At 34.4% G+C, this 72,089-nt stretch overlaps 4 protein-coding genes across 6 annotated transcripts; 2 read left to right on the forward strand and 2 right to left on the reverse strand.

Moving 5' to 3' along the window:
* Nucleotides 1-13,741: 13,741 nt before the first annotated feature.
* LOC114280048 (senescence/dehydration-associated protein At4g35985, chloroplastic) lies at nt 13,742-17,666 on the reverse strand. 3 transcript variants are annotated; one of them, XM_028222367.2, is made up of 5 exons: nt 16,812-17,666; nt 15,866-15,990; nt 15,581-15,747; nt 15,144-15,228; nt 13,742-14,136 (listed from the first exon to the last, which is right to left on the reverse strand). In XM_028222367.2, the coding sequence occupies exons 1-5, from the start codon at nt 17,361-17,363 to the stop codon at nt 13,968-13,970; spliced, it is 1,098 nt and encodes a 365-aa protein (XP_028078168.2). In that variant the 5' UTR covers nt 17,364-17,666; the 3' UTR covers nt 13,742-13,967. The 3 variants fall into 3 exon arrangements, with proteins under 3 accessions (XP_028078168.2, XP_028078176.2, XP_028078185.2); XM_028222375.2 differs by having other exon boundaries at nt 15,585-15,747; nt 16,812-17,580; XM_028222384.2 differs by lacking the exon at nt 15,144-15,228 and having other exon boundaries at nt 16,812-17,580.
* A 4,933-nt stretch (nt 17,667-22,599) lies between these two features.
* On the reverse strand, nt 22,600-44,209 carry LOC114280062 (uncharacterized). The gene is made up of 14 exons (XM_028222398.2): nt 43,767-44,209; nt 42,216-42,271; nt 41,950-42,124; nt 41,237-41,338; nt 40,547-40,618; nt 40,061-40,177; nt 39,872-39,949; nt 38,927-38,989; nt 38,727-38,823; nt 31,659-31,737; nt 31,345-31,556; nt 30,714-30,859; nt 29,981-30,103; nt 22,600-23,069 (listed from the first exon to the last, which is right to left on the reverse strand). Exons 1-14 carry the CDS (start codon nt 43,857-43,859, stop codon nt 22,917-22,919), a joined length of 1,566 nt encoding a protein of 521 aa, XP_028078199.2. The 5' UTR covers nt 43,860-44,209; the 3' UTR covers nt 22,600-22,916.
* Nucleotides 44,210-51,794: 7,585 nt separating this feature from the next.
* Nucleotides 51,795-52,454, forward strand: LOC114279770 (uncharacterized). The gene has a single exon (XM_028222051.2). The coding sequence runs from the start codon at nt 51,795-51,797 to the stop codon at nt 52,452-52,454; it is 660 nt and encodes a 219-aa protein (XP_028077852.2).
* Nucleotides 52,455-66,921: 14,467 nt separating this feature from the next.
* On the forward strand, nt 66,922-69,129 carry LOC145791873 (protein FAR-RED IMPAIRED RESPONSE 1-like). Its single transcript, XM_082872331.1, has 3 exons — nt 66,922-66,943; nt 67,676-67,784; nt 68,184-69,129. Exons 1-3 carry the CDS (start codon nt 66,922-66,924, stop codon nt 69,127-69,129), a joined length of 1,077 nt encoding a protein of 358 aa, XP_082728457.1.
* The last annotated feature ends 2,960 nt before the right edge of the window (nt 69,130-72,089 follow it).

Genomic DNA, 72,089 nt, shown 5'->3' on the forward strand with positions numbered 1-72,089 from the left:
AAAGGGATTTTTAAACCCCAAGGCTTGTAGGATCTCTAATATCCCAATCTAAATTTTCTAAATTTTTTATTTAAAAAAAAAACTCAGCATTTATTGATTTGGTCAAAATATCCTGATCAGCATTTATTAACTTATTTCAATCCACATATCTTTCCACTTGCCTACATTTGTTGATTTGGTTAAAATCCCCTGATCAACATTTAAAATCTCTTCATACAAATAATTATAGATATAACTTATGTATAGTTATTGCAGAACCCTTTTTAACTTCTCTCATACACTATGGTTAGTGATAAAATTGTTAAATTATTTTTATAAAAAAATCTTTAAAAACATAATTTATATATTAAAAAAATCTAAAACAAAAATAAATATCTATAATTATCCCATCTATCTAGCTATACTATATATTAAACAAAAGGGAATTTTTAACCTCCAAGGCCTGTAAGAACTCCAATATCTCAATCTGAATTTTTTAAATTTTCTATTTAAAAAAAAACTCAGTATTTATTGATTTGGTCAAAATCTCCTGATCAGTATTTATTACCTTTTTTCAATCCACATGCTTACAATTATTGATTTGGTTAAAATCTCTTGATCAGTATTTAAAATCCTCTCATACAAATAATTATAGATACAATCCGTGTATAGTTACTGCAGTACCCTTTTCAACTTTTCTCATACACTATGGTTAGTAATAAGATTGTTAAATTATTTTCATAAAAAATTTTAAAAAACATAATTTATATATTAAAAAAAATCTAAAAAAAAAATCAATATCTATCCTCTGATTAGCATTTATTAACTTTGTTCAATCCACATGTCTTTCCACATGCATGCAATTATTGATTTGGTTAAAATCTCTTGATCAGTATTTAAAATCTCCTCATACAAATAATTATAGATACAATCCGTGTATAGTTACTGTAGTACCATTTTCAACTTCTCTCATACACTATGGTTAATGATAAAATTGTTAAATTATTTTTATAAAAAATCTTAAAAAACATAATTTATATATTAAAAAAAATCTAAAACAAATATAAATATATATAATTATCCCGTACATAGTACGGGTGATAGGCTAGTATATTATATAAGGAAAATGGGGTTTTTAAGAATATTGATTGTGGGAGTTCCAAACTCCCAAACTAATTTTGTTAATTTGTTAATTTTTAAAGAAATTAAAAAAAAATCTATTGGTTGTTCCTTAAGTCAAAAAACCAAAAACAAAAAAAAGTTTTTTGAATTGTAAAATTCAAAACAATATGATAAGTCACCCTCACTCTTTTCAAAAATAATGTTGATCAAAACAATTCAAATAAAGAAACAATAAAGGTACTAATTATCTATGATTTTGAATTTCAAAATTCAAAATAATATGGTAAGTCACCCTCACCCTATTCTCAACATTTTCCAAAATAATATAAATCCTAAAACTCTAAAAACCCAATTAAATTAAAAATTCAATATAATTCTCCCTTTACAATACTCAATATTTGATTTTTTTTTTCGAGCCCACCCAACTCCTCTCCAAATATAATGATGCAAAGGTTAGTCTCTCTCTTTGCCAATAGTCCAAACTTATTTCAAGTTTGTTTGTTTGTGATTTTTTTTTTTTGTTTTTTTTTTGTAAATTTCTATTTTTGTGTGATTATTTTTTTTTTCTCTATATGACTTTTTTTTTTCAATGCATTTTTTTTCTTCCAACTAAATTGATAATAAATATATATCTGTTTAACTATCTGTGTTTTGAGAGTTGATTTGGATTTTTTTTTTTTTGTGGATGTTTGTGTATTTTTTGTATTGTTGTTATTATTCTTTTAATATATGTGAATTGATAATATAGTTATGAGTTTTTTTTTTTTATAGAATAGGTCGTCTTATATTGTTTTTTATGATTTGGCCATTTTTTTTTTAATTTCGTAAACAAAATTTTTGATTTTTTTATTTGTTACAAATTAAAAACATTTAATTGACTTGTCCATCAATAAATAAAATTTTAAATAATGAACAATGTTCCATAATTTATGGATTTAAAAAAAAATAAAAAATAACACGCATATATGGAATAAGAAAACCTAAAATTGCGAATTTTTTTATTTTTCATTTTTAACTCTTTAAAATTCTAACGGTATTTTTTTTTTATTTTTCCAACATTGTCTTTTTATATTTGCAAAGATAAAAACTATTGGAGTCGTATAGTAGTTAGTAGAGGTGGCGAGCATAGCAATAATAAGGATGATGATGAGCTCGACCAAAGTATTGTTTGGTGGCTTTTGAAAAGGTAAATATTATTTAAAAGAATAGTAAATAGTTTGGGTGATGAATTGATTTAGAAAACTTTGGTTTTGGTTTTCAAAAAAAAATTACTTTTTTATTTTTCATATTTTAATGTTTTCAATAAATTTTTTAACTATTTTAAGCGATTATTTTTAATTTTTAGACATACCTAACATAAATACACTTAAAAAGTATGATATTTGTGAAAAAAATCTATAAAAAAATACACTAAATACCCAAAAATACAAAAAAATATAAAAATTCAGTACATTTTTAGTATTTTTGTGTATTTATTAATTTTTAAAAATGTTTTTCACAAATATTTTACTATTTAGATATATCTAAGTAAGGTGCATCTAAAAAAATATAAAAAATTGCTTAAAATTTAAAAAATATTCACTAAAAACAAAAAATAAAAAACACAATTTTTAGAAAACTGAATTTAGAATATTCAAACCAAGCACACTGAATGTGTGGTTGAGATTTATTTAAAGTATGAATTTTGCTATATAAAAATTGAATATGGATCATATATATATTTTTTTATATATAATTTTAGATATTTTTGTATAACTATAAGAAATTATTGTGATCACATGTATTTATTTTTAAACTAATTTTGTTAATTTGTTAATTTTTAAAGAAATTAAAAAAAAATCTATTGGTTAGTTTTTTAAGCCAAAAAAAAAATTTAAAAATAAAATATAATGCTCTAATTATCTATGATTTTTAATTTCAAAATTCAAAACAATATAGTAAATCATCCTCACTCCATTCTCACCCTTGCCGAAATAATATAAAACCTAAAACTTTAAAACCCAACTAAATTAAAAATTCACACAATTCTCTCTTTAAAATATCCAGTATTTGATCTTTCTTCCAACCCTGCCAACTCTGCTCCAAATGTAATGGTGCAAAAGTTAGTCTCTTTCTTTCTTTGCCGATAGTTCAAACTTTATTTCAAGTTTGTTTGTGTCTTTTATTTATTTTTTATTTTTTATGTAGATTTTTATTTTCATATAAGTATTTTTTTTCCCTCTATATGACCTTTTTTTTTTTTTCAATGTGTTTTTTTTTTCCAGCTAAATTGATAATAAAGTTATATATGTTTAGCTATCTTTATTTTGTTAGTTGATTTCAAGTTTTATTTTTATTTTTATTTTTTTGGTTGATGTTTGTGTATTTTTTTATATATTTGTAGGACTTTTATTTTATTTTTTATTGTTTATATTGTTATTATTAGTTTTTTTGATAGATGTAAATTCATAATACAATTAGTTTTTCACAAAACAAGACGTCTTACATTGTTCTTTATGATGTGACCATTTTTAATTTCTTAAACAAAAATTTAAATTTTTTATTTGTAAAAAATTAAAAACATTTAATTGACTTACCCATCAATAAATAAAATTTTAAATAATGAATATTGTTCCATAATTTATAAATTTAAAAAATATATATCACCCATATATGGAATAAGAAAAACTAAAACCACATATTTTTTTCATTTTTTATTTTTAACTCTTTAAAACTCTAATGGTACTTTTTTTATTTTCTCAACATTGTCTTTTTAAATTTGCAAAGATAAAACATTAGATCAGAGTTGCATAGTGGTTAATGGAGGTAGGGAGCATGACAATAATAAGGATGATAATGAGTTCGGCCAGAGTAGATAGTTTAGGTGATGAATTGATTTAGAAAACTAAAGCGTGGTTGAGATTAAGTATGAATTTTACTATATAAAAATTGAATATGGATCATATATTATTTTTTAATGTATAATTTTGGATACTTTTGTATAACTTTAAAAAATTATTGTGATCACGTGTTACTTATCATTTGATTTTTGTTTTTTTGTTTTTTTTTTATCAGTAAAGAAAATGAAATTTTATTAATAAAGAAGAAATACAAGATAAGGCTTGGCACAATTGCATCATAGTTTAAAAATACATCTCAATTAGGTTGACACCTATTAAAGAATCTTATCATGTGCAAGCACAAGTCAAAAGAAAGCTGACGAGGACTCAACCAAAAGAGTTACATGAAAGGATACAAGCAAAATACAAAATATCAGCCTAAGATCCTAGCTCTATAACCCTTGATACCATGTAAATAAAACATAAAGTCAAAATTATGATAGACTAATGCGATCTTGATCTTAATATTCTCCACCAAATCCACCTAATTAGGTTCCTTGGAGTTAAACACCTTTTCGTTTCTAGCAAATTCAAATGGTCCAAAGGATTGCCAAGGGAATGGCTTCCCAAATAAATATTCCCAGATGCTTTCTTTTCTGACCATACCACCAAACCAACAAATCTTGGATGGAATCAGGAGAGACCCACGACGTGCCCCACCAATTGACAATTTCAGACCAAATCCTCCGGGAGTAATGACAGTGAAGGAGCAAATGGACTGCTGATTCTCCTTCATTATCATAGAATGCACGATGGTTGGGGATATGAATTATGTGACATCTGAGTAAGAGATCTGCAGTTGCAATTCGATCCCACCACACTAACCAACCAAATGCCTTTATCTTCGGTAGGGCAATTGCCTTATTACTGTATCATTATAATGAGTTGTATTATTAATGTCTATTATCAATGTAATGATGAGACGTCACATGATAAATAAAAATATGTTTTTGTTATTATTATTATTGATAATATAGTTCTTTATTTATTTTTAACAATGTTCAAAAACCAATTTATGTTCATTGTTAGTTTTTGTAGATGAGAAGTCAAAAATAAATTTTAACCAAATTCAAGTTATATATAATTTGAGATTGAAAAGGAAAGTTCAAAAGAATTATAATTATATATAATTTTAAAATATTTTAAAAAAAATACAAAGAAAAATTGAAACTATAAATTATAATTGTCAAACAACCTAATTCTATTATGAAATAAATTTAAATTTTTAATTTTTAATAAGCTATCAATTTTTTATTTAAGTTCTAACTTGATCTGATCTTAAATAGTTTTTTAGATATAAATATATCTTAATATTGACACAATCAATATTAGACATATTTTAAGAAGGGTAAATTATATTGATATTGAGAGGGGGATTTGCGCCGAACAGTAAGGCCGAGCTATAATAGCGCGGGTATCGTGTTGGGACTCGCGAGGGCCGGCCCCTGTGTTAAACTGAGCTGTACAACGCGACCTCGACCCATCATGTGGGCCAAGCAGATCGCTGACCGGAATGCAAAGGACGAGCTACGGACAATGATACGTTGGGCCGAGCTGCAAACGGTTCAGACTGAATATGGGCTGAGATATTTTGTAAGGTAGTTGGGCGAGATCAAGATACCAACACTGCGTGTCTCATGGCCAGTCAGTTCAGATAAACTGATTTGGTATAGTTCGGCCGCCCTAGTAATCGCGGTGTTTTTTCCCAAGTCGTAGGCCAGTCTTGATGGCCCGGTTGTGTGGGCCACCTAGACCAATGAGATGATGAAGGGAAAATCCACTCCTGGTATGCGTCAATACCGTTTGGCGGTTCGACAAACACTATTTGGAGGTTTTGGTCTCTACATGTGTAAGGAAGGTAGAGGGGAGCACAACCGCCTGTCCAGGGAAGGACATCAGAGGTAGTGCGCCCACAATCTCTGAGGCTGTATAACTAACCTAGAAAATGAGGAATGGGGGAACGTTAGAGGTAAGTAACCTGAAGAAATTCACAACTCTCTCTCTCTCTCTCTCTCTCTCTCTAGGGCTTTATTCCCATTCTTCTTCCTCTCCAAGTGTGTTGACTTGACCGTCGGAGACCGTCGGGCAGCTCACCGTCTTTCTGTTTTCAGGTCAAGTGACGTTACGTGAAGTTTGAGTTCAAGGAGTACGGAGAACGGAGGATATTTCACTCCCGTACAGATACTCTCCTCGTCTTGTCTCTTGTATCAACTTGATCTATGAAATTTCAATTAAGTTGATTTTGATTATTTATTTTAGATTTTGTATCAATTTGGTTCAATTGATAATGTCAGTTAAGATTTTTGAAGGAAAATAATTATTGAGTTGGTTGAGATTAACTTACTGAGTTCAACAAGTTTATAATTTTGTCTATAAAAGTATAACAGATGCGACTCATGTGTGTATTTTTAATATAAAAAAAACAACTAGCAATTATAACTATTAGAACAAATTGAGACAAAATTGTAAATTCAGGATCAAAATCGAGTAAATTAAAACTGCAATAACAAAAATAACACAAGAGTTAAAATATAGTGACTACCGATATAATTTATCATTTTAAGAACAACTACATAATTTCTTAATTAATTTTAAAATTGTTAATAAATATACCAAACAAATATGTACATATTTTCTATTTTTGTCATAAATTTTTTTTAAATATATTTACTAATTAAAAATTAATAAATAGGTGGGTCCACTAACTCATGGATTGGACATGAACTAAACCATTCTTTAAGGACTAAGCTTAAATCAAGAATTATTGACAAAAAAAAATCAATTTAAACTAATTTCTCTTGACTACTTTTTAGTATTTAATCCAATATTGGAACCCCCAAGTTAGCTCATATCAGTCTTAAACTGATAAACTATGATATAATTTAAATATAAAATTTAAATTTATTAGGACTAAAATATGACCTACAATTTAAGGTGGCTCTATCTTATATAATTTTTTTCATACATAAATATATATAACTATTCATTTAATTGTTTTAAACATAAATGTATAGTTTTTTTTAAACTAAGTTCAATTTTTTTAATAAGTATGCATAAAATATGTCCATATTTCTTATTTTTATCATAAAAAATACTTCAAAATATCTATTTACTAATTTAATAAATAGATAAATCAAATGATTTATATCAGTTGAGAATAGACCAAGACAATTTTTAATGATTAAATGAAGGACAAGTCACGTAAATCCAATGTTATGCCCAAATTTAATATTACAAGTGAATCTTAATTCATTTTTACGTAAATCTTATAACATAAGACAATTATAATTTTTGACACTAGACAAACTTTAGACTTTACAAAACATGAAAAAATTAATATATTGACAAATGTAATTTACCACTATCATATAATAAATTAAATTTACGAAAGTCAAAAGAAGAAACGTATTTATATTTTATCATAAATATAATTTTTGTGATTTATTTTTTAATTTTTACCAATTAAATTATGACATGTATTTGCTATTAAGAATTTAGAGTACACAATTAATGACATAATAATATTAAAAAAATATCTTATATGTAGCTATGATAAAAATGAATAAAATTTAATTGATTCTAAATCGTTTTTGCTAAATATTCTAGATAAAATTTCTAAATTATTACTTAATTTTAAAAATTAATTTTTGATTATTTATTTATATCTGTGCATAGCATAGATATTTATGCTAGTATCCATCTATGAAGAGGTTTCCTCCTATTATGAAGGTATTCTCCTTCCGACATGGAGTTTTTTTTCCCTCCCTGTGGAGACTTTGGGCTATTTTGAGAAGTTGGTTTTTAGTCATTTTTTTTGGTTTGTAGCAAAAGTCAAAAGTTGGTTTTTTTGTCTTTTTTTTTCATTTGGGAAGTTAGTTTTTAGCCAACGGTGAAATTATTATTTTACCCTCAAGGGTCAAAATGTGTTACATAGGTGAAATTGTAAATATTTTAAATAAATGGGGGTAGTTTGGTCATTTTATTATGATTTGACATCATAAACAAATATTAATAAAAAAAGTCAAAAGTCACTTTTTACCGACTTCCCAAATCATTTGTTTAAAAAAGCCAAAAGCTTAGTTAAAAGCCAAAAATTCACTTTTTACCATCTTTCCAAAATAAGCCTTTATCCTCATTGCGTTGAGGTTCATTTTATTCTTTCGGATCTATTTTGTATTCCGATATACTTTATTAAATAATTTTTTGTCAAATGTGTAATATATTAAGTCTTGTATTTGTTTATTAAAAAAAAAAAAAATCAATCTCCAAGATTGTTTGGTGTAGTTTATGGGTGTCTCTATTTATACACCATATTTTGTTTTAAGACATATCATTAATTAGGGATTTTTATTGATAAGTCCAATTTAGAAGTGTTTTAACCCAAGAAGTCCATGAAAGAATTTTTTAACCCATTTAGTCCCATGTATGTATAGTTTTATTCCATAAAGTCTATTTTCTTGATTTACACTATTTTCTTGGACACTTACGCCCTTATATTTAATTTTGATACCCTTATAAATATTTTTTCAACGATTAGCAATTTAATGATGTGAAAATTCATATTTTAAAATTCACATTTGTAAGAATGTAAATTGGCCCGTGGGTGGCCCGAAACTTGCCCGCGAGCTAGGGCGGGCCCGACCCGTTAACAATGTGAATATTCACATTGACATGTTAAAATTCACATTAATAGGAGTGTAAAATTGGCTCCTGTCCCGTGGCGGCGCGAAACCGGCCCGCGGCACATGGGCGACCCGGGGCGGGCCCGGTCCAGCCCGTTGACAATGTGAATATTCACATTGACATGTTAACATTCACATTGATAAGAGTATAAAATTGGGCCATGGCCCATGGGCGGCCAAAAGCCTGCCCGCAGCCCGGGGCGGGGCGGGGCCCGGCCCGGCCCGTTGACAATGTGAATATTCACATTGACATGTTAACATTTACATTGATAGGAGTGTAAAATTAGCCCGCGCCTCGTAGCTGCCCGAAACCCGCCCACGGCCCGTGGGCAGGCCCGGCCCGGCCTGTTGACAATGTGAATGTTCACATTGACATGTTAACATTCACATTGATAAGAGTATAAAACTAGACAGCAGCCCAGGGCGGGCCCGACTCAGCCCGGCCCGGCCCATTGACAATGTGAATATTCACATTGACATGTTAACATTCACATTAATAGGAGTGTAAAATTGGCCCCCGTCCCATGGCGGAGCGAAACCCGCCCGCGACCCATGGGCGGCCCGGGCGGGCCTAGTCCGGCCCGTTGACAATGTGAATATTCACATTGACATGTTAACATTCACATTGATAAGAGTATAAAATTGGCCCGCGGCCCATGGACGACCAAAAGCCCGCCCACTGCCCGGGATGGACCCGGCCCATTGACAATGTGAATATTCACATTGACATGTTAACATTCACATTGATAAGAGTGTAAAATTGGCCCGCAGCCCATGGCGGCCCGAAGCCCGACCGCAGCTCGAGGCGGGCTTGGCCCGACCCGTGACTATGTGAATATTCACATTAACATGTTAATATGCACATTGATAAGAGTGTAAAATTAGCCCGCGCCCCGTGGCTGCCCGAAACCCGTCCACGGCCCGTGGGCGGCCCGGGGCAGGCCCGGCCCGGCCTGTTGACAATGTGAATATTCACATTGTCATGTTAACATTCACATTGATAAGAGTGTACAATTGGCCCGTGACCCGTGGGCAGCCCGAAGACCGACCTCGGGCCAGGCGGGCCCGGCCCGTTGGCAATGTGAATATTCACATTGACATGTTAACATTCACATTGATAAGAGTATAAAATTGGGCCGCAGCCCATGGGCGGCCAAAAGCCCGCCCGCAACCCGGGGCGGGCCCGGCCCGGCCCGTTGACAATGTGAATATTCACATTGACATGTTAACATTCACATTGATAGGAGTGTAAAATTAGCCCGCGCCTCGTAACTGCCCGAAACCCGCCCACGGCCCGGCCTGTTGACAATATGAATGTTCACATTGACCTGTTAACATTCACATTGATAAGAGTATAAAACTAGATAGCAGCCCAGGGCGGGCCCGACTCAGCCCGGCCCGGCCCGTTGACAATGTGAATATTCACATTGACATGTTAACATTCACATTAATAGGAGTATAAAATTGGCCCCCGTCCCGAGGCGGCGCGAAACCCGCCCGCGACCCATGGGCGGCTCGGGCGGGCCCAGTCCGGCCCGTTGACAATGTGAATATTCACATTGAAATGTTAACATTCACATTGATAAGAGTATAAAATTGGCCCGCGGCCCATGGACGGCCAAAAACTCGCCCACTGCCCGGGACGAGCCCGGCCCGTTGACAATGTGAATATTCACATTGACATGTTAACATTCACATTGATAAGAGTGTAAAATTGGCCCGCAGCCCGTGGACGGCCCGAAGCCCGACCGCAGCCGGAGGCGGGTTTGGCCAGACCCGTGACTATGTGAATATTCACATTGACATGTTAACATGCACATTGATAGGAGTGTAAAATTAGCCCGCGCCCCGTGGCTGCCCGAAACCTGTTCACGGCTCGTGGGCGGCCCGGGGTGGGCCCGGCCCGGCCTGTTGACAATGTGAATATTCACATTGACATGTTAACATTCACATTGATAAGAGTGTACAATTGGCCCGTGACCCGTGGGCAGCCCGAAGCCCAACCTCGGGTCAGGGCGGGCCCGGCCTGCTGGCAATGTGAATATTCACATTGACATGTTAACATTCACATTGATAGCAGTGTAAAATTAGCCCGCAGCCCGTGGACGGCCCGAAGCCCGATCGCAGCCCGAGGCAAGCTTGGCCCGACCCGTGACAATGTGAATATTCATATTGACATGCTAATATTAACATTGATAGGAGTGTAAAACTTGTCCGCTGCCCGAAGCTCGCCCGCGGCCCGGGGTAGGCCCGGACCCAAACCTAAGCCACCCTAGGCTGCCTATGGGACGCGAGTCAATTTTACACTCTTATCAATGTGAATGTTAACATGTCAATGTGAATATTCACATTGTCAACAGGCCGGGCCGGGCCCTCCTCGGGCCGCCCACGGGCCGTGGGCGTGTTTCGGGCAACCACGGGGCACAGGCTAATGTTACACTCTTATCAATGTGAATGTTAACATGTCAATGTGAATATTCACGTTGTCAACGGGCCGGGCCCGCGTCGGCCTGGGGCCCGGCTTCGGGCTGCCCACGGGTCACGGGCTAATTTTACACTCTTATCAATGTTACTGTTAATATGCTAATGTGAATATTTACATTGTCAACGAGCCGGGCCGGGCCCGCCCTGGGCAGCGTGCGGGCTTCGGGCCGCCCACGGGCCACGGGCCAATTTTACATTCCTATCAATGTGAATGTTAATATGTCAATGTGAATATTCACATTATCAACGGGCCGGACCGGGCTGGCCCCGGGCCGCCCATGGGACGCGAGTCAATTTTATACTCTTATCAATGTGAATTTTAATATGTCAATATGAATATTTACATTGTCAACAGGCCGGGTCGGGCCCGCCACGGGCTGCCCACAGGCTGCCCACGGGCCGTGGGCTAGTTTCGGGCAGTCACGGGGCGCGGGCTAATTTTATACTCTTATCAATGTGAATGTTAACATGTCAATGTGAATATTTGCATTATCAACGAGTCGGGCCGGGCCCGCCCAGGGCAGCCCACGAGCCGCAGGCGGGTTTCGGGCCGACCACAGGCCGCGGGCTAATTTTACACTCCTATCAATGTAAATGTTAACATGTCAATGTGAATATTCACATTGTTAACTGGCCGGGCCGGGCCTGCCCCGACCCGGGCCCCGGCCCGGGCTTCGGGCTACCGACGGGTCATAGGCCAATTTTACACTATTGTCAATGTTAATGTTAATGTTAATATGTCAATGTGAATATTCATATTGTGAACGGGCCGGCCCGGGCCTGCCCCGGGCGACGGGCTGGTTTTGGGTCGCCTACGGGTCGCAGGCCAATTTTACACTCCTATCAATGTGGATGTTAACTTGTCAATGTGAATATTCATATTATCAACGGGCCGGGTCGGACCTATTTTTTTGACTTGTGGCCGGCCCGGCCCGACTCGAATTTTTCCGAGCACCCACGAGGATCAACATGAGCCCGGCCCCTACACATTGACGATATAAACATTTATATTGACGGTGTGAACATTCACATTAAGGGTATTTTGGTAATTATGTCACCCATAAAACTTATTGAAACATAAGAAAATAATGTGAACTAAATGGAACATAAGTAGATGAAAATGGTATTTTAGTCTTCTTATCTCAAATTGGACCTAATAGAATACTCAAAAAGAATATGGGTTGGATGGAATAAAGCTCTTAGAAAATGAATTTATCAAAAAAGCTTCCCATTAATTAATTATTTTTTATTACAATAATAACCGTAGCTAAAATGACTAAAATAAGGAAAATGAGTAGGAGCATTAATTAGTGCTACCACTAATGATGTGGCAGTAGGCCCTACCATGAATGAGTTAATGTTTTGGCCTTGGTGTTGTATTTTTTTTTTTTTATTGAATGTCATGTCATTAGTGATTTTTTTAGAGTTCTAAAATTAGTGGTCTCTATCATTGTTGCTAAAATAATCACAACAGAATATCCGTACACACCTTAATTAACACGACGTTCAAATCCTAACCCTAACCACCACTGCTGCAGCTAGTGATCTCTCTCTCTCTCTCTCTCTCGATCTGCATTCTCGTAATCTGTCAGGTGGTGGGTCGCCGGCGCTAGAGCAACCTCCTCCCATCCCACCGCCACCCCCTCCCCCTCCCCCTCCCTGGCTCATCTCCTTTCCTCGTCACCATCTTCCTCCGATCGCTAGCCCACCACCGCCCTCTCTCCGTCTTCCTTCTCTGTTCCGTCCCTTCCTCTCTGGCTCCGTCCCTTCTCTGCCCAAACCCCAACGCCAGAAACCAGTCGCCATTGCGACCCAACCTTTAGAATCGCTACTTCCCTCCAACCTTTTCGAAATTAGATCTAGGGTTTGAGAGGGTTAGAGATCTAGGATTTTGGAGAAGAAGAAGAAGAATGGTGGGGAAAGGGCATCGGAGGGAAGGAGGGGGGGTTGGAGAAGGAAGGCGACTGAGGGAGGTGCTGTAATGGAAGTGTGAGGGGTGGTGGGAGGTGCTGTAAGCGTGGTTTCTAGGGGTGGGGAGGGTGGCGTGAGGTTGGTGGGGCAGCACCGGTGCCGGCGTCGGATAAGCTTTGAGGTGTGTATTAAGTGGTGTGGGACTAATGGAAAAAATGAAACCTTGTGGTGTGTGCGGAGAAAAGTTATATTTTTTTAAATTATTAAAAGTGTGAATTGAGTAAAAATGTGTCTTGAGGGAAAATGTGGTGTGTAAATAGAGACATTCATCGTTTATCTCAGCTCATTATATATTTTTGTATTATGAGAGCTTTTGTCAAATTGTTTAATAAAACTTAAATAGATTGAAACAAATTAATTATTAAAAGTTGTAAATTTTCATTTTATAATTTTTAGATCGAAAATATTTTAAATAAATTAAAAATAATTTTAAACTTTTACATTTTAATTATCAATTATAAACTTATAATAAATTGCACAAAGCAAAGCGGTTTAATTGGGCCATGGGTTGAGCCAAGAGGAGTCAATCGCTCAAGTGGGCCTCCAATCCAATTGTAAAACGAATCAAGTAATTAAACTTGACTTGAATTTTTTTTTTTTAATCATTAAAATAGTAATTACAAATTTAAAAAATATTATATCACATAGATCACTATCTCAATAATAGTTAAAAAGTCTACAATCACCAAATCCAAACCCAAGTCCAACAATCACTAATTGCTACATACAAGACAACCTCAAAATAGAACCACCGGCCAATGTGTTTTGGATACAAGGGGGGTGACAAATAGATGAAGCACAATGCAATGTTTCATATCATTCTGTTGTTTTTGTTGTTGCATAGGGCATTTTAATAAGACTTCTTGTAATTGTTTCTTGCAGTCCTTAGAGCTCCTGAAGAAACAGATGAAGCTGGATTGATGGTTTTTCGAATCTTGAATATATTCCAAACAGCGCAGGCACAGTGTCCTGCAGTTGCCAACACATCTTCTGTTGCCTCCCCCGCGCTTTCTCCAAACCTGTTTCTCAACAATGCCGCAGAGTTTAATAAAAAAAAAAAGAGGAAAGAGATTTATTGAATATTAAAATGGTGTTAAAATAACATAATAGGAAAGAATTATGAAAGAAGTACTGAAAATAGGGTGTCGAACATTGCAAAGTTTTTCGTGTTTTAATTGGAGCATTGGGTACGTACAACTTCTAAACAAGAGACTAGTGTACTAGGTACTACTTTTCTTTTTAGTTGGTGGTTTGAGAAGGTTCATATTGAATACATCGCATTCGCAATGTGGAAAAAAATTGTACGATCAAATAGTTGGCTTAGTTGATGAGGCATTCCCTTACCGAAGCTGATGCCTGTGTTTGAATCTTATCTTTGTGACTACAACCTCCTTTTCCCTATTCCCTATTCCCTATTCCCTGTTCCCCTCCTATCAATTATACCAAAACTTTTAAAAACTAAAAAAACCAATGTTATGTACTTAACTAAGGGGGAAAATTATGAAAACAAGGCTAGTGTGAATAATCTTTGCCTTTCTACTTAAATTCCTCGTCCAAGGTTGAGGATAATCAACAACTTTAATTTGTCTAGCAATAATAAATGCAAATGGAAAAACGTTAAGGCACAGGATTGTGTGTTTCCAAAATCCATATCGCATGTTTTCAACACACACTAAGCCGCATGATCATGCCTTAAAGATTTTCACCACATTGTGTGATGAGTGCGCATTGGGAACAGTGGATCCCTGACCAAAGGTTGAACAAAATAGTGGCTCGGGGAGGAGGGGGGGGGGTGTCGCTTGTCACTATTTTGATGATCAGGTTTGGCATAATTCGACACTCAGGAATTCAACAGCCTAGCTAAAAGTTAAAACCAACGGATAGCTTTGTAATTTGTAGCGAATTGATCAAATTATCAATCCAACCGCCTAGAAAATTGATTGTGATTTACTGCTGATAAATTTTCATTACCTAACAAATGAATTTGTATAGAAATTAACTTGTTATCATGCCTTGGGTACTCTACCTTCGAGAAACCATTCTGTTTGCAGCAGCAGAGGTGGCAGAGAAGGCTTGTTTCTCAGCAACTTCGACTGCGTCCAAAACTTTGTCTGCAGTTTTCAAATGGATATGATCACATCAGATTATTTTCTTCGAATTACTGCAGTTATTAAGCATTCGGGTATAAAAATCACATGCTCCAAACAAAGCCCATGCAGTGAATTTTGAAGGCAAATATGCTAACAAGTGCCCCTGGAGATTATTTAATTTTAGAATGTGTAAAAAGTGATTTGAAAATAGTGAGAAATTTTTTTCCTTAAATTTAAAGTGTTTTGAAATTAGTGAAAAGTGTCTTGTATGCTTATTTTTATTTTTTATTGTTTGCCTTTTTCTTGTCTGAGTGGCATTTGCTAGCAAAACCCAATTTTGAGAGGCAAGTACGAAGTGAAGGGTTGTACTTACTAACAGCATCCAATGAAGCCAAGAGGACCTCTCCAGGAACCATGGCTAGGAATGCCTTTCCTGATTGGGACCGAACCACAGGTGCCATCACTGATCCGGTGGCAATGCCAACACCATCAAGCATTTTCTTGCTCATCTTTTCTGTCATCTTCGATATCTTCCTCACACTATATAATCAAAAAGTTAAAAATAAATAACATTTTTTGAGTTCATCAATTGGACTATTTTTTCTTGCTTGGCAAATATTTTATCAAAAAAAAAAAGAAAGAAGAGGTTTTGAGATACCGTTTTAGGCTTTTATTGAGTCCGCTCTTCTTCATGGTGCCAGCATTTCTGTTGCTCCTGCTTTCTCTTGGTAAGGTTTTCTGCTCTGCGGCTTGAGTTAGAATCATTTCCCCTCCTTTTTGTACCTGTTGTATATATTTTTTCTCCACACTTTCAAATTTTAAAAGCCATTGAATTATGTAAATCATAACAAAAACACACCATTTTGTGATGTGAGTGAACGTTATATCAAGTCCTCATCACATAGATCACAAGTTTTGTGAATGAACATCAAAAAATGTTTTGATGCTTTTGACAACCACTCATGCAAGGGTCTAGGTAATTGATGTATCATTTTTGTTGTATTTTGGCTGTGTCATGACAATTATACATACAAGATGTTCTTTTTATTTTCCCCCTTTTCTATGGTGGCAGGTGATGTCTTTTGTTCCGTCATCTCAATGATATTAGGCCCAAAATTTTTGTTAAATTTAAGTCAATTAAAAGTGTCACATTATTTCACTGCATATAATTAATATTTTAAGAAGACAAAATTAGCAGAAGTTTCATTTTAACCAATCTTGCAACAAAATTGTCTTTTTCCTTATCATGATAGGGTTTCTAAAGGACAATCTCACTGCATGAAACTCTCATCATTGAAAGTCTGAAATGGATCAAATGCACATAACTGCATGACGCTCAAGTCACAATAGAGCAACTTTACCATTGCGTCAAAACCCACCTCATGATATGGTCTCTGCAATCCTAAAATATGTTGGAGTACAGCTACAGATAAATGTATTTCTCACCAAATTTTCTTACCACACTGCACACAAAGATAATAAGTACAGTCCACATTAATAAATACAACATTTTCCATTATGTTGCCTATAGGAATCAAAAATTACTACTATAAGCATGTTAGCATATTATGTTTTCATAGTACTAATAACTAGTGAAAACAAACCTGTTTGGTGTAAGCATTGCTGCATTTGAAGATCCCTTTAACAATCTGACCAGTCCCTCCTGCAATTGCCTTTGCCAAAAAATTATTATAATTTTGAATCGCAGGTGCATACTCCTTCCAATTTACATCCTTATTCCGATTCGACGAAGAAGCAGAAGAAGATGAACAAGAAAAACATGAATGTTCATTCAAGAATGAATCCAACAACCCCAAATTTCCACCACCTAAGAAAGTCACACCATAGCTGAAAGGCTCACCATCTTTCACCGGCAGCGAAAACAAGTAGTGTAAAGCATCAAGCTTCACTACTGGTTCATCTTTCGTCAAAGGCCATTGAAGATCACCAACTTTGACAGTGGTGGCAAGGACAGCGCTGTCGTCAGAGACACGGAAGAGAGTGAAATCGCCGGTGTCGAGTTCTACTGCTTCCCCTTCTTCCATCAGGTGGACTTTGCAGCCAGGAACACTTAGCAGGACTTCATGAATCACATTTTTGGTTTCTTGATTTTCTTGGGTTAGAGTTTTGGGAGTCTTGGGCCTAAAACAGCTCATTTTGCTGTATGTTTTGTTGTTGTTGTTGTTTGTTTGTTTTCTTGGTTTCTTTGTTTTTGAAGAAGATTTGTTTGATAGAAAGGAAAGGGAAGGAAAGGTGGGAAGAAAGTGAATGCAAATATGAAAAGGAGCTGGGTTAACAGAGAATATTGTGCTGTGATTGATTCCATTTTTTACTAGCTTTATCCTACAGTTAATCACACCCTTGTGGTCTCCAAAATGTGATTTGTGTTATTTTTGTCCCGATATTTAAATTATGTTAATTTAATTTACAATATATAAAAAAATATTTTAATTTGGTATCTGATCTAACTCTACGTGTCATTAAAGTCAAGAGTAATTATGAAAATTCAATTTAAAAGATTATATTTTTAGTCACCAAAATATCTAATATGTGTGATCTTATTCTCTAATATTTAAATTGTGTCAATTTAATAATAATGTACAAAAAGTGCTTTTGCAATAATGAGATACTTGTCACCAAATTTTGTTGTCGGCAATTTTTTTTGAAAACAATTTTTCCTCGAAGCATCCAATTCAATATGTTTTGATATATAATATATATACATATTAGATGGTGAAAATATTTCCTTCTAAAGATTTTGATCTTTTAAATATTTTTTTGCTGATATGTATTTATTATTTCCATGCTTTACCTCTAATTTAGATAAAGAGGGAGACAAAAATTAGGTCAAGGGACCAAATTCAACAATTTTTATATATTAAAAATTAAATTTACATAATTTAAATATTATGAACTAAAATTACATAGTTGGCAAAGTTTGAAAATTAAAATATTAATTTTTAATGGGTTCTACAAATGGGATTCAGTTAAAAGACCAAATTAAAATATATTATTTTACATTAAAGATTAAATTAACAATTAAGATGACACAAATTGAATAACTAAAGCAAAAAAAAATGAAAAGGAGATTGGTTTACAAAGAAAGTTGTGGTGTGATTGATTCCACGTTTTGCTGACTTTATTCTATTCTTGTCGAATAAGCATAGCCGCAAATTTAACTTTCGGCGGAGGATAACAGCCTGTGATGGTAGGATTATCACAGAAGCCATCACAACCGTGCGATCATGAGTTTAGGTCCCACAAGATCTGAACGAGTGTCATACAGCTGTGACTGTCTCCATGCTGATCAATGCATGAGGATGTGATTATAGCTTTCTCTTTAAATTGGAGAACAGATATACATGCTCAACTGGGTTGTTTAAGTGTGGTGTGAAATTTTAATGAAATTTAAAAAATTTGTTTAATGTAGGGCATATAAATCCATATGGATGACATGTGTACCTTGCAGTTCTAATTGTCTTATAATAATTTTAAAAGTCTTATTTTGGATTGATTTACGTTTTTGTCCATAGTGTATGATATTAATGTTATTTTTGGATAGATTAATAATTAAAATAAATTGTATGGATAATTTAGTAATCTTAAGAATTAGGTTTTCAACCTTTTTAAAAAAAAAGGAAAGAAGAGAAAAGGGTTTTATATTATTTTGTTATCAATTGCGCAGAGAATTCCCTGGAAGTGACGGTGGGGAATTGAGGGGAGCATTCTTGATGCTCATTGATCAAGGTACTTTCTTTTACACCATTGTTTATTATATACAATAGATCAATACGCAGAGAAAATGTGATGGAAAAGAAATCCCGTGGAGATGCCTAATGGATGTAAGGTTCAACATGTATAGTGCTTTGTGTAGGTTGATGATAAAAGTGCAATCTATTGTGTGGGTGTAGTTTTAACAATAGAATTTGGTATATTAGATAAGGTGTGTTTGACTATTAATTTGGAGAATTGATTTGGTATTTCTTGAGCTTTTCATACATATAGTGGGTTTTGTGGATGTGTGAAAGACACAAAAATATTAATTTATTTGAGGTTCTAATTATTAGATTTGTGTGATTAAAGTGGTGGAGTTGAGTGTTTGGAGTTGGTGTTGGAATATTATTTTTAAGCGTTTGAGGTTAGTAACCTTCTCTCACTGTTGGTTCATTTTTATTCCTACTGAATCGTTTAAAATTATAAATATTTATTTATAGTCTTCAAGTTCTCTTAAAATAAAATATGGGTCAAGTATAAAACAATATCGAATATTATTATGAAAGTTATTTGAATATTTTGTGAAACTATTCTGAAAAATGTACCAAATGTTTATTCTGAAAATATCGAATATTTTCTTTTAAAGTTGTGTATTGTTTGAATTTTGAACATCATTTTAGTCTGACTATGATTTGGACCCTAGTCAATGGGGGTTATTTATTAGCACAGAAACTAGTTTCTTTTGGGGCTTTACCACCGGCCTATGTGTGGTTCTGGGCTTTGTCACTGGCTAAGTGACCGTAGTCACCCAGACTTGGGTTTTGTGAATCAAATTATTGAACCATCTGAATATTGAACCATCGATTTCTTGTTGGCTTTTCAATTAAAATGTATTGTACATTGGTTATTTTTAGCTATGAAACCATCTTACAAATAATTGTTCATTTATTGAATTGTAGCAAAAATTATATTTATTGGTTATCGACTATTTATTTTTTTTGTATACTTGATCCAGCTAGCAGTGATGGTTGGTTATTTACTAGGCTATCTAACTTATCCTTATTTAATTTATTTTTTTTCAGATTCTAAGGAGTAGAGCTGCGCGGGATTTTTACTCGGAGGAGTGCCGAGAGTAGGACTATGATTTAAGTACTTGGATTATTATTTTGTTAGTGGATTATATTAGTGGACTTGGTGGACAATTTCATAGGATAAGAATTATCTATTTTTATGAATTTTAGTATTATGATAATTAAGGATTTAGTTTGAGTATTTTACATTGTTGGTTATGTGTTGGACTCGTAACCTTGCATGCTCACTTAAATGAGTGTGCGACGATATCACGGAATTTGGAGCGTGACATTTTTAGAGTTGTGTTTTGTAGTTCATCACGATGTGAACAGCATCTGATACCACATTATAATGGAAATATCCCCACATTCCATCAAATTAGCGGCCGTTTATTTAGTTTCATAGTGTGACGTTTTTTTGTGGTTTTTTTTTTTTTAAATTGTGTTAAGAGCAACTTTGGTCTGCATGTGTGGCATTTATTATTCTGCCGTGTACTGGAAAACCTATTTTCAGCGTATTTTTTCCGTATGTATTGCGTATTAATAAAATCATATTTGCGTTTCAGGCGACATGGTTGTGTACATGTTCATGTGTTGTCCATTGCTTCAAGTGTCGTGGTCATTACTGGTTGAAGCTTGTGGTATGTGTATATTATTATACCGATAGTGCTGGTTGATCTGTATATATAGTTCATACGGAAGGGAAGGTCGGTACTATATGCGTAACGTGTTTGGCAATATGATGTGTGTTTGACGGTTTGATAATTTCAGTCTATTTTTGTGGACTTAGTTGAACATGCTAGAACGCTGTAACATTGAATTGAAACTGGCAAGTGTTTACGTGTGCACGCGTTTTGGTTGTAATGTTTGGGAGCTTCGTCGGTAGATTATGGAATGTGGTGGGTGCCGTGCTTAAACCGGGTTCCTTGTCACTTTCACATAATCTGGAACACAAAGACATGAACACGTTACATGGTTCGCAACTACAAAAATCGAACCCTACCTTCGCAGCCTCCTAGACACAAGCAAAGCACCACTATGCATTCAAATACTCACCGAAGATTACCGCCCCACAATCATTCTCCCCAAACCGGTAACATAATTACTTGAATGAGCAATATTATAGACCACTAATTTACCATCACTAATACCACCACTAGTGAGGTGGCAATTGAAAAAAAAAAGAAAAATAAATAAAACAAGGCACAAAACACATGTGGTAGTGGGTGAGACCCACTGCCACATCATTAGAGCCACCACTAATTAGTGGTCTAAAGCATTTTTGTTACATGAATTCCCCACTTCCTTACCAAAAACGTTACGTGCAAGAAAAAGGGTAAAAATGTCACGGAACCCACACCCAAACAATGAAACGGAATGTTGCTGTAAACATTACCACAAAAATGGAACTTTCAAGATTATTAAAAATAAAGAAGTCCAAAACTCTCCCAAATGAAATTTTTCAATAATTTTCCCTTTATGCTGTGTTTGGTTGAGAATTTGGGGAGGGATTTGGAAAGAAAAATGAAAAAGGTGGTGAAATGTGAATAAAATATTCCTATATTTCACCTAGTTTCACACACCTTTTCCTTTTCCCTTTCCAAATCCCTCTCCAAATCCCCCAACCAAACACAACATTAATGAATTTATATTTTAATCATTTTTTTAAAAAACTTTTTAGGTAGATATACCTACAAAGTATAACATTGCAAATATTTTTATAATTTTTTTCACTAACGAAAAAAGAATACAAAAACCTAAAGCCAACACATTTCATTTTTTTTTTAAAATGTATTCGCAAACTTTATTTTTTAAGTATATATAGATGGAAAAATTAGTAAAACATCTCTCCAATTTTGTGTAATAGGAGACGTTCAAGATTTTTTTTTTTTTTTTAATTAGCTAAGGTTCCTCAATATTTTCACAAAGAAAATTCGACTTAGAGAAATTTCATCCGACTTAGAGAAATTTTAAAATTTCTCTGGGTATGATCTCTGTGAAATCAAAAAAATTTCTCTGTGAAAATTAAAATTTCTTTGAGTCGAACAAATTTCTCTGAGTCAAATTTTCCTTTTTAAAAATGTTGAGAAACCTTAACTATTATAAAAATGTTGTATGTCATTTATCTTATAAAATCTTAATATCAAGAATCTTAAAAAAAATTCCCCATATAGATTAAGTATATTTAAAAAATTACTAAAATAAAAATAAATAAAAATAAAAAATTCAAGCTTGACTCGTATTTTTCAGCTAAGAGAGAAAATGTTAACTGCTCGTGGTAGATCCTAGGGTCACAGTAATTGTCATACTTTTAAGAACATGAAAAATATAAAAGGTATTTTTAGAATGATATGGTGGCAATTTAAAACAAATCAAGTTAATCAAGTTTAACTCATATTTGCCTTGTTAAAAAAGTCGTTTAAAATCAGCTCTTTAGGTAAATTAGTCAAAATATTACTTAAACACACCTCCCTCAAGAGTTAAGATCCAATCATGTCCTTGATTCGGTGGGCATTTGTCCATTCACATAAATGAAGCTAAACATGTCACTGCTCATATTTGACAAAATATCCAACAAATTTAGAAGAAAAGCACATAACAAAACATGTTCAGCCAGACCTCAAGAAAGAATGAATACTATTGCACAAATTTTCTGTCTTACACTAATTTTTAATGTATAAATAACTTCACAAAATTCATTATAAAAATTATAAATAAAAAAAAAAAACCTACAGCGGAGCGTTGAAGCTCAAGAATTAATTGATTGAATGGGTATTGATAAATGAATCAAATCATAGCATTTAAATCAAAGATGGATTGGCCAAACCACATGTAAGAATTATTTCCCCACAAAGTTCTTCTCCCAAAGCAACCTTGCCTGAGGAGCCAAAAATCACACCAATTTCTTTTTTTTGAACACCATTTTTAGACTTCAAATTTCTTGGGTTGGCGCCAATAGGCCAGACTTCTTGATAAAGAACCGAGGATGGACGATTTTGGCTGAGCTCCTCTCTTCCCATATAAACGCTTTCCTCCCAAATCCGTGAATTTTGGACCTTGATCCTTACTTCTGTCAATCTGCAACAAAATGTTAAGTTCAGGTGTTCAGAGAATGGTGAAGAACAAGGTATGTTTTAATATACTAGCATTGTGGAAAGAACGGAAAGAACCCTCTTCAGTGCATCCATATGAACTACAAAACTGACTCCCATTAAAAATAGCCTAGGTTGCATCTCTTGAAATCCTATTCCTTTTTCTTTTCTTTTTTTAACAATAGGTAGGAGGGAAATAAGGTAAGGGGAAGCTGTACTGCAAGCGGTAAGACTCAAACTCAGGCATCATGCCTGGCAAAAATCACCTCATCCACATCTTCTCTTGAAATTCTATTCACTCCTTCATAGAGAATGCCCATGCCAAAACAGCAGCATTACAGGTGTTAGTGTAATGTTATTATCCTATAGTATTGTTAGTATAATATAATATTAGTGTAATACAATACTATAGTATAATAACCAGTGTTTTAAAAAGCGCGCCTAGGCGCTAAGCGAGGCGAGGTGCAGGGCTAGGGCTCAAAGCAGACGAAGCGAGGCGCATTGCGAGAAGCGCACATAAAGCGCTGAGGCGCGCGCCTTTCTCTGAGGCTCAAAGTGCACGCTTCATGCACTTCGGCTAGGACTGAGCTGTTTGTGTACTAGCCACATAGGATTAAAACTCTTATACAAATCTGTTGGTGAGCCTCTTCGAATCGACAAAGCCCTAAATTTGTTATGACCAAAATTTCGAATCGACGAAGACGTGAGCTTCAGGTTCGACATCGACGTGAATTTTGTTTCGACGTGAGCTTCAGGTTCGACATCGACTCAGGTTCGACATCGACGTGAGCTTCAGCTTCAGGTTGCGACCAAAATTTTGTTTCGACATCGACGTGAGCTTCAAGTTCGTCTCTTTCGTTTCTTCTTCTCTCTTCTCTTCTTCTTCTTCGTCTCTGTTTTTCGTTCTTCTTCTCTCATCTCTTCTCTCTGTTTTTCGTTTCTTCTTCTTCTTCTTCTCTGTTTTTCATTTTTTCTTCTCTTCTTTCGTCTGTCTTCTCCTCTTCACTGGCATCTGATTCAATATTTTTTTTTTTGATTCTTTATTCTCCATTTTTTCATTCTTCTCTTCTCTAGTCTCTGTTTTTTTCTTGCCTTTTCTTGTCCTGTTTTAAAAAAAAAAAAAAAAGAAAAAAAAAAGGAACAACCAGTAACCAGTAACTTGATGAGTCAAATGTCGAGTGTTGAAAGTGGAAGGAAAGATCCAGCAGGGAAGTATTCAACGATGGTAAATCCCGGAAACTTAAGTAAGTTCAAATGCAATTTTTGTGGAAAAGAGATGAATGGGGGTGCCTGTCGAGTTAAGCAACATCTTGTTGGAGGGTATAGGAATGTGACTAAATGTGTTAGATGCCTAACCGAGGTTAGAGATGAGATTTCTGAGTTTATGGCTAAAAAAAAGCAAGTTAAGGAGCAAATCAACTTGATGCCTGATTTTGATGATATGATTGATGAAGAAGATTTTGAGGATGAGGATGATCTTGTAGAACTCCCTCAGCATGGTAAAAAGTCCATTCCTACTCAAGGTTCTACTTAAAGAACCAGCTCTGGTTCTGTTCAATCCAAACTTAAAAGGCCTAGGAAGATAGGGCCTATGGATTGTTTCTTCACACCTGATCCACATGTGGTGGCGCAAAAACAAAAAGGCAAGGGAAAGCAAAGTAAAATTGATGAAAATGATCCCTATAGGAAAGAGTTAATGCAACGGGCGTATGTTAGAATTGCAAGATGGATGTATGACTCTAGGATTCCTTTCAATGCAGTGAATTATGACAGTTTTGGGCCACTGATTGAAGCTATCGGGCAATTTGGTCCTGGTTTGAAACCACCAACTTACCACATGATACGAGTTCCTTACCTCAAAAAAGAAGTGGATCAAGTTAACAAATTGATGAAGGAACATAGAGACGATTGGCCAAAGTATGTTTGTTCTATAATGTGCGACGGTTGGACAGATAAGAGAAATAGGACTTTGCTTAATTTCTTAGTGAATTGTCCAAGAGGCACCATGTTTATTGAATCCATTGATGCATCTAGTTACTCAAAGGATGGAAATAAGATGTTTAATTTGCTTGATAAGTTTGTGGAGAAAATTGAAGAAGCTAATGTGATCCAAGTCGTCACGGATAGTGCGGCAGCAAATGTGTTGGCAGGTAAAAATCTTTAGAAAAACTTATTATGTTAATAGTTTGCAACATAAATCATTTTGTTTCATATCATTAATTTTGTGTTTTGGTTGTTACTTCTAATAGGGAAGTTTTTGGAGGCAAAGAGACCCCACTTGTATTGGACGCCTTGTGCAGCCCATTGTTTGGATTTGATGTTGGAAGATATCTTCAAATTACCCAATTTTAAAAAGACATTTGAAAGGGCAATTAGGATACATGGTTACATTTATAACCGACCATCTTTGTTGAATATGATGAGGCGTTTTACTCAGTTGAAGGAGTTAGTTAAGCTTGCCAAAACTAGGTTTGCAACTAGGAATGGCAACGGGGCGGGGCGGGGCCGGGGACTACTCCCCCCGTCCCCGATCCCCGAAATTTATATGCGCCCCGTCCCCGACCCCGATCCCCGACGGGGACCCATAGCCCGGCCCCATCCCCGCCCCCGATCGGGGATCGGAGATCCCCGACCCCGAAAATCCCCGGTGGCGTTTTTTTTTTTTTTTTTAATGTAAAAATCTGTAAATAGATTAAAAAACATCCTGAAACATCCAGTTTTACAAAACATGCCGAAAATCCATTTTCATCCTGAAACACACCATGAGGAATAACCAGAAGATGCCAGTTTGTCATTATAATTTAATTCCCATCATCTTACAAGACCAAGACTCAACCCAACAAAACCTAGTTGCAACTATCTTACAAGACTAAGAGTCTGCAACACGTGAGAACAAAGAACAGCCATGAACTATTCATCTATCTTTGCCCAAAATATTTACAGATCTATACACTTAGATCTAAACTCAAATATACATAATATTTACAGATCTAAACTCAAATATACAAAATATTTACAGATCTATACACTCAGATCTAAACACTCAGATATATATATATATATATAATATATATACATATATGTAAACCCTAGAAAGAGAGAGAGAGAGAGAGAGATACCTAAACAGAGAGAGCCGGAGGAGCGGCGGTAAGGGACGATCGAAGGATCGCCGGTGAGGAGGGAGGCTCGGCGATGACAGATGAAAGAGAGAGGGAGAGACCAGTGGCGAGCGAGAGGGAGAGACCAGTGGTGAGCGAGAGAGAGAGAGAGGAGCGCCGTGGGTGAGTGAGAGGCTCGGTGGTGATGGAGGATCGCCGGTGAGGAGGGAGGCGCGGCAGTGACAGATGAAAGAGAGAGGGAGAGACCAGTGGCGAGCTGCGAAAGAGGGAGAGGAGCGCCGTGTGTGAGAGGGAGTTTGGTGTCTGAAAGTGAACCCTAAACAAATACAAGCATATATGATATATATATATGCAAGGACAAAAAAGTAATTTTATCTCGGGGAATAAGCGGGGCGGGGCGGGGCGGGGCCGAGGAGCGGGGGCGGGGGCGGGCCGAGTCCGGGTATGAAACGCCTATCCCCGTCCCCGGCCCGGATATCATCGGGGATGAAATTTTGAATACCGTCCCCGGTCCGTAGGGGATATTTTTCGGTGAATAACCATTAAATTCGGGGACGGGGGGTCGGGTCACTGTCGGGCCGGTTTCAGATTGCCATCTCTATTTGCAACGGCCTTCTTAACTTTACAAAGGGTTTATCAACAAAGGAACAATTTGAGGAAGATGTTCACTTCAGAGGAGTGGACCAAAAGCAAATGGGCGAAGGAGCCACAGGGTAAGAAGACAGCTCAAATACTACTAATGCCTTCATTTTGGAACCATTGTCACCTTGCCCTCCAATTTTCATGTCCTCTTGTTCATGTACTAAGAAAGGTTGATGGTGAAGAAAAGCCTCCAATGGGTTACATTTATGAGGCTATGGATAGGGCTAAGGAAGCTATTGCAAATAGTTTCAATGGAAATGAAGAAAAGTATAAAGATGTGTTTCAAATCATTGACCAAAGGTGGAATATTCAATTGCATCACCCTTTACATGCAGCTGGGTTTTATTTAAATCCAGAATTTTTTTACAAAGATCCAAGGGCTGCAAGTGCAAAGGACAAAGAAATCGTATCAGGCCTATATCAATGTATATCAAGGTTGATCCCAACATTAGAGGTCCAAGATAAAGTTACTACAGACTTGAAAAAATATGAAAATGCTGAAGGACTTTTTGGAATACTTATGGCAATTAGACAAAGAACTACAATGGTACCAGGTGATCTATGTTCATCCACAAAATTAAGTTAGTAGTCAATTCCTTATAGTTTAATTATTTGTGAAGTGTTAACCAATAATCATTTACAGCTGATTGGTGGAGTTCTTATGGTCATGATGCTCCTGAGTTGCAACAATTTGCCATCAAAGTTCTTAGTCTTACTTGTAGTTCATTTGGTTGTGAGTGGAATTGGAGTGTGCTTGAACATGTGAGTATCCGTTGTCAAATTTGGAGAACTCTAAAGTTTTCTTCCAAATTTTTTTAGTTATATATGAATTTAAATGTTTTTTTATTTATTGTTGCAGCTTCATAGCAAAAAAAGAAATAGGCTAGCTCAAAAACGTCTCAATGATTTGGTGTTTGTCAAGTATAATAGAGCATTGAAACGTCGATACATTTCACGTGACAAATTTGATCCTATCTCTTTGAAAGATATTGATGAAAGCAATGAATGGCTGATTGGGAGAATGGAGAATGAGCTTGTGTTTGATGATGATGATGGTGATGATGATGATGATGATGATTCTTTGGGGTGGGATGATGTTGCTGTAACTGCTGGAGTTGAGGAAAGTAGCCAAAGAACTAGATCAACCACAACTAGGACAACTCCAATTGGTTCAAGCTCACGTCGACTTGTAGATGAGGAAGAGGAATGGAAAGATGTAGCTTCAGATGAGGAAGCAAAGGAGGATGTGGAGGGATATAAATCCAATGATGACGAAGGAGATGATGGAGATGACGCTTATTATTAAGTTCTTAGACAATGCATCCATGGGACTAGTCAGTAGATGTTTAGTTGTTTTCAACTTTGTGGATTATTAAGTTCTTATGTTTGTTATTTGATGTTACTTTCATGGTTTTTGGAATGTTGAATATTGTTTTGTTTATTTTGGAATTCTATAAATTTTTGCTTATGTTGAAAATTGTGCTATATATTGTGCTGTATTGATATTTTGCTTAACTTCTATAACTTGCGCCTCGCTTTGGTGAGGCATACGCCTCGCCTCGCGCCTCGGCGCTTAGGCTCCAGGTGATCTTGGCGCCCCGCGCCTAGAGCTTTTTAAAACACTGATAAGGCCTGTTTGGTAGAGCTGTGGAAAACTGATTATAACTTATAACCTAACAGCTTATAACTTATAGCTGTGAACATAAGCTGATTTTTGACTTATAAATTAAGCTTTTCCTCCTCCACTCAAAGAATAAGTTGATTTTTAACTTACAAAAAGCTATAAGCTGTATTGTTAAGTTGAATCAAACACATCAAAATAGCTTAAATTAAGCTAAAAGCTGAAATAAACTAGAAATAAGCCCTACCAAACAGGGCCATAATAACATTACACTAACAACAAGGACCTAAGTAGCACATACGTAGGCATGTGACATGTTGATTATCAAAAAATGCAAGACATGGCACTGTTGAGACATGTTAAAATTTTATATTTTTACAAATTTAATACATATAATAAAAGAAATATAACATAACACCAAATAGTTTTATATTCCATAACTTAAATATTAAGATATCATTCACGTAGTAATTACGTTCTAAAGGATGCAAAGGAATTATAGAACATTTTAGTACACATGATACATTTTTCTTATAAATGTTTAAACACATATTTAGAGTTATTGTGAAAAATACAAATTATTGTTATTGTGAAGGAATTCATCATACAGGACGTATTCAGAGAGTTCAAGAATTGTCCACGAAGTGTTGATAAAGTGTCCAATATTATCAATTTGATTTTTTAATTAAGACACATTGAAAAGTGTCAAACACGTCTTTAGGAGTGTCTCACACAACACACTTTCTCCACAGAAGTCGCCACGATTCTTAGACATGGATTATCAAAACTGAAGTGCATTTTCCATCTGTAAGAACCCATTTCTTTTCAGAGGTAGAATGAAAGGGATTGATAGTGAGGGGATTAATACTGAGGAGATTAAGTAAAATTGTGTTTATGTTGACGATAGTTGTTAGTGCAGGGATTGTTAAATTATTTTTATATAAAATAAATATAAAATAATAAAACAAATAAAAAAATATAAAAACATTAAACATTAATATTTTTAAAAAATGCCCAACATGTAAGAAATTTAAAAAAAATAAAAATAAAATAAAAAATTTCCAAAAAAAAATAAAACAAATAAAATAATGATTTTTACTTAACAAAAAATACAAAAAATTATACATTAATGTTCAAAAAAAATACCCGACATGTAAAAAATAAAATAAAAAATAAATAAAAATAAAAAATTTTTAGTCCACCGGATTATTTTTCTAATACAAAGTCCTGGAGGCCCATCCGAATCCCCTTGAGGAGGCCCATCCTAATCCGAAGCTCACTATCAATCCCCTCCCCATCTCTCAAAACAAACACAATATTAGTGGGTCCCACCTCACTACCAATCCCAATCCCCCCTCTAACTCTCCAAACAAACGAGGCCTAAAGTCATTCATAGTTCTGTTTTTTCTTCAAGTAGATATCTAAAACAAATATTATACACAGAGTCTGCAGAATCAAAATAACATTGAACGAAGGTCATGTTTTGAGGGTATTGAAAGGCCTTAAAAAGCATACCTTGCTTATCTTCCCATCCTTCAAGTGGTATCGAATGCCAGACCAATTGATAGACTGACAAAAATGTGAACGAATTGCAGAGATAGGGTATAAAAAATTATCCACCAGCATTGCAATAAATACCTGCTCCGTTGAACATTAGTAAAATTAAATTGGTGCATCACAAATGTAACAAACTAGATGACATCATTGACTGTCATATTTAGAAGTACAAAATTCTTTATTTGCTAGGTTGCTTTTTGGGGGGGCGGAAATTTCAGCCTTTTTTCCTTTTTTTTAAATAAAATCATACAATTTGGTACTTTCACTATTCACCCAGTATATATATATAGTAAGAGAGAAAAGGAATGAAGAAAAAGAAAGGGAAAAAGAAAATGGAAAATGTTTTTGTACTCTCCCCTTGTTTAAATAATTAATTATGTTATTCAAATTGGAAGGTCGGCTAGCACTTCCAATTCTTAAATGCAAAATCAAGCTTCATTCAAGACTGCCCCAAAACTTCTTCCCCTCTTTTGTTTTAGTTTAACGATTATCTCACATATATTATAATGCAATAAACAAAATAGAAGGGAATAAGTTAAAAAGAGTTCTTACAAAAATTGGAAAGGCTAGTGCAAATGTATGATTGGAAATGAGGCATTTACAGACAGTGAAATGAAGAAACAAAGGAATGGCAACAGAAAAGTTTGCATTGACTGATTCTGCTATATAAGAAAAAAGAAGAAATACTTACAAGGCACCAGTTGTAAGAACCAAGTGACACTGGCGGCGCCTCAGGAGATAACAAATTGCATAATTGAACTTCTATTCTTGTCAAGTTCCACATAGAGAGAAGTTCTAGAAAAGTGCATATAGCTAGGCCGCCTGCTAGTTCCAACCCTGAAGAGAATATAGTTCATGAAAGTGAGAACAAGAATCATCACTGCGGAAGAAATAAGTTGAACTCCCAACACTTCAATCTCTAGCTTGAGCTTTTTATCCCGAGTACAAAACTATTTTCATACAAGGAATTGTATCACAAGTAAAACAGACACACAAACAGAAGCCTTGAATAAACATACCATGGCACTACAAACATAAGACAGCAAGGAGTTTCTAGTAATCAGACAGTTTTGATTTAATTAATTAAAACCTATATAAGATGCATTCCAGCAAGTATACTGCTCAGCACACTTTTCCTATCCGATCGAATTAGGCTAGCAATCCCCTTAATCTCACATTATGTTTCAATGGGCTATTATTAAATTCTAGATGCCTACTGCTAAATACTTTTGTAATTTTAAAATCAGTACGACATGAACGCTCACGATTTTGCTCATCAATCTTTAACACTTACAGCCTACTTATAAAAGTAATATTCTTACCACGAGAAGTAAGAGCTGTATCCTGAAGTGATTGCCCTTTAGAATGAATACTTAATGCTGCTGCAACATGAACAACAGCCATACAGTATGGTGCTACAAATCCCCACGATAAGTAGCAGTGGGTAGAAAATAACGCCCGGTTCATTATCCAGTTAACCTTTGTGGTGTATGATTCCAGAACAAATGTTTGCTTCCTCAAGTAATTCCAGTACCTGCACAAGTAAAAAAGTTTGAGATGAAATAGAGTAGTTTTTATTTGAGATTTAATTCCCATCTTTCCAGTAAAAACATTTTTGAACCTCTACATTACAAACCTTGAGAAATTAAGATCACTTGCAAGGGGGTGAGGAAAAACAGCAACAGGTGGTGATGTAATGAGCCTGTTATGAGCCCCTGGAAATAATCAATTATATCATTAATTGAAAATTAGTGGTGCAGCAGCTAGAAAATGCAAAATTCTGAATATAAACATTCCTTGTGACAGTTCATTACGTAATGGTGGGAACAGAAATGTGAGTGCAGAGTTCTGCCAAGCCCATATGTAAAGGCCTCAAAATATGATGAATTTAACTACAGCCAAAAGCATCTAATAAGCACTAGATTTAAAGAAATGCACCACCAATGGCACTGGCAGTAAGCAAGTAATATTGACCAATCATCTGATCTTGAAATCATTTCAAGAGATACTAGAAAAGCAGCAACCATGTACAGGAATGTTACAAGATTTAAGATTTAGTGTGTCATCAATTTCCGTAGAAAAAATGTGTTAGATGTCTAGGCTAGGCATAGAGGGAAGTGTATCCAAGTGCCAACTATTGAAGATGTCTACGACAATGCAAAACTTGCTTTGACCAAACCTCAGGTAAAATTGCATTAGTTCATGAAACATTTTACGGACAAGTCTGCAGTATTTAAAGCAAATTACCCTCCTAGTCCTTATCATTTTTCTCATGTCAATTAAGTTCTTGTAGTCATAACAGCATCAATTTTACCCTTGAATTTTTCACATTTTGTCAATTTAGTTCAATTGCTAATGCCTCTTTAGAAATTGAACTGCAATCAAGAGGCAAAATAGTTTATTTGCTCTCCTCTAATTGATTGAGGGATTGGCATCCAATTGAAAATTGTCCATTCCTTTTTGAATGGATCATTTATCTTGATTTTTGTTCAAATTTGTAATGGATGTTATCAGTTCAACTAAATTGACACTGCATGGAAATATTAATACAACCGGAGCTACAGAAACCAAAATTGACAGGAGGAAAATTATTGGAGCCACAGGTATAAGTTGCACTAGTATTTAATATGGGAGTCAGGAAGAGTCAAAATGTCAAACTTCTGACACTCGTTTCTGTGAGAAACTGTGAAGAATAAAATGTCAGAACTCCTAAATTTGAGTATCACATGAGTAATATATTTACATATTTGCAATCTGAAGCTAAAAAAAGAACATAGAAGATCTTAGGATAGGGTTAACCCTTTATTTCAAAAGTTGTGATTTTTAGTTAATCCTAAGATGTTCGAATTTCGTTCTTGGAGGTGAGTTGACTTTTTGCTTGGTTGAAATTTTATTGTTTTGACATTTCGATGGACTCAAATTGGGTATTTCATTATTTTCCTGTGTTATCTGCCGTCAGTAAATGACATTTACATAAATGATGTGGAATGTAAATAAGTCTGTGCAAGGGGCAATAGTGCTTTTATATTGTTAACTGTGCATTCAGAATGAACTCGCGTGATACCTGCTCAACAAGCACTCGAGCAGGCAAACTCTTGAGAAGCCCCACCTGAAACTCACTCAACAAAGTGAACAAGCAGGCAAATTCCTAGGACTGGTCAAGACAACAGTCTTGAGCAAGCTTGCAGGATTTGCTCAAAATAGTATTTTAATTGGATTTCATTTCCCTAAACCTATATAAACATTGCTTTCGCATTACGAGTTTAGCAGCTTTGGCACATCCTTGAGAGTTCTTTGAGAGTTTTAACCAATTATTTTAGGTTTTCATATTGAATCCCATGCTTCACGTGATATGGAAACAAATAAATTGCATATCTTATGATCTAGCTAGTGTTTGTGCATAAAACCCCATACTTGCAGTGCATACACTTGCATTGCATCTCCTCAACCCTTGGCCGTTGATAACGGAGTAGTCAGAGTGAAGTGAGGAGCTTCCTGGTGTGATATTGGATCACAAAAGCCTGGTCAAAGCCTCGTGAAGTGGAGATGAAGTGTGAGTAGTGTTTATGGAGGACTTTCGAGTTAGGTGAATCTGGTAAGTGATTGTAATTCCTGAGTCTTGAGTCTTGTAACTTGAGATTCAACAGTGGAATTTGAGGGTTGGTTGAGATTGTGGTTTTTTTTTCCTTGGGGAATGTTTGTGAGAATATAGAATATATTATTGTGTATATATTATTGTGTGTTTTGTAGAAATTAGAGTCCTATTAGAGGCATGATTGTGTTAGAGTCCTGTTAGAGACATAATTGTATTTGTATTTTCCTTTTTTGGTTTAGGATTTAGGGCTATATAATCTAAGATCTGATTGTAATCTTTAAAAACACAATTGAATATACAGAAAAGCTTTCAGGAATCTTACATGGTATCAGAGCATGGTTCGAAACCCTAGCAACCATTGTCAAAGCTTCTCTGCTTCGTTGAGTTCTTTGTTTCAGCCTTCTGAATTCATGCGACCCATCTGGTTTGAGATTGGGTTTGGTTTGTTCAGTCTCTCTGATCGAGTCGTCTTCTGATTCGCAACCTCAGGTTCGGTCTCTCTCAGCTTCGTCTCTGAAGTCGTGAGTCGTGGGTTCTCCAGTCTGGTTCGTAACCCCTCTGCAGTCGACATCCCGACTTCTTTTCTGCTTCGATTCGCACGATCGAAGAGCTGTCTGCCCTTGTTCCTCTTGATCGACTTTGACTTTGACTCTTGTCTCTCAGTCGACTTCGACTCTTGTCTCTGTCTGTGTGGTTCGACTCTTGACCCAATTGTTTATTCTTGTTTGGCCCAAACAAGTGCCATATTATTATAGTTTGACCCCTCAGATTTTACACTTTGCTCCATCAGTCCCCTTCACTTTTCTCTCTGGTTATTACGATGTCTCTAGCTTCTGATCCCGCTGCGTATACTACATCCGCTCAAGCTCCTGATCCTGACTTGGCTTCCTTAACTGCTCAGATTAATCAGCTTTAGCATATATTGTCTACCTCCCAGCCATCCCCATTTGCCTTAATTATTTCCTCTCTTCATTCAGGTTTGCTTGGTTCTTTTTCAGGTATTTCTTCGTCTGTTTGGATTTCTGACTCTGGTGCTTCTCATCATATGACTCCCCATCTCTCCTTACTTCAAAATTGTACTCCTCCTCCCTTTTCTATTACTGTCAATGCTGCTAATGGATCTGGTATGTCTGTTGTATCTGTTGGGTCTGTCCTACCGTCTGCTATGTCTGTTGTCTCTATTCCATCTGTCCTTTATGTTCCTCAGTTATCTGTCAGTTTATTATCTATTAGTCAGCTTGATACCGCTGATTTTGATGTTATCTTTTCTTCTGCTATCTGTTCTGTACAGGATCGAATGTCTAAGCAGCAGATTGGGACCGGCCGTAGAATTTGAGACCTCTATGTGGTGGAGAGCTTGCATCTGCCTATAGCAACCTCTTTGACTGCCTTTTCCTCTTTTCAGTTAGATTCTCTGTCTAGTCCTTTCTATTTATGACATTCTCGATTAGGGCATTTGTCTGCTGACCGCTTACGGTCTTTAGCTCAGTCAGGTATTTTGGGTAAAATTTCTCCTAGTGAACTTACTGAATGTCGGGTGTGTAAACTTGCCAAAATAACAGCCTTACCTTTTCGTAAAAGTACTTCTATATCTGATACACCGTTTTCTTTAGTTCACACTGATGTTTGGGGCCCTTCTCTTATTCTCACCAAAGGGGGTTCTACATACTATGTGTCATTTGTTGATGACTGCACTCGTTACACTTGGGTTTATCTTATGACTCATAAGTCCGATTTCTATAAGATATACCGTATCTTTCAGTCTATGATTACTACTCAGTTTGGGTCTACAATTAAAGTGTTACGTTCTGACTTGGGTGGGGAATATTTTAAAAATGAGTTCCGTAAGTATTTGGCCAATTTGGGTACCATTCACCAAACTTCCTGTACAGATACACCTACCCAAAATGGTCGAGCCGAGCGTAAACACCGTCATCTTCTTGAGACCGCTAGGTCTCTTCTTCTCTCTGCCTCAATTCCGGCTCCATTCTGGGGGGAGGCAATTCTTACTGCTGCTTTTTTTCTCAACCGCATGCCTACTCCCCTTCTTTCTAGTCAGTCTCCTTATGAGGCTTTGTTCTCCCCTCCTTCGTGTGTTTGGGTCTGCCTGTTTTGTTCTTCTTCCCCGCAAAGATAGAACCAAACTTAGTGCCCGATCTGTCCTCTGTGTCTTTTTGGGTTATAGTCCTACTCAAAAAGGTTATCGGTGTTACGACCCTGTTTCCCGTCGTCTTTATGTCTCCTGTCATGTTGCCTTTCTTGAACGTCTATCTTACTTCCAGCTTCCACCTCTCACTGCTCCAGTTTCCAAAGAGGATTTGGTTCACATTGACCCATTTCCTTCTAAGGTCTCGTCTGATGAGTACATCTCCACTGTTTCCTCTGAGCTTGTTCCGTCTTCTCCTCCTATACCTCTAGTTGCTTCTCTTCCTTCGGCTTCTTCTCCTTCTCAGTTGTTAGTTTATTCTCGTCGCAAGGCTCCTCCTCCACCGGTTGTCTCTGCCCCTGCTGCTGCTCCCTCTGCTTCTGACGACTCTGATCCTACTACAAACCGATATCCTTCTCGAGCGCGTCATCCTCCAAACAGGTTGGGTTGGTCTAATACTTGTTTTTCTGCTTCCTATCGTACCTTTTTGTCTGCTATTCACTATTTTGTAGAACCTCAGTCTTACAAGGAGGCCTGTCAGGATCCTCATTAAGTTCAAGCTATGGAGGATGAGTTGTCTGCCTTACAGAAAACTAGTACTTGGGAGTTGGTTCCTTTGCCTGCTAATAAAAACCTGGTTGGTTGCAAATGGGTCTACAAAGTCAAGACTCATTCTGATGGTTCTCTTGAGCGTTACAAAGCTCGTTTGGTCGCCAAAGGTTTCTCTCAAGAGTATGGTATTGATTATAAGGAGACATTTGCTCCCGTTGCCAAAATGACTACTGTCCATACTTTGATCTCTGTTGCTGCTGTTCGTTTTTGGCCTCTTTATCAGATGGATGTTAAGAATGCTTTTCTTAATGGCCATCTCACTGAGGAGGTTTACATGCGTCCTCCCTCTGGTCTTCGCCATCCCTCTGGTCAGGTTTGTCGTCTTCGGTGTGCTCTGTATGGTCTAAGCAGTCTCCTCGTGCTTAGCATGATCGATTTCAGACTGCTGTTACCGAGCTCGGGTTTCATCCTTCTGCTTCCGACTCTGCTTTATTTCTGCGACATACCTCGGTTGGTTTTGTTGCTCTCTTACTCTATGTGGATGATATGATCATCACTGGCTCGAACTCTTCTGCTATCTCTGAGGTCAAGCAGCATCTTTTCTGCACCTTCAAAATGAAGGATCTGGGTCCATTACGGTATTTTCTTGGTATTGAGGTTGCTTCTTCTCCCAAAGGCTATTTTCTGTCTCAGACTAAGTATGCTAATGAAGTCATTCATCGTGCTGGTCTTACTGATACTAAGGTTTCTGATACACCTGTTGAGCTTAATGTGAAGCTTAACTCTATTGATGGTGTCCCTCTAGATGATCTCACTTTATATCGCGAGCTTGTGGGTTGTTTAGTTTATTTGACTGTCACTCGCCCTGATCTTGCTTATGTTGTTCATGTGGTTAGTCAGTTCGTTTCTGCTCCTCGCTCTACCCATTGGGTTGCTTTGGTTCGCGTTCTTCGCTATCTCAGGGGTACCATCTTTCAGGGCTTATTGTTATCCTCTACTTCTTCTTTGGACTTGGTGGCCTATGCTAACTCTGATTGGGCCAGTGATGTTACTGATCGTAAGTCTACGTCTGGTTTCTGTATGTTTCTTGGAGATTCCTTGATCTCTTAGAAAAGCAAGAAACAATCAATCGTTGCTCGCTCTATTGCCGAAGCTGAGTATCGTGCTATGGCTCATGCCACTGCTGAGATTGTTTGGCTTCGTTGTCTCTTATCTGATTTGGGTGTCTTTCAGTCTTCTCCGACATCTCTCTATTGTGACAACCGCAATACTGTTCAGATTGCCCACAATACTGTCTTTCATGAGCGGACGAAACATATTGAAATTGATTGTCACTTTGTTCGCCAGCATCTGCAGTCTGCCTCTATCTCACTTCCTTTCATCCCTTCGGCTTTGCAACTTGCGGACTTCTTCACCAAGACTCACACTACCATTCGGTTTCAGTTTCTTCTTAACAAACTCTCAGTATTTTCTGCTAAAACACCTTGAGTTTGAGCGGGGGTGTGAGAATATAGAATATATTATTGTGTATATATTATTGTGTGTTTTGTACAAATTAGAGTCCTATTAGAGGCATGATTGTGTTAGAGTCCTGTTAGAGACATAATTGTAATTGAATTTTCCTTTTTTGGTTTAGGATTTAGGGTTATATAATCTAAGGCCTGATTGTAATCTTTAAAAACACAATTGAATATACAGAAAAGCCTTCAGGAATCTTACAATGTTATCCAAGGTCTCCAAGTAAAATCTTGTCCCATGGTCTTGCTTATTTTCACAGATTGCATGCTTATGATCACTATTGAATATTGAACTTGGACTTAACAATTATTCGATAACTTAAAATTGGTTAATATTGTTTTTGTGTTTGGCCTATTCACCCCCTCCAGGTGCAAATGACCGACTTCAGGATTTTAAGAAGTTCATCAGAATTTCTCAACAGCAAAATGTAACATAAATAAGTATTAAACATTCAAATTATTAGAGAAATTTTGTTTCATCTGTCATCAAACCACTAAAAATTTCCACTTTAGGATCTCTTTGATTTAGACTAAACAAGTAACAATGAAAAAGGTCATTAGCCAAGCTGGTCCTCCATATGCAGGTTGTTGGGAGGCAGAGGGGTCATTGCTTGGTGCCATGATAGAAAAGCAGGCTAGCAAGTGTAGGAAAGCAGGTTTAAATTCATGGTATTTTATTTTATTTAAAAGAATAAATAATCCCCAGTGATTTAAGAAAATAAGAATCTATCAAAATGGTGGAAATAAAATTTCATTGCCTTTGGTAATTCAGTGCATTGGTCAGCCTGTTTGGCCAGAGATTGAGGCAGTAGTGATACTAGTACAAGGTGCAAAATTATCAATGAAAAGTCTATTTTTTACAAGATTACAGAGGTAAAGCATTGAAACACAAACCAGCTATAGCTGCAAGAGTCATATCATCAGAGTATCCCCCATCTCGAAGTTCCGAAACCACACCATGACGGTCTTTCCTAAAATCATCTGCATGCATCTGGAGCCAAAAAAAAGTGAGTCAAGAAAGAACTCTAGAACAATTTCATTTCCATAATCAGCATAAAAAAAAAAAAAAAAAAAAGGAGGTATCTGGTACTTGCCATCATGCATCCTCCCCACAAAAAAAATGTTTTCCCACCAGTAGCAAACCCCATTGAGCAAGGCTGTGAAAAAAAATGATATTCAGTTAATTCATCAACAGAAGAATATTATATACAAGAATATTATAAACAAGAGACATTGAGTAAGGCACACAATGACCAGAGAAGCAAGCCAACTAATAGATGTCAAACCCTATCACTCCAATAATATTCCTTATGCAGTCTTAGATTTATTCCAGGATCTGGCAAATAATGACTTGACTTAACAAGACCTATCAGCGAATCCCAACTGCATCTCTTGGTAGTTGGCCACCATGCCTTCCTTAGAGCTTTAGTCCCAAGGAGGTCATGGGTTCAATTCTCCTTGGGAAAGTTGAATTAAGGGAGTGCAAGCACTTAGGTGCTTTGCCAAGGAGGGGGAGAATTCCTCCCATAGGTGCTAATCTAACAACTAACATTTGCCGATCCAAAAAAAAACTGCATCTCTTGGTAGACAAAAACAGTGGAAAGGACTAGAAGAGGTGGTCCTCAATTAACACCAAAGAACTTATCATTTATCAACTCCTTTATTGCAATTCAAATATGAAGGATTTTAAGTTATGGGATATGAAACCTGAGACATGATTTCATCAGGTTAATACTTCATCACACTTGCAACAGCAACTCTATTTCACTTTTCTGTATGCAAAATTCAAGATATGCCTGGCATATCTTGACATATCGCATTATAGATATCACATCATATGGGTGCAATAGACAGTAACCACATTCATTTCTCTCTACTTGATAAATACACAACTTATTATATAGTAGTTATATCAGATAAACAAAGGAATTCACCAACCTGTTGAAAACAAACAACACCATGCAGAATGCATGCACATTTGTATGCATGCATGGACAATGAAACATAAAGAAAATGAATGCCTTTAATAGGTGTCATACCATATGATATTCATAGATGCAGTAACTTCCTAAACTTCCAGACGGTAAATCAAGAGGGTATCCAGTTTGAATAAAAATCTGCAATCATTAGCACAACAGTGAGGCAACCATAGGAAGTGGGAAAATCAAAACGAGAGCTACCAACTATGCTTTAGGCAAATCAAAGCATGTGTGTTTACATAACCATACTTCAGGATTCTTTTCCATTTCAACAGTGAGCGCTCCAATTGACCCAGGATGCAGCCTAACATCATCATCAAGGAACAACACATACTTGCTCTCTTTATGCATTCTCTCCACCCCAATCTGCACAGTTGCACCAGACTATCATTGACGAGCAACAATGAGATGCATGCCTCTAAAACAATAAACTAGGAATATAATATAGGTAAGGCAACAGCCAGATACATGTACAACTCCAGTCTGCATATGAAGTTATGGATGCCCTTCACTTCGAATACCCATTTTCAATAAAAGATTACACCATTGTCAGTCCTATCCAACCTTAGTCCTCAGAATTTTCGTTCAATTTATAATTTTAAAGTTTAAATTAGCCAGATTTGGGGAATATGTTTTAAGGATAGGATCGCATTTTATCAAAATGGAGAAAGTTGCTTAATTCTATATTGTTCTTTTCACAGGTAAAGACTACAAAGTTGTGAACTTGTTATTTACCAATTGATTGTGAATTTTTTGACTACAAGTTGTTGACAAACCAGCTACAATAATTTTTGCATCAACATCATCCTGCAAAACAAAATGGGAACAAGTCAGCAGAGGAAAATAGGTAAAAGAAACCAGACCCATCCTGCAAAAAATTGAGATGTACCCATCAACATTATTGACCATATAGCACACTGTGATTACTCAAGTAGCTAGCACATGATTTACTGACATCATAGCATAAAACCATGCGCTGACTCATAAAAAGCAAACCATGCATCCAAAAAGCCAGATTAATAGCAGTCCACACAACAGAAAATTTACATCATCGCAGAAAACCATAGGCTGACTCATAAAAAGCAGGCCATACATAAAAAATAAAAAAGCCAGTTCTTTCAATAGTCCATACAAAAGAAATTCGGACCAAATGATGATATAGAACAGACAAGCAACAAAAATTACTTGATATTGGATGACAACACAATTTGCTCTGGAAAATATTCATAAAGCTTAAAACGTAAGATCCCCAGCAATATTCAAAAAGTACCAAATAACAATAATAATAATAATACATAGCAAGCAATCATGACACAAGAACAATATTTTCTCACCGTAGCTGAGCCCCTCACACAATCAAAGGCATGAACTTTAGTTGCAATTAAATCATCGGATTACAAAGGGCATTGGGAATACGATATATACCTTAAAATCTGCCAGTAACCGATGTATGGCATGGTAAGCAGGGTCTTCTGTACTTTCCACCACAAAAAGATATTCCAAAGGACCACCATATAGAGACGTGATCTGCATTTGATTATTCATGAACCAGAACCACAATGAATGCTAGTAGACAGATAATAACAATCTTCATAACTGCGGAAAACAGAGTATGGAAGTTTCAAGTTTTAGCTAATTTGTTTTTGAAAAACTAACATCCAGACTGTTAAAGAATCAGTCATTTGAAAAAAGCAAGGCATGTAATATTGATAAATCAGTTGCCAAACTAATACATGAGTCCAACATGGCAATGGTACATGAATCCGAATTACGAATAGAAACTAACATCCATTCTTCACAAAATGGTCGAAGTGTTAATCCTTCTTCCCTTTGTCTTAGCATATATATATATATATATATGTATATATATTTAAAAAAAAAAAAAAAAAAAAAAACTTCTGCAATGAGAGGAAGCATCCCCAGTGGCTCTTCAATGAGTGTCTCCATGACTAGATTTATTTTCCGATAACTGGACTGATGATAAGACAACTAGACTGATGATAAAAGAACAAACCAAGAAAAAAACAACTATCAAAGAGACATAATCATGCTCTTTATTATTTTTCACTTTTCAGCACTACAAAGAGCGGAGGAGGGGGTGAGATATTGCTAGGTAGTCTGTGTTAGATAAAATTTACCTGGCTTCTCCAATTATGCAGATTGTGCTCTCCAAAGCCTTTTAATGGCATTACAATGGTCACTCTTGGCAGGTTAACCTGATTAGAGTGCTGGAGGTCATTAATATCATGATAAAGAAATGCAAAGCTGTTACCACCTTTCAGACTATGTTTCATCTGTCTAATCTCTCTACTCCTGTGAGAAGAAAGCAAATGTTAATGGAAAAAAATGAGCCAGGAACTTAAAGCCACATCATCACTAAACTTAAGAAATCAAAGGTTGATACCTGACATAAGCAGCTAACACCCACCCAAAAGCAAGAGTTAAGCAAATAACATATCCCTACAAAATGAATAAAGGATTCAGATTGGTACATAATCATGCAGCAAAATCATGCTAGTGTGCACAAAAACACAGGCAAAGGACATAAATCCAAGAATAAGTTACTATCACAAGTAAGAAGAATAAGTAGGCCCATTCATTTGTTCAACAAACTAAAATTATCTCCATAGCCCAGGAGAGAAAAAGTAAGGTACAAGTAATGCAAAATATATTCATAACCTGACATAACATACATAAATAAGAATAAAAAACCATAACATGTCCATGTCGTATGATGGTTATCACCCAGAGTGTCTTGCACTATTCTTCTAAGCTGGGATCTAATTGCTTTGACATAGAACTCATGATGAATCCAGTGTCTATGAAATGGTTGATATCCGTGCGACAACTAACAATGCTACTCTAATAATAATATTTATCTTTAGCTATGTTGCCCCAAATGTGAAGACAAGGGCACCTTTAGAGGCACCGGCTTGTGTCACAAACTACGAGCCTATGAAACACCGACACGGATACAAATATGGACAAGATACGAATACGTCAATATGACAAAACGTAAAAAATAGGATACAGGTACAGTACAACCAAGATATATTAATAATAATAAAAAACATTTCTAATGATTTTCAGTATTTTAATGTACATAAGCATAAAAAATAGTGAGAAACATTTCTACTTTGGTCTCACTATTTTCTTCTTCTCTAAGAAGTATGCAAAGTATTAAATACTATTCTTTGCAATTATACTATAATTCTATATAAGAATTATTACGATCTTAATTTTATGATATTCCAAATACAAGACCTACATACAGTATCCAAAAATATCCGATATTGTCAAAATTAAAGAAAATTAATATCCAATGAGTATCAATATCCGATACAAGTACGAATATGACTCCCTTCTAGAAGTATCCACTCTTTATCATCAAGGTCTCGGTGTCCTTGTCATATTCAACACTAAAGATAGCAGAGGGCCTCCATGCCCTTACTTTTTAGGTTATAAAGCCACTCTTTCTATCTTTACCCCTGCTCTCCGACAAAGAGGAACTTTGAGGAGGCAAATTGATCGTAAAAGAAACTTTTAAGGACTAATAGCTACAGATCTTATTGTAATAGAAGGGACAACTAACCTCATCTAAAAAAATAAAAATAAAATTTTGAATTTGAATTTGAATTTTTTCCTCATATAACCACAATCTCAAACATAATACAAACTACAATCTGTTGGTTGCTGAGAAAAATACAAACTACAATTTTGAACAATTCGCATAGTAAACATCCCCCAATTCGGACTCAACTAAGTTGAGAGAGAGAGAGAGAGAGAGAGAGAGAGAGAGCAAACAAAGCTATTTGGATTGAAAATCTCAATTTTCCTAAGATTCAAAATTTGCTTATTTGTCAATTTCCTCGGTATTTTCTCGGCAAACAAATACAGGCGTAATTCCCATAATAATCAACCGCTAATTGCAGAGAAATCGAATAGGAAACCGTACCTGGATCTGAATAAAAACAGCAAAAGGACTACAAAAGGCTCTGCTAGTATAGATGAGAAACGCATCGAGAGGGTCGAATGCCGACATTGTCATCAGAGACTATGCGGCCTCTCTCCTCTCCAAATGGTGTTAGGGCAAGAACGAGAGCCCCAAAAAAATGCCTAGATTTCAGCTAAAAAATCAGCCTTTCACTCTCTGTATCCATATTCTGTCAGATCGCCATGGATGGAAGGAACGAAGGTAGAGAGAGAAAGTGGAATGAAGAGAGAGAAAGAAAGAGATATGAAATGTGAGAGACCGCGTAATTTTATATTTCGAAGCACAGCCGAGCCACAAGCATGCAAGTACAAACTTACAAACTAAAATAGGAGTATGTTGTTTTTGGAGAGCGAGAGCCGTTGGGTGGGGTGTTCGTGTTTTCATATAGGTGATTGGAGAGAGTGGGGTTGAGTTGGGGAATTTGGATATCTTTTTATTTGGCAAGTGTCGCTTTTAATTAAGTAGTCAAAAAATTATTAAAAAATTTAAAAAATTAATAATTCATACTAAAAAGTTAAAGATTTATTTTTTATATATTTTTTTGTAAAAGGTTAAAAAGTCATTCTAAACATACTAGTTTTTTTATATCACATTTTAGTTAAAAAGTAAAAAAATTATTAAAAAAACATGCTCGCAAACAAGGCCTTAGTTAAAGTTTGGTTTGAAATTGAAAATTTTTATTAGCTTATCATTAAAAAAAAAATATTGTTCTAATATAAATTTTAAGATAAAAATTAAGGTTGTGTTTTGTAGAGTTTTCTAAATATGATTTGAGAGTAGGAGTTGTATTTTGAGTTTTGGAATTATGATTTGAGTGTGAAAAATTTGTTTGGTGAAAGAGTTTTGAATTGAGTGGAGAATTTTTTATGTGACATATGATATTTGATACAAAAACTTACAACTCATAACCAAACACATAACTTAAAATTCTATTAAAGCTCATAATTTTTTTTAAAAAATTCAAAAAATATTTTTTTCGAATATATAAAAGTTCACATGTGTGAATTGCAAAAAATATATATATATATATATATATAAATATATATATAAGTGCACTGTTCAGTCAACCGCCCCGACGACTGGTGGGACATCCGGTAGGACGTTCGATGGAACGACTAGTTAGTCTAAATTTTTCCGCCTTCGACTGAGTTTTCAAAATTAAACATGGAATTAACTTTTGAAAATCATAAACAAACATCATGTGCGAAATAAGCTCTGGAACTAACGTTTCAGAAGTGTACCAAACACAGCCCAAATGTTTAGACATAAAATTTCAAACAAAAATTTATTATTCATAAATAAATGTATCAAAGAGTTGAATGGGGGTATTTTGATAAATTTATTAGTTTGAGGGTTCCTTTAGGATGCGAGTTAGTTTTTTGACTTTTTTAGTCTGAGAAAAAAGTTTCGTTTAGGATAGATTTTTTGACTTTTTTAACTTTTATAAGAGAAAAAAAATAAAATAATTATGATTTAGATGTAATGTTTTATCTTATTGAATTAAAAAGTCTATTTTATCTATTTATAACTAAAATAACTAAAAAAATCCAAAAATTTAACATGCCAAACGAAGGTTGAGTGTGGTTGGAAATCGAGAAATTCTATTTATCATCCGAACGACTTTTTATTAGTTTTGAAAGTACAAAATTTTATTTCTTACATAATAGAAAATCTTAGTACAAATAGTTTAAATATAAATTTTTAACCAAAATTAAAATATTCAAATATAAAATTTTAAATCAAAATAAATTATTTAAATATATATTTTTTTCAATTATTAATATTTAAATAATTATTTTTATTCAAAAATTTAAGTATAAATATTTTACTTTTGTTTACGATTTTTATTACAATGTGCAAATAAAATTACCCTTTTAATTTCGCAACAATGATTCATCCCACTAAAAATATCACCACTAATAGCACTAATGCATTAAAAAAGTAAAAAAAAAAAAAAAAAAACACAACTCCAAGACCAAAACATCACATCATTAATGGTAGGACCCACTGCCACCTAATTAGTGAGAGCACTAATTAGTGCTCCCAAGCATTTTTCTTAATTTCGTGTGGGCCAGATGTGAGCTGCCCGTGAGGAGTGATGTCATGTGGTGTTATGGGATCTTGTTCTTGATGCAGGTAAGATGCCACTTTTTGATCCGAATCTTATTATTCCACATGTCTTTTTATTTTGCGTCACTCAATCAAACATCCCATTATTTATTTTCATAAACTAATAATAATAATTATTTTAATATTCTTCTATATCACTTTTTTAAAAATACTTTGTATCACTAGATTACCTTATAAAATATTATTTATTTAGTAATTATTTTATAATAAATAAAAAAATCAATCATAAATATGTATATAAAAAATGATACAAAATAGTGATAAAAAAATCAATGGCATATTATATTTTTCTAAATTTGTAGAGTAATAGGAAAAAGTGATATTCCACTCTACTCCAAATATCAATCCTACGACCTTTTTATTATTATTATTAAAAATTAAGATAATTACAATAAATTCCCCTTAAATCTCATTTGTAATTTGTCTCTTTAAATATTTAAAACAGCATTAAACCCCCTTACACTAAACCTTTCGTTACTTAATTATTAAGAATTTGATGGAAACTAAGTTACATCAGGAGCACATGACATATAATGAATGAGATTTTTAAATAAAAATACCCTTAATTTTTTTCTACTCTAAAATATCACAACCAACCATGACATCAAATATCATTCTCTTTTATGTATCTCACCTCGCATCTCTGCAATGCGGCCCTACTATCCAGCGGGCTTGGGATAGTGCTCCAATCGGGTCTCCTATGTTCCAGCTCACTCAAAGGCTTAAGACTTGTAAGCGGGGACTTCAATTGTGGAGTACACAGGAATTTAGAAATGGGAAGACTCAACTAGCGACCTTGAGGCAACAATTATCCCTAGTGCAAGGCCAACCGCCATCCGCAGAAAATATGGCCAAGCAATCCCAACTGAAAGCCGAGATTGATTGTGTTTTACTTCGAGAAGAAATGTTCCTCCATCAACGGTCAAGAATTCGATGGTTAAATTTTGGTGATAAGAACTCAGCCTTCTCCCATACCACCGTTACCCAAAGGAGACAGCAGAATCAGCTTGTGAAGTTACAAACGAAAGAAGGGAGGTGGTTGACCACAGATGAGGAAATTGATGAACACTTATTGCATTTATTTTTCAGAGCTGTATACAGCCGGGCCTCGAGGTGACATGGAGGCAGCTCTTCAAGTTCTTGACCCAGTCATTTCTCCTGAAGCAAACGAAGCCCTCACCCGAGTTGTATCTGATTCGGAAATCAAGGTAGCTGTTTTTCAACTTGGTTCTCTTAAGGCACTAGGCCCGGATGGATTCCCGGGTTTCTTCTATCAACAATTCTAGAATGTGGTGGGAGAAGGTACGTGCAAAGCAGTGATGAGCTTTTTCCATGGGGGCCATTTGCTGAAAGAAATGAACCACACCAATCTCGTTCTTATTCCCAAAGTCTTTGTGCCCAAAAAGCTATCTCAATTCCGACCAATTAGCCTTTGCAACTTTAATCTGAAGATTGTGACAAAAATTTTGGCCAACCGTCTTAAAACGGTGCTTGGGGCTCTTATTTCTTCGAACCAATCGGCCTTTGTTCTGGGTCGGCTTATCTAGGATAACATCCTGGTAGCCCACGAAGCCTTTCATGCTCTAAAAACTCAAAAAGGTAAATCTAAAACCTTGGCCCTGAAGTTGGATTTTCATAAGGCATATGACACGGTTGAGTGGGATTTTCTTCGTGCAGTCATGTTAAAGCTGGGGTTCAGTTCTAAATGGGTTCAATGGGTTATGGAATGCGTCTCTACTGTTACCTTTTCGATGTTTGCTAATGGTGTTCGACTGCTAGCTTCAAACCTTCTCGTGGGCTGCGGCAGGGAGACCCGCTTTCTCCTTACCTCTTTTTGTTGATAATTGATGTGCTCTCCAGATTGATACAGCAATGTGTCCACAATGGTAAACTTGTCGGTTTGCGTATTCGAAGGACTTGCCCTATAATTTCGCACTTATTCTTTGCCGACGATGCCTTACTGTTCTTTAAAGCTGAAAGTGGACAATGCGAAGAGGTGTTGCGTATCTTAAAGCTATATGGGGAGTCCTCAGGACAGCAGATAAACTTTGCCAAATCCGATGTTTAATATTCAGCAAATGTGGATGTGCTTACTCAACATCGGATCGGGATGGTGTTTCAAATAGCCTCGGTTCTGTGACAACCCTCACATCTGATTAGCGTTAAATTGTGATTAAGCATGATAAGTAATTGATTAAGATGAAATCCTGAATTGATTGCATGAGTGTGTTGTTCCAAATGCATTTCTATCTGTTTGACTACTGAATGATCTATTCGTGTTTTAATTTCGAATTGCGAATTGAAAGCCTTATCGGCGACCGATTCAAAAATTGATTAGTGTTATATGCTAATTAGGAATTATAGGATTTTATGGTAGGCTTAATTAAAATTTAATTTGGATTGATTAAATTAGAATTATTAATGTTAAATTAATTGAGCCTAGTTAATTACATGTTTTGCCACTGAGTGGGCCATTTTCTAAAACATTGTTTGGGACTTAATTTGTGCATTTGATACATCATTTCATCCATCTCCAAGACCAAAACCGTGAGAGAGATAGAGAGTTGGAAGAAAACTTGATTTCATCAAGAGTTGCTTGGAAAATTAGAGGAATTGAAGAAGATTTGTAAAATTAGACTTCCATACTTGGAATTCAAGACTTAAGGTAGGAAATTCATTCTCTTGATTATGAATTAAAGTTGTTACTTGCATTGTTCATGAAGGTTTCATGGAAATTATGTTCATTTGGTGAATAGAGTTAAGAATTAGCTCAAAGTGTTGATTTGAGAGTGAATTCATGCATGCATGTCTATTTTGAGGTTGTTTCATGAGAATCCTACATGTATGTTCATATTTTAGTTGTGGTTCAAGAATTCACCATGTTTTAGAGTTCACTCTTACATTTGATCATGTTTTGGAGCATTAGAGTTCATGAGAACTCATGCATGTTATGTTCTTGCATTGTTCTTCTAGTTTACATTGTAAATTGTGTTCAATTGTCACACCTTTGGGCTTAATTTTATAAAATGATCTTTGAAACATGTTGTATTATGGGTTTCTAAGTGGTTTCCAAAAAATTAGCCCAGAAAAATCGAATTTGAAGTTTTGAGGTTGAGTTTTGTGCTTGAGGATCAATCTGGAAATTCCAGATTTTTGATCCACGCTCGAGCGGAGGACTTCACGCTCGAGTGTACACTCTGAGTACATGCACTTCCGCTCGAGGGTCAAGGGTCACGCTCAAGCGTGAAATGCATATGCCCAGAAGTTCATGTGTTTTGCAGCCCGCTCAAGCGAGGTAATCTGCGCTCGAGCGAGGGTCTGAGTCTCACGCTCAATCGTGGGTTGAGCGTCCATCGAGCATGAAAAACGTGTAACCAGTACTTTTTCCTGAGTTTGCAGTCCGCTCGAGCGAGGAAAGTCACGCTCGAGCGGAGCCTCTGTGTTTGCATGTCCGCTCGAGCGGGGAAAGCCACGCTCGAGCAAGACCTCTATTTTCAGCAAATTTTGAAAAGTGTTTTAAAGTACATTTTTGCATCCTCATTCCACCCTAGGCATTCCTAGGCCATGTTTAAGGCATCTTAATAAGGATAAAGTTATAAAACCACACCAAGCCATATAGAGGCTAAGTTATTAATCCCAAGTGCATAACTTAGTGTGTGTTCGTTCTGCAACTGTGTAGGGTTGGCACTCGAGGATGCTGACTAGCCTGTCTATAGCCCAGTACTCTGTGAATAATAATGTTGTAAAGACACGTTTAACTATAATTATTTTTGAACGATTGACTGTACTGCTTTCTGAAATGACATTGTTTACTAAATGAATGTTTGTCCTATTTGTGAACTGTACTCGTGGCATCCATAGCAACTTACTGTTACTGTACTGTTACTGCTACTGTTACAGAGATCTCTGTCAGTTCCAATATTTAGAACTACTATTGTTTACTGTTTTGATGACCATCAACTGACTGTTCGTTCTATTAAGACCTACTGTACTATTTTGCTATTGGACGTACCACGTATGACCGTTATGATTTCTAAATGACTGATATGGCATGAAATATGAGCCACTGATTGAATAACTGATTTATTGATGCAAATGAATGTTTTAATTAATGAAAGGACATTCATTCTTAACCCCTTTATGCATTTGTTATTCACTGAGCTTTAGCTCACTATTTATATATGTATGTAGGTGGTCAAGCACCGGGTCGAAGCTAGGAGCGTCAAGTTAAGCTCTTGTTTTGTCAAGCCAACTATCGTGCCTCACTTCGAGGTTCCGAATCCGTCCAAGCCAAGGCTGTTTGTGTGGTGTCTCAGATTCACCATTTTGTCTCTGTTTTGTAATAAATGCTTGGGACTTGTGACTGTACAGTTATGGTGAAGGGATTGGATCCCTAACCTGTATGTTACACGTATCTGATTTGTATATATATGTTTATGGTTATGTTGTGGACTAGTCTATAAAAGTCTTTTTCCACTCAGATTTTCACAGCTCATTGGACATCTTTTATTTACTGTTTGGCTTTCGCCAACCCCTTACTTTGTATTATTGTTATTACTGTTAAGCAGGCCTCTGGTAATCACGGATTACTGGCCGGTTACGATGCTAAACCCTCAGGGACGGGTTTGGGTCGTGACAGGTTCGTGTGGGGGCAAAGTATTTGGGTCTTCCTTCATGTTGGGGCACCTCAAAATCTGTAGCTTTCAACTTCCTAATCGAGCGCATGTTAACTAAGCTTCAGGGTTGGAAAGCTTATCTTCTATCTCAGGGTGGAAAGGAGACCCTCATTAAATCGGTGGCACAAGCTATTCCCACATATGCAATGGCCTGCTTTTTGCTTTCTAATAGGGTGTGTAACAAACTGGATTCTCTCATCCATAATTTCTGGTGGAAAGGTAATCTGGAGGAAAGGGGTATTCATTGGGCTAGATGGAGCAAACTAATTCTTCCCAAGTGGAAGGGGGGGTTAGGCTTTCGGGATTTCAAAACCTTCAATAGCGCTTTACTTGCTCGACAAGGGTGGAGGCTTTTACGCTTTCCTAATTCTTTTTGTGCTCAAGTCTTGAACGATATTTATTATCCCCATTCCGACTTCATGCATGCTGCAAAATGGGCTCGCGCATCTTGGGCTTGGTCAAGTCCCTCCATGGCCGTGAAGTGTTGGCTGATGGTTTGCAGTGGCAAGTTTTCAACGGTTCCTCGACTAAATTCTGGGATGATAAATGGGTTCCAGCGTTAAAGGATTTCCGAGTGCATTTGCGACAACCATCTGGGTGTGGGGTTAATTTGGTTCAAGATGTGATTGAGCCTCGAACCAAATCGTGGGATAAAACGAAACTGGAAGATTTGGTCTCCTCGGAAGAGGTAGATGCAATAGTCGCAATCCCCATTTCTATTGAGAACATCAACGACTCATATATTTGGCATCATGAGGCCAGAGGTTCTTACACAGTCAAGTTCGGGTATGTAGCTATGGAAAACAAAGGGACCACCTCTTCTCACTCGATTCCGTCCTCCTCATTCTACTGGTCTAATAAGGAATTGAAGTTCATTTGGGGGCTGACCCTCCCTCCTAAGATCAAACATTTTGCATGGAGGATGTGTAACAAGTATCTCGCCTCCCGTCAAAACTTGCATACCCGTAGGTGTGCAGAGACGAATCTATGACGAATTTGTCATGCTAAGGTTGAATCTATCGAACACATTCTCGTAGGTTGCTTCTGGACTAAGGCCGTTTGGTTCGGGAGTGGTCTTGGTCTCCGGTTTGATCCTTCGCGATTTCAGTCAATTTCGATATGGCTTAGAGAGGTCATGGAAACCTTTGACAACTCCTAACTTCGGCAAGAAATTATCGGTCAGATGTTGTGGCTTTGTTGGCACATTTGGAAGGCTCGCAATGATTACATCTTTAACCATGTTCCAGTGGATCCAACGGAAGTAATTTTCAAGGCAGCTCGGGATGCCATGGAATTTGTGACAGCCCAAGTGATGTTGGCGACCTCTCCTAGTGTTTTCAGGCAGGCAAGTGGTGTCAACCAAGCATGGGTCTCCTCTGCACAGGGGACTTTTAGAGTCAACTGTGACGTGGCTATCCAACCTAATACAAAAGTAGGTGCGGTGGTTGCTTTGTTGCGTAATGATCAAGGGACACTTCTTGACGGGGTTGCAATGAAAGCCGCTATCGCTTCGGTGCTTCAGGGTGAAGTGTTGGCAATTCGTTTGGCCTGCGTTATGTGTGACACCCTACATCTCAGTCGAGCGGAGGTTGAAGGGGATAATCAAGGAGTAATCAAGCTGAGTGTTTCTGAGGATGCCCCTCCTTGGGAGTGTGCTGCCCTCGTTGCTGATATCAAGGCTCTAGCACACAAGCGTGGTCTCTCTTTTAGATGGTGCCCTCGCAGTGCTAATAGTGCAGCGAACTGGGTTGCACTAGCTAGACTAGGAGGTTATCTTCCTGTAAATTGGGTGACATGCCCTCCTCTCCTGCTTGTTTCTAGTTTATCTATGAATGAATCTTAATTGGTTTCTTTGATAAAAAAAGAAGAAGTTAATTTCCTTGACATATCGTAAAATAAATGTATTGTTCAAATATAAATTTTAAGATAAAAATTAAACAGAAATTTATTATTCAGAAATAAATATATTAGAGAGTGGAATGGGGGTATTTTAGTAACTTTATTAGTTTGAGTTTGGTTGGAAATCGAGAAATTCTATTCATTATTCGAATGACTATTTGTTAGTTTTGGAAGTAGAATTTTTTTTTTTTTGCACGATAGAAAATCTTAGTACCAATAGTTCAAATATAAATTTTTAAACAAAATTAAAATGTTCAAATATAAAATTTTAAATCAAAATAAATTATTCAAATATATATTTTGTTTAATTATTAATATTTAAATAATTATTTTTATTCAAAAAAGTATGTATAAATATTTCACTTTTGTTCAAAAATTTTATATATAATAAGTTTTTATTACAATGTGCAAATAAAATTACCCTTTTAATTTCGCAGAGGTGAGTATGGTTCGGATTGGGATAAAATCAGGATCAATTCATTATCTATGGTTCTTGAAAAATTGAAACTAATCCAATCCGTTTAAATCGTAGAACCAATCCGAACCAATCCATTTAAACATGGATTGGATCGGTTTAAGACCACGGATTCATATAATTAAATAACAAATATATATATATATATATATAGAACATTTTAATTTCATAAAAATATAAACATAGCATCATATTAGTTTCACAATAGTAACATGTCTTTCCATAATAGCAATATACTGTTTTAGAATTTAAACAACTATAAGAAAACTAATTCTACCTTAAGTATTTAGACCATTACAAATTAAAATTAAAAACCAACAAACAAAAGTAATAAAAAAAAAAGAAGATACTATGCGGGTTTAGATTTTATATGAAATAGGAGAAGATATTATGTGAGAGGGTTTATAATATAAATATAAGCTATTTGTATACGATCCGAAGGTTCAATCTAGAACCAATCTATAGACTACGAATTTTTAATTTTTCAATTCAAAATTAAATCACAAATTTAAAAATTAATCTAAATTTACCGAATCAGACTAAACCGAACCGAATTACGAATTTCACAAATTTCTCCGCTCAGTGACAGGGAGGAGTGGTGTTATGTGGTGTTATCATGTTATGGGACATTGATGCAGGGAAGATGCCACTTTTTGATCCGAATCTTCTTGTTCTTTTTATTTTGCACATCCCATTATTTATTTTCATAAACTAATAATAATAATTTTTTTAACACTCTTATATATCACTTTTTTTAAAATGCTTTGTATCACTAGATTACATCAATAAATATTATTTATTTTAATTATTTAGTTAGTAATTATCTTAAAATAAATAAAAAAATCAATCATAAGTATGTATATAAAAAATGGTACAAAATAGTGTTAAAAATATCAATAACATACAATATTTTTCTAAATTTGTAAAGTCATAGAAAAAAGTGATATTCTGCTCTACTCTAAATACCAATCCTAAGACATTATTATTATTATTATTAAAAATTAAGATAATTACAATAAATTTTCCTTTAATCTCATTTGTAAGTTGTCTCTTTAATATTTAAAACTCAGCATTGAACCCCCTTATTACACTAAACCTTTTGTTACTTAATTATTAAGAAATTGATTGGAAATAAGTGACATCAGGAGCACATGACATAATAAATGAGATTTTTAAATAAAAATGGGGTAATGTTAGGGGTAGATGTGGGTCTACAATTTTATAAATTTTGTCATTTATTTAGTAAAAAATTTAAGACTATAACATTTTTTATACCCTTAATTCTTTTCTACTCTAAAATATCACAACCAGCCATGACTTTAAATATCATTCTCTTTTATGTGTCTCCCCTCACATCTCTGCAACAAAACTTGTAATCAAGCTCATTTCCTTTCTTCAAGATCAAGAATAAAACACCATATTTGCAAATCAAAGCTTTACCCACCATCGATATTAACGGCTATTATATATCGGTATGAGCCACTGTCACCACTAATAGTTTTGGAAAGACGATTAAAAGTTGATTTTTTTATTTTTATTTTTTTGACATTTTTGACTTTTTGTTACTATAACATTTTTTTTTGTTTTGAAAAGATGGTTAAAAGTTATTTTTTTGACTTTTTTATGAGAAAAAGAAGTGAGTTAAAAATTTAGAAGTGACTTTTAACCCACTTTCCAAAACATCCCTTAAGTCTTAACATCTTTTGCATCTAACCCCACTGATGTGAGAGAGAGAGAGAGAGAGAGACAGTCACAGAGAGATTGGGTAATGAAGGTTTTGGTCAATAGATAGTGGTGATGGGGAAAGCATGATGCAGTCTATAGTGGTGAAGAAGGAGATGAAGCGCAATTAAAGGTGTTGTTGATAGTCAATGGTGATAGTAAAAATGAGTAGGGTGTTGTGTGATAGCAAAGATGAGTAGAAGAGTTCTGATGTTTTCGCCTAACATTGGTAAAGACTTGGTGGGTTAGGGTTAAGCTATTTTCCTGATAGTACTTCCATCTTCTCCATATATTGCGCGAAATGCTTTTTTCACATGGAAGGGCAAAAATGTAAAGTAACATTATTCATTAATAGTGTTAATCGTATATTCATATACTTGAGGAAGGGGTTTAATGGCCCCGTTTGGTAGAACTATGAGAGAGTGATTATAACTTATAACCTAACAGCTTATAACTTATAACTGTGAACATAACCTGATTTTTTACTTATAAATTAAGTTTCTCTTCCCCCATTCAAAGAATAACTTTATTTTTGACTTACAAGAAGCTATAAGCTGTATTATTAAGCTAAACCAAACACATCAAAATAGCTTAAATTAAACTAAAAGCTGAAATAAGGTAAAAATAAACCCTATCAAACAGGGCCAATGTGTAGTTTTAAAAATTAAGCATTCGTTTGGAATGTGAATTGGTTTTTTGTTTTTTTTTTAGCCTCCATTTGGGAAGTGGGTTGACTTTTTAGCTTTTTTGACTATTTTAGTCTGGGGCTAAAAAGCCTGGTTTGGGAGGGGCTTTTTGGCTTTTTGGTGAGGTGTCTTCCTGTTAAATTACCAATATGCCCTTTTTGGCTTTTTTTTAATTTTTTATTTTGGGTTTGGATTTGGCAAATTTTGCTTAAATGTTTTTTATTTATTTATTTATTTTTTATTTTCGGTTTGGATTTGGGTATTTTGCTTAATTTTTTTTTTATTTTGGGTTTGGATTTGGCTTTTTTTGCGTATATATTTTTTTTTTTATTTTATTTTGGGTTTGGATTTGGCATATTTTGCTTAAATTTTTTTTTTAAATTTATGTTTTTGTCTTTTTTTTTTTTTTATACATTAATTAGTTCTTGTTCTTTAATTTACGTTTTTTGCCTTCTTTATTTTTATTGGTATACAATAACTTATTTATTTATTTATTTGTAAATTCCGTGGCGAATGGTAATTTATGTTTTCATGTTTTTTTTTAAAAATATTTTTGAATGAGGCGTATTTTTGTCGTTATTTTTTTTAAATTTACGATTTTGTCATTTTTTTATTCACTCACATTAATTTATGTTTTTTTTTTCTTTTTTATTTTTATTGGTATACAATAATTTTTTTTATTTTTCAAAAATGAGTTTTCATGTGTTTTATTTATTTCTAAATTACGTCGCGAATGGTAATTTATGTTTTTATGTTTTTTTTTAAAAATATTTTTGAATGAGGCATATTTTTCTCGTTATTTTTTTTAATTTACATTTTTTTCATTTTTTAAGTTTTTTCTCGTTATTTTTTTTAATTTATGTTTTTTTTTTTTTGCAAATGGTTTTTTCATGTGTTTTTTATTTTAATTTTTGTTTCATTTTCTGTGAAATGATAAAAAGTGAGGTTTTATTTTATTGTCCTGTGTATTTTAAATAATTTAATTTTAATTTAATTTTAAATATTTAATTTTAATTTTAATTTAATTTTAATTTTAATTTTAATTTTATTTTAAATTATTTAAATAATGTAAATAATCTAAAAAATTTAATAAGCAAAAAATTAAAATAAATATTCAAAAATTTTAAATCGTAAAAATTTAAATAATTTAAATATTCAAAAAATTATTTTAACAAAAAAATTTAAATAATTTAAAATGTTAATATTTTAAATTTAAAAGCAACTCTACACTCAAATCGTAACCAAACACATAAAATAAAACTCAATTAATAAATTATTTTTAAAACTCATAACCAAATACATAACTCGAAACTCCATACTACTTTCACAATCTACACTCAAAAAATAACCAAATACATGACAAAAAAATTAAAATATTTAAAAACATTTTTATAAATAGAGTTTGCATTTATTTTTCTAAAATATTTTAACAAAAAACAAAAAAATGTTTTAAATTTTTTTTTTCAACTTTCTTTGTTTAAATTTACGAAAAGGTGTGTTTTGGGAAAATGTTTTTTTTTTTATTAATTTTTGTGTGCTCAGTTGATGGTGATGCCCAAAATTAACATGTGGGGGTAATTTCATAAATTGACTTTGGCATTGGCTATTGGGCTGTACCTGTGAAAGTTTTGTCGCCATGTGGCTAAAAAAGTCACCTTTGTCGTGACATGGCTATTTTAGCCCAAGTTTGGCTTCCCAAACACCACCATAATTATTTTAATTTGGGGTTAAAAAGTTTCGTTTGAGATGAATTTTTTGATTTTTTAAACTTTTATAAGAGAAAAAAATAAAATAATTATGGCTTGAATGTAATATTTTATCTTATTGATTTTTTAACATATTTTATTTTTTTATGGCTAATTTAGCCCAAACCATTTATGCCAAATATAGCCTAAGTAAGCGAATTGTAAATGAACCGTAGTTGAATGAGATTTACTTAATTTATCTTAAAAATTAAATTATATAATTATAAGAGCGTGATTGGTCATTTTTTACTCCTTAATTCAACCTAATATAGTGTTTATTTGGTTAGATTATTAGTCTGGACTAAACTAATAATCTCTTATATGAACTACTACTGAATCTCACATTCTCAAAGTAAATGATTCTATAATATTTGATTCTCACATTCTCAAATTAAATGATTTTTTAATAATTAAAATACCATCCAACAATTTCATAATATATTAAAAGAAAAATGTGAAGTCCATTGCATTACTTATCTCCTATCATATCCCCAATTCATTATGCCAAACTTTCATTCTACCAAACAAACATAGTGTGAACATATGTGATAGCAAAATAGAAGATATAACATTACGGTGATAATGATTCAAACTTGTACATCACACACTTCAATCATTGCACCAATTCCTTAATCTTATTCTAATAATAATGATGATGATGACATGTTGGGTGTATCCACCTCATGCTTTGATAATTCAACATTTGTTTTTCGGTTAATTTTTTGCCTTTTTGATTATATTTAATTTAGGATTAAAAAGTTTATTTATTGTTTGAGAAGTGGATTGACTTTTTGACTTTTTTAGCTATTTTAACCTGGGCTAAAAAGCTTGGTTTGGAAAGGACTTTTTGACTTTTTTGATTTTTTTTGTGACAGAATAGTGTAATAATTATGGGTTGGATGTGATATTTTATTTTTTGTAATTAAAATAGCCTATTTTATTTTTTGTTGCTAAAATAGCCCAAAAAAAGCTTGGTTTAGCTCTTCCCAAACGGTTTTTTACTTTTATTTGACTTTTGTGAGAAAAAAAACGATTATGATTTAAATGTGATATTTTATCTTATTGAGTTAGCCTATTTTGTTTTTTAATGACTAAATTAGCGAAAAATCCCATTACCAAACGAAGCCTTAGTGATAGTTTTACATATGTATTAATTACATAAATAGTCCCTCGAGTATAGATTTTGTTACACTTTGATCTTCAATATTTTAATTATTCCACTTTGATCCCCAAAGTAGACAATCTGTTACATCATGTGTTATGTATTGTGTGTCATTTTGGTCTCGAATGTTTAAATGTATTAATTTGGTCCTTAACATATTCTTTTTGTCACATGTTCAAAAAAATATTCTTTGTGTTACTAATTTTTTGTCTACAATTAATAATGGAAGTATAAATATTTTCGTCAAACCACATTTACACATCATCAAAACAAGAAAAAAAAATAGTCCCTAAAGTATTTAGTTTGTTTCAATTTGGTTACAAATGTTTAAATTGTGTTAATTTAATTTCTAACTTATTTAAGGTCATAAGTGGTTTGACGAAAATACTCTTACTTCCGTTATTAATTATAGACGAAAATAGAGATAAGGATTATTTAGTGATAAAATTAATAGGTTAGCAACTAAATTGACTCATTTGAAATGTTATGAACCAAAATGACACCGAATACATACTTTGGTGACCATTTACATATTTAATCCAATTTCAAAAATACCCCTCCTTTCAATATTGATTTTAAATGGCATTGATCTCAAGAACTAAAATGTAATTTGGGGACCAAATTAGAATAATTTAAAAATTGAGGACCAAAGTGTAACAAAGCATATATTTTGAGGAATTTAATGTAGTTAACCCTTTTTGTAATTAGATAAACCTCCTTTGCTTGTAACACAGTAATCAGAAGTTTTTAGTAGTTTGCAAATAAGGACGAAAATTAATTAATTTGTGACATGCCAACCAAAAACTAGCATATTTTGGGAATTCGGCTAAAAACTAACTTTTTTATTTTTTTGGGTCATATTATATTTCTATTTTTTTACACGTTTTTTTTTCAAAAAAACTAAAAGAATAACTTTTAATCTATTTCCCAAAATAAAATATTCTATGTGTAAGAAAAAATCTTAATCATTCAATGAGAATAACAAAGAAATTAACTAAAATATTACAAAAAATATTGTCTTAATTTATACATAACTAGACCTTAATTTCCCAATATGAAATGTTCAAAAAAAGAAGAGCACTTGAGCCATAGGCCTAAGTTTAAAACTTTTAGGATAATAGTCCAAAACTTTATTCTTTTTGGGGCCAAAATAACGAAATAATTTAAAAGATCACACAATCCCTACTATTTGTATATATGTCCACCTATTTATCCAATTGTCATATATCTGTCAATGTGTCATCACTCTATTTGTCCACATGCCAGCCACGGCTAGCAACTTTTGGCATCGACGGCCGCCCAGCGGTAATCTAGCCAATAGAGAGTAAAAAAAAAAAAAAATTGTAATTTGTATTTCTCACCAAACAATTCTATTAATCATATCATTATCTGCATAAAAGACCAAAACCTAATGTCATATCCACGTAGAAATGGACTTATTATCAATAAATTCAAAAAGGAGTAGAGCAAGAATTCCAATTTTTGAAAATATCGGAATCATATGGTGTGTAAATAAAATTTGAATTAGTTTAGATATTTGAATAAAATCAGTAGGTCGGGCCAACAATTAAAATGGGAAAAATAAATAGTTCATGCTTCGTGAACGCAATTTGGTTTGAATTAAGCCAATTATACTTGATCTTTTGTTTGAATATTAGAGAACATCAATCATTGAAAAATATTAAACTCATAGCCTGGGGACCTACTTTAATTTTAAAAAATCCTTGAAAAGAATGGATCTAAGCAAAGAACATAAGTGACATCTAGTCGTGAGATTTCAAAACAATCTCAAGTTCTAAGGTTTGAAATAGAAATAACTGTTTTGTTTTCATACATCAAAGATCTTAACTTAAAGAAATAACGATATTATGATCTTATTTGATTTAATATATTAGAATTGTTTATAATATATTTTATTTTAAATTATTTAGTGTAATTTTTATTTATAATTTATGAGACAGAATAATTTAAATAAATTCAAAAAAAAATGGATTACTAACTTCTCTATTATTTTATTTATCAAATTTTAACTTGATAAAAATGGTATCAAGCAAGCCGTTGGGAAGTTTTGCGGTATTTTCAACAACACCACTCAAAGAAGGACACCTAAGAAACTATGGCCTTGTTTGGTTTGTGTTTCTGAAAAAATTTTGGGAAAAATTCTTTACAAATAAGTTTTCAAAAGTAATAAAACCAAACAAATTTTTCCAAAATTTTTTTCCAAAACTTGTTTGGTTTACAAGTTTTCCAAACAAATCTCTCTCTCATACACATCAAATCAATCACTTTTTCTAAAACTCTCTCTCAAAATAATTTTTCAAAATCTCTTTTGAAAAAAATCAAACCAAACAAATTTTCAAACTTTTTATCTCAAAACATGTTTCGGAATTTTATTTTTAAGATAGCAAAAAAGGATATTGAAGAAACTATAATTGAATCCTAGCTCGATCACCATGTGGTGAGCCCCACTCAAATGGGATCCAATAAAATTGATAATTTCGGACCCAGGAGGGAAGCCAATGTGGCCTCAACTATGCAAAAATTATAATTTAGACTATGATTTTGAAAATGTTGCTCACTTTGCCCCTTTAAATTTATATATTTCCTTTTAAATTTGTTTGTTTATATCCCTCTTTACCAATTGTTTCAAAAGGAAAATCTAAGAAAGAATTACCTTTTATTATGTGTATTTGTATTTGTATTTGTATTTCCATCTTACATTCTTTTATACACTTATTATTGTCAATGTTGAATTTTATTTGTTGTAGTAATATGTAAACTATTAGAATATTTTTGAATTATAGATAATGGAATATTTTTTTTTTACCAAATTAAATCAAACTAAGCTCGTGTTCCAAATTCACCCGACTCCGTCACTATTTGGACCAAACAAAAGATATCAACCACTATAAATAAGACAAATACTAAAGTGTTTTTCTTTGAAAATATTTAAAATACTTAAAATGTTATCTCTAAATTTACTTTTAATGACATAGAATGTTGCATGTCAGTTGTTGATTGGTTTAAGAATCAATCAGTTAAGATCCAACTCCTTCTAATGTCATTGTGAACAAATTTAAAAATAATCAGTAGTGCTAGAGGCCTCGAATTTGCCTCGACAACAATTTTTTTTTTGTTTTTTTTTTTTTTGGATGGTGGCTGTGTTAGTTAGTTATTTTTTTTATTATTTTTTTTAAGGGTGGTTTATGTGTAGGAATATGTCAAAAAATTAGACATTTCACACCAACTCATCGTATAAAATTATATGAAATTAATAAAATTTAACCAACAACCTACAGATAACCACCTTTAAAAAAAAAAAAAAACCAACATAGCCCAACAAATAAAAAAACCAACATAGTCCAACAAATAGAAGAAAAAAAAAAAAAACTCAGCGTGTGTAGTTTGATAAGGTGAGTGAATTAGGTTAGACTTTATCAAACCATATAGGCTGAGTTAGTGCGAGATGTCTAATACACATAACCACCCTTGCAAAAAAGAAAAGAAAAGATAGAAAAAAAAAACAAAAAAAAAAAAAAACCAAACACACATCAACAAAAAATAAAAATAAAAAACAAAAAAAATTGAATTTCGAGGCCTCAAGCATTAATAAAAAATAATATAGAAGTATCCAACTCTTTTACTTTTTTAATCCTTCTTTAATCACTATGAAATCTCTCTCTTTTTTAAAAAATAGAAAATTTAATCTAAGGTATCTTCTGCTCAACCTAGTCCAACTAGGCTTCTTTCGAGACTAAACATTTTAGCTAAAAAATTAAAAAGTCATTATAAGTTATTATATAACTCTTTCTACCTTTCTACATATTTTTTCACAAAAAACTAAAAAATTAGTAAAATAATCTAATTCCAAAGTTGGCTTGTATTTAAACAACTAAGAATTAATTATTGAAGACTTTAAAATTAATAACTGGACGAATCTTCAGTGCTCCATTGACAAACTTGAATTTAACCCCTTAAATCTTTTATTTAGATTTTTACTACTATGCTAATCTATTGGAATAATTGCAAATATGTTTTACTTCTTAGGAAAAGTTAGTGAAATATTTCTCTTTAACTTTAAGTAGTAGGAGAGATTTAATACAATATATATATATATATTTTTTAATTAGTTAAGATCCTTAGATGAAATTTCTCTGTAATTATATTAGAGAAATTTAGAATTTTTTTTATAAAATCAAAGAAATATCTCCATAAAAATTAAAATTAGTCAGGGACTAAATTTTTTTATATTGAATTTTTTTAATAAAAATATTAAGAAATCCAACTATTATAGAAATAATATTATATTTTATTTATCTTATAAAATCTTAATATGTTAATTTAAAAAAAAAAAATTCCCCTATTTCTTAACATGTAAGAAATGACAATGAGACAGTTGTCTTGTTGTGTGGACTTAGGTTATACATATATGTATTGTCGTGACGAGAAAGATGCATGCAGAGAAGAAAAAAAAAAAAGTCATACGAAAGAAACTGGCTGTCAAAGAACATGCGAAATTTGGACCACCATGTTATTATGACTTTGAGTTGAAACAACAGAAGGAAGTATTGCCAGCTTTGGCTTCAAATACATGTCATGTCTGGCTTAAATCAAGAGAAATGAAAGACTTTTGACAATCATGCGAGCTTTCTCTGTAGGTTGACTATGACAAGATTCTAACCTACTAGTCTCTCTTACTTTTGTACCTACCTTTCTTTCTTTCTACAAAATGATCCTAACTTACATTTCTTTATCATATTCATAACTCTTTTTTTTTTTTTTTTATAAAAAAAATGCATTCATCAGGAACTGTTAAGATGTGTACCTCAGTAAGATGTGCATATCATGTGTACATTTATTTTAAACTATTAAATATTTACAAATTAATCTCAACCATTAAATAATTTGATTAGAAATCTTGAGCACCTCTTCAACCAGTTACGATTTTGACAAATTTCTGTACCGATTGTTCTTTTTCCACAAATCCTCTTCATTTTCCCACAACCCTTCTGTTTTTCAAACACAACTCGAACGCTCATCTTCGCCCTCGAAGACCATCCCTCGAAGACTATCCCGCAAACACGACCTGCCATCGACTTCACCTCAAGGTATGTCTCTCTCTCTCTCTCTGCAACTTTTTTCTTTCCCTTTCTCCATCTCCATTCTATGAAATCGTAGTTCGAAATCCCCTTCTTTGAAACTACCCCTTTCACCTTTGTGAACTCATTGGGTTGGTTTATAAAATTTGGTAATGTTTGTTTGCTTTGGTAGCTGTTTTGATTCCCTTTTTCGAAATCCTCTTTTGTTAACCCCTATTTCGTTTATCGATTCTTGTTTCTCATTCTTCAAAACTTCCCTTTCCACGTTTGTGAACTCACTTGGAGTGGTTGGATTCTAAATTTAGGAAAATATGATTGTTTGATGTTTGTTTGATTTGGTAGTTGTTTTGACTCCATATATATAGATATATCTTGAATTTTGCTTGAGTTTGTGTAATTTGATGTGTGGGTAACTGAATTTTGTACTCATGTAACTGATACGAGACTACAATTATTTATTTATTAAAATTTGTTTATGTTTCTAATTCTTCGTTTCTTCTTATGTTATACTTCTAGTAATGGTGCTTTTGGGTTATGGTTGAATGTAATATTTCCCTTCTGGATTAATAGTTGCATATTTTACCTCTACATTTGAGGATTTTTATTGATTGATATACAATTCTTCCAATGATCGGATATTGTTGATGCATTATCTATGCACATATTATTTTAATATTAAATTTATATTTGTTTGGAATTCCATCAGATTGAGTAGGTTCTTATTAACATTCAACTCAATGTAATACATAATACCAATGACTTTCTATATAAGTTTAGGGGGAAAAAATCATTCTTTATTATGCCAACAGATGCCCAGCATAACTAATGTATAATATTAAAAAATTCAATGGCTTTATGTTGTCTGAGAGGAAGAGTAAGAGTAAGAGATAAAGGATTTATAGAACAATGATACACGTCAAATCACATTACTGGAGAAAAGAAAATTGAATAGATAACAGAAAAAAAAATCGAACAAATTGATGGATTTCTTTAAGTGTTCAAACTAAGAAGCTTGAGGGAAAAGAGAATTTATTGAGGGCTTGAATCGCTTGATCTCAATCAAAATTTCAAAATAATCTCTGAAATAAGAGCTTGAAGTTGTATCTTTGTGAGCCTTGATGTGTAGAGCGTACTTGATGTGAGAGAACGTGGAAGGATCAACACGTAGTTGAAATGCTTGATGATTCTTCAAGAAAGTATTGAGAGTTTTTGGAAATAATTAAATTAGCATTTAATTAATTTAAATTTCTAGAAAAAATCATTGTTAAATTCTGAACTACACTAATTCTAAATATTCCCTCTAGTGATATGTTTACCTGCCTATCTAACATACACTTTACTTTGATTGGCTGCTTATCTAGCATACACTTGAGTCATGTCTAATATGACTCTTGTCGATTCTTCATTTACGAAAGTGTTCCAATTCTTTGTATACACTACTTTTATTGAGGGCTTCCTACATTTCTGAAATTATATTGTTTGCAGTAATCTTTTGATACTGGAATTTAAAGTAATGATGTTTGTATAGTATATGCTTTTTAATAACAAATGCATAAGAAGGCAATTTAAATGTTTTACCTAGAAAATTAGTTTTCCTCCCAAGCAGCTGGATCCTTGACTAGGATCTGTTTCAGAACCTATTTTGCAAAATATTAGAATTTAACAATTTTATCAGCAGTCATTATTATCATTATCAATGATCTTGATAATAAAATTTTGGAATTTTATTAGAGTATGATTTTTATGATGCTCAAATGAAAACATCAGATTTTCAAAAAGGCTTTATCAAGATCAGAAAACCCAATAACAAGAATTGAATAGTCAACCTAGTTAAAAGCAACTCATCTTCCTTTTTGACAGAGAAAAGTACTAGGAATTAAACTAAGTTATGATTTTTAAGTAAACAACAATTATACATAATCAGGAAAAATACTAGGAAAAATGTCTACAATTTTAAATGGGTGGATCAAATTGATATAGGGTGTGGTCCACAACACATGAAGTTAAATTTATATGATACATTCAAATTGTAGGCACTTTTCTGCATACATATCATTTATGTTAAGCAAAAATTATAACCAAAGCCATAGTTGCTGCCATTTATAGTTACTTACTGTATAATGTATAACTTCATGTGAGTATGATATATGGATTGATGTTGGCTCAAATAATTTGGAAAATACACTCCCACATTTTTATTTTATTTCAAATTTGTGTGGAAAATAATACAGTGGCATAAACTTCAAAGAAAGAAATACAAATTTTGACATAAACATCTATTAAAATATAACTTTTTCGCAGATATGCTTATACAATCTAAACTACAACTTGTACTATTAAATAAGACAAAAAAAGAAAGAAAGAGAGAAAGAAAGAAAGAAATGTGCTTTGCTTTTATGACGTTAAAAACATCATATTTCCTTAATGTTATGTTTGGATCATGGATTTAGCTAAGGATTTGGAAAAGGAAAGGGAATAAGTGTGTGAAATGCAATCATATTTAATTCACATTCCATCTACATTTTTCCTTTTTCTTTCATATCTCTACTTAAATCCATGGTCCAAACACAACATAATGGTTCTATGAAGATAAGAAAATCCAATAACAATAATCCAAATCCAATAGTCAAATAGATGAATAGGGCGGATACCGAGTTATCAAAAAACTAATCCAATAGTCCATCAAATTAAAAGCTAAACTAGTACGAAATTAACCAAGTTATGATCTATCAAATAATCCAATAGTCTATCCAATCAAATACATTTTTTTTTTTTTTTGTAGATCTTTTATTTTTTATCTTTTAAGTGGTCAATCAGTTGGTGTTGGTACATTTGTTTAAGTGTTTATGTAATGGTTATTGATACTTTGAACAAAGGTAGTACAGTTTCATCTCTATTATTGGTTATGCAGTTTGTTAATGTGAAAAGATGTGCAAAATAATATTTTTCATACATAGATTCTTTTTTTTTGCCCCATAATCATAAATCTTCTTAAGTATTATCTTCTTTGCTAACTCTGTTTCGATGTTCGGTTGTTGTTTGTCTCAAGCTCTCAATTTCTACATCTTAACGTAGAAGTAAAGCTATACCTCCCCCTTTCCTCCCTAGCAGTTGCATTGGCAGGTGTGCTTTTTAATTTATTTACTTTTAATTAATAGCAGGGTACTGCCGGGTGTGCTTTTTATTTATTTGTTTATTTTAATTGATAGTAGGATACTTGCGAGTGTGCTTTATTTATTTATTTTTTTTGAATTAATAGCAGGGCGCTGGCGGGTGTGCTTATTCATTCATTTGATCATAATAATTAATATTTGATAGCAAGGCATTGGTCAGGTGTGCTTATTTATTTGTTTGATATTAATTTATAGTAGGGCACTGGCAGGTGTGCTTATTCATTCATTTGATTATAATAATTAATATTTGATAGCAAGGCATTGGCCAGGTGTGCTTATTTATTTGTTTGATATTAATTTATAGTAGCGCACTGGCGGGCGTGCTTTTTTGTTAATTTGTTTCATTTTAATGGATAGTAGAGTACTTGCAGGTATTTTTTTTTATTTATTTATTATTTGCGTTCAATTGATAGCAAAGCACTAGTAGATGTGCTTATTTGTTCTTTTTTCTTTTAAGAATTGATAATTAAAAGCAGAGCACTGACGGGTGTGCTTATTTGTTCATTTTCTTTTAACAATTTATCATTGAAAGTAGAGCACTGGCGGGTGTGTTTTTTTATACTTTAATTGATAGTAGGGTACTTGCAGGTGTGTTTTTGAATTTATTTGCTTTGAATTGATAGCAGAGCACTGGCGGGTTTGCTTATTTATTTGTTTGATTTTAATTTATAGTAGGGCATTGGCAGGTGTGTTTTTTTGTTTATTTGTTTAATTTTAATTGATAGTAGAGTACTTGTAGATGTTTTTTTATTTATTTATTATTATTTGCGTTTAATTGACAGCAACACACTGGTGGGTGTGCTTATTTCTTCATTTTCTTTTAAGAATTGATAATTGATAGCAGAGCACTGGTGGGTGTGTTTTTTTATTTATTTTTTTGGTTTTAGTTGATAAAAGGGTACTTGTAGTTGTGTTTTTGAATTTATTTGCTTTGAATTGATAGCAGGGCACTGGCGGGTGTGGTTTTTTGTTGATTTGTTTGATTTTAATTAATAATAGGGTATTTACGAGTGTACTTGTTTATTATTTGCATTTAGCTGATGCCAAATCTGCACATCTATTGTCTATGTGCACATATGTTGTCTATGCGATTTGTTATGTAGATATGATGGATGAACCTAAAAGTAGTAGGCAGAAACAGGTCAACAGTGAAATTGACAATCAAGTTGCTCTGGATGACAAGGATAATGTTTTCGATGGGAAAGAAGAATGGTTAGCTTCCCAAACCTATGATAGTTTATGAATGCTTACTTAGGTTGATGTTTTGCAAATGAAATTCAATTCAGAGAAGGATGCTTATTCTTTCTACAATGCATATGCTAAGGTCATCGGTTTTAGCATACGAAGAAGTAGGAAACAAATTAGTGGATACAACAAATTTGTAGAGAGTAGGAAATAGGTTTGTTCAAGGGAAGGTGCAAGAGAAAAGAAATACTTACAGCGTGTGAAACGGGTAAGAACTCCTAGGGCAAAAACTAGACTTTTTTGTAGTGCCATATTTCGTGTGCGTTATGACAAGACAATTAGAAAATATGTTATGACCCACTTTGTAGGGGAACACAACCATCCCTTGGTAGCACCACACTGCGTCCCTTTTCTTTGGTCACATAGGTTTGTAACAAGTGCAAACCAAGCTCAAGCAAAGGCTATGCGCAATGTGGGTATGAAAACGAGTCAGATCATGGATTTTATGGTCCATCAATCAGGGGGTTATGAGAAAGTGGGCTTCATTCATAGAGATTTGCACAACCAATTCCAAGCTGAGCGCAAAGTACAACTTGCAGAAAGGGATGCAGAGGGTGCCTTAGGAAACTTATCAGCTAAACTAGATGCAGATCCATTATTTTTTTTCAAGTACAACGTCGATAAGGATAACCGGTTAGACAAGATTTTCTGGGCAGATGGTAGGTCTCGGATGGACTATGCTACATTTGGTGATGTATTAGTATTTGATACAACTTCTCGTACAAATGACAAGCCATTTGTGATTCTAGCTGGCGCGAGTAACCATTTTATGACAATCATATTTGGATGTGCTTTGTTGCCTAATGAGACAATAGAGACATACACATGGGTGTTGGAAATGTTAATGGAGGCCGTGGATGGACAAAGACTCATCTCTGTTGTAACAGATGGTGATAGGACAATGCGTCAGACAATCGAAAGAGTTATTCCAAATTGCAGACATCGTTTATGTTCTTGGCATCTGGAGAAAAATGTCTCAACCAATGTCCACCTACCAGAATTTACTAATGATTTCGCACAGTTGATGTTAAAGAAATGTAAAATTGATGAGTTTGACAATGCCTGGGCTCATATGGTGAAACAATACAAGTTGGAGAACAATAACTGGGTGTTAGAGATTCACCGCAAGCGTGATAAGTGGGCTGAGAGGTATCTTCATGGTCACATGTTTGCTGGGATGAGGAGCACTCAACTTGTGGAGGGTATGAATGCCTATTTCAATATGTTTCTCGAACCAAAGGTAAGGTTGTACGAATTTGTAGCACAATATGATAGGGCTCTTGCTAGGATGTGTGTTAATGAGGCAAAATAGGAATCTAAAATAGAGAATAGTTTCCCGGTTTTAACTACACCATTGAGAAGTTTGGAGAAACATGCAGCTGAGCTCTTTAGTCGGAAGATTTTTTCATTGTTTCGACGTGAAATCAACAAAGAAGGTAAATTGTTTGTGATGGAAAGAGTTGAGTTGGAGGATCGTCGCACCTATCGTTTTGGTGAGTACAAGTGTCACGACCCAAACCCGCCCCTATAGGTTTAGCATCATAACTGGCCAGTAATCCGTGGATTACCCAAGGCCTCTGAACAGATAAGCACATAATAAGGGGCTGCGGAAGCAATCATACAAAATAGATAAGATCCAATGAGCTGTGATAACATACATGGGACAGAAGATTGCAAAACTTATATATATATATATATAAGCGTGTCGGTCAAAGGATGCCATATTTACAACACATTAACAAAAGTGTGATTCCCAGAACTTGACTTTACAAAACCGACAGAGACTAGCATAAGTACAAAAATAACCATAGAACTAAACTTCAATAGGAACCTCCTCGGGAGGCACAACGGTTGGCTGACAAAAACAGAAGAAGGCCGTCAACTCCGGCCCTGATTACGCGCCGGCTCACCTACATACATAATAATAACTGTGAGCAAAAGTTCAGTGAACAATAATAGGGTAAAGGGGTTTCAATGAATGAGTCCGTACAGATTCAGAAATCATAATTCAGTTTCATATCAAATTCATAATTTGTCCAGATCATATACAGAAATCATAAGTCAAGCGTAAACATACGTGATACATCCCTTAGCATTAATAGAGTAGATACAGAACAGATGCAGACACGTGAGGGTTACGAATAACCAGTTCCATAAAGGAACCTTCGGATCCGGGTAACAGAGAATAAATACGCTGAGCCCCCATGACGGGGCCTCCGGTACGAGTAACAGAGTGCAGACAGATTAAGTTCCATAAAGGAACCTTTGATACCGGGTAACAGCCAACAGATATCACATGATGCTAAGGATGTCACGAATACATAACAGAAATTGGACAATCATTCATTGTACAGAACATATCATTTCGAAAAGCAGATCTTGTTTTATCACACAAAAAATAAATAAAGTTGAACATAACTTTACTAAGTTATTACTTGCAGTTGGCCTTGAGACAGATAGACGGAGCAGATTCGTCAAACGGTATGCGGCACGTGACCTACATAACACATAACAGACACACACTTGAAACACACGTTCTAATTGTACATAACTTATCTCGTTGGCTCTCAGTGTGTTTCTAACCCTTAATCCTCAATATGGAGTCTCAAACATGGTCTAGGAATGCCTAGGATGGAATGAGGATGCAAGAATGCATTGGAAAACATTTCTTGAAACTTGCTAAAAATAAGGTCCACGCTCGAGTGCGGCTTTCCCCGCTTGAGCGAACATGCAGACAATGAAGCCCCGCTCGAGCGGACTGTAGACTCTTGAAAAAGTACTGGATGCAAGATTTTCACGCTCGACGGACGTTCGACCTCCGTTCGAGCGTGAGACTCAGACCCCCGCTATACACAAACTTCTGGGTGTATGCATTTCACGCTCGAGTGTAAACCTCCACGCTCGAGCGGAGTGCATGTACTCAGAGTGCACGCTCGAGCGTAGATCAAATTTCTAGAATTTCCATATTTGATCACCAAGCTCAAATTCGGCCTTTAAAGCATCAAACTCAATTTTCTGGGCCTATAACTTGAGGAAATACATGAAAACTCATAAAACAACATGTTTTGAAGATCATTTTACAAAATCAAAGCCCAAAAGTATGCCAATTGAGCAATATTCAACTTGAAACTTGAAATTAATTCATGAACATACATGCATGTACATTCTTGAGCTAAGGCCCTCCAAAACATGATCAAATGCTACTAAATAACATGAAACTCATTGTTTTCCCAAAATTAAAGTGAATTCAACACATGTATGAGGAAATTCTTGAAAATCATCCTTCAAAATGTTATGAAACATGCATGCATGCATGGATTCATTCTTAATTCCCAACCTTTAGTTCTATTCACATGCTAATTCACCTACATAATTGATTTCAAGCATCAATCAACTAAATTACAAGGCTAGAGACTAATATTCTTACATAAAGTTCTCAACTCCTTATGGTTAGAGATGTTCTTGAGCAATTCACCAAGGTCTCCCAGCAATTTCTCCTAACCCTCAAGCTTAATCCCAATCTCTTCCCTCTCTCACTCTCTCCCACGTTTTCTTTCTCTGAAGGCTCAATTGTGGTCAAATGAATAAATGAGGTGAATGGGGCTCAATTAGTCTAATATATACTTAAATAAAGCGTAGCTAATTAGGGTCAAATAAATGACACTAATTTAATCAAATATAATCGCTCCGAACTGAATTTTAATTAAACCTACTATAAAATTCTATAAATCCTACTCAGCACATAAATCAAGTCAATTTCTGATTCGAACGCCGATAAGGCTTTCAATTCGCAAACGAAACTAGGACGCGAACAGATCTTCCTACGCCTAACAGATATAAACATAACAATGCAACACGTACATGCAGTTTAATTCAGAATTTCACCTTAATTGCTAATTAGGTATAATTAATCACAGATTAATGTTAATCAGAGGTCAGGGTTATTACAACAAGGCATTAACATGCACATGGACGGTTGAGTATTTTCCAGCAGATATCACAATAAAATGTTGTTGCTTGAAGTTTGAGTCGTTTGGCATCACTTGTTGCCACATGGTTGCTGTCATGAATTCTGAATAATTAATGTGTATTCCATCGAGTTGTGCCTTGAAGAGATGGACAAGATGTGGTAGGTCAGGATATCAATAACCAAGTCTTACCCAAATTTCTAGCATCCTAACATAGACAGTTCGGTTCAGTATACTGAGCTCATGTTTTAGTGATATGTCATATTATGCCTCACACGCAGACAAAGATTTTGAAGAGGCAAGG

Source organism: Camellia sinensis, chromosome 5, assembly GCF_055761805.1.
Source record: "Camellia sinensis isolate YWXY chromosome 5, ASM5576180v1, whole genome shotgun sequence".
In the NCBI taxonomy this organism is placed as follows: domain Eukaryota; kingdom Viridiplantae; phylum Streptophyta; class Magnoliopsida; order Ericales; family Theaceae; genus Camellia; species Camellia sinensis.

Excerpts from the sequence above, each read along its gene's own strand:
- LOC114280048 (XM_028222367.2), bottom strand. The coding sequence starts at position 17,363 with ATGAGCTGTTTTAGGCCCAAGACTCCCAAAACTCTAACCCAAGAAAAT. Across the intron at positions 15,991-16,811 it reads GCAATGCTTACACCAAACAG|GTACAAAAAGGAGGGGAAAT; the intron begins GTTTGTTTTCAC and ends TATATACAACAG. Across the intron at positions 14,137-15,143 it reads AACAGAATGGTTTCTCGAAG|GTTTGGAGAAAGCGCGGGGG; the intron begins GTAGAGTACCCA and ends GTTGAGAAACAG.
- LOC114280062 (XM_028222398.2), bottom strand. The coding sequence starts at position 43,859 with ATGACAATGTCGGCATTCGACCCTCTCGATGCGTTTCTCATCTATACT. Across the intron at positions 40,178-40,546 it reads AAAAAATTCACAATCAATTG|ATTGGGGTGGAGAGAATGCA; the intron begins GTAAATAACAAG and ends GCAACTGTGCAG. Across the intron at positions 38,990-39,871 it reads GCATCTATGAATATCATATG|CCTTGCTCAATGGGGTTTGC; the intron begins GTATGACACCTA and ends TTTTTTTCACAG.
- LOC114279770 (XM_028222051.2), top strand. The coding sequence starts at position 51,795 with ATGTTGTGGCTTTGTTGGCACATTTGGAAGGCTCGCAATGATTACATC.
- LOC145791873 (XM_082872331.1), top strand. The coding sequence starts at position 66,922 with ATGGATAGTAGAGTACTTGCAG. Across the intron at positions 66,944-67,675 it reads GGATAGTAGAGTACTTGCAG|ATATGATGGATGAACCTAAA; the intron begins GTATTTTTTTTT and ends TTTGTTATGTAG. Across the intron at positions 67,785-68,183 it reads TTCGATGGGAAAGAAGAATG|GTTTGTAACAAGTGCAAACC; the intron begins GTTAGCTTCCCA and ends TTGGTCACATAG.